This window comes from Meriones unguiculatus, chromosome 5, assembly GCF_030254825.1.
Source record: "Meriones unguiculatus strain TT.TT164.6M chromosome 5, Bangor_MerUng_6.1, whole genome shotgun sequence".
Lineage (NCBI taxonomy): Eukaryota > Metazoa > Chordata > Mammalia > Rodentia > Muridae > Meriones > Meriones unguiculatus.
In genome coordinates, this window is record NC_083353.1 from 116,445,114 (window position 1) to 116,516,910 (window position 71,797).

Consider the following 71,797-nt stretch of genomic DNA (forward strand, 5'->3'; position numbering starts at 1 on the left):
TCCTCAAAGGCAGGAATAGGGCCTTCTGCACACCTGTGGGAGCCTTGCATCTGAGTTTCACATCTGATTGTATCTTATTACAGTAACAAACTTCAAGAGATGCCAGCAACCTTGATGACCACCAAGACCAAACCATTCATTTTAGACACAGCTCATTCATTTTCGACAGAGATGGAGGCTACAAAGTGGAATTGGATTGGTTCAGTATCATGCGGTTGGGCAAGCCAGAAGTGCTGGAGACTCCCGACCCTTTTTATTCCTTAACAATGCATACTGATCTCTTTTCTCCCTTTTCCCTGAAGCAGCAAGTCACAAGCAAGAAAGGGCTTCAAAGTAGGTGAATGTGGCCTTCTGGGTCATAATGGACAGGTTTATTTAAACATGAAAGATTAGATTCTTTTTCTAACAAAGAAAATGGAAACTGAAAGTATAATGAAAAAACTCCCCGGCCCCACCCTCAGCATAATGCTCTGAAGCTTGGAGTCAATACAGAGCTGTCACTGTGGGCAGAGCACCACAGTGCTCTAGGATCTGGGAATAGTGGGCAGCTTTTAGAGTGGGGCTCTGTATTTATGGACACTCTGGGAAGGAAGAAGGGGATCAGAGGGAGGACAATAGGAGGAGAAAAAAAGCATGAGTCTAACTTTTAAAAAGTAATCTTACAGATTTATTGATGTATAATTCACTCAGCATTCAGCATGGCTATTCCCAGTGTTGAATTCACTAGCTCTTAGTAGGAAGGTACCTAGCATTGAGATAAACAGTTGAAGTGCATTGAAAGCCAGGGGCTGAGGGGAGGAGGGGCACTACAAATATCCCCCCCCACCATGTGGTATCTTTTATAGTAAAGGGAACGGAAAAATACAGTTTTAAACTCGGGTCATGCGTTTTTGCCTCTGACCCGTTGGCACCCCCACCACTCCCACAGACTGGGCCAAAGCTCCTCCCACAGACGTGTGCTTGACTTGGCAAGCAAAGGCCTTGGCCACCAAGGACTAGCAGAAAAGAGTGTCTCTGGAACGGAGAGTTAGGAAGCAGAACAAAGAGCTAGGGTAAGGGTCATGGGTGATACAACAGCAAGCAACACGGTTTTCCTTAAGAAAGCGAAGCGTGTGTTTCCTTGGGAGGACACCTGAATTCATTTGGTGTTGAACAGGTAGAAGCGGGCAGCTTAAACTCACACTGAGAAATTGTGTAAGATAGCAATTAGGGGTTTGGGCTCTGGAGTACCAAGGTTAAGCCCTTGAGCACGCTATCTTTTCTGTGCCTCAGTTTCCTTGCAAGAAAAAGTTGCAATAAAGTAGCTATTTCATGAGATTGTTGGCCAAGTATATTTGCTTTCATGTATATACACCTATAAATTCATGGATACATGTATACACATAGATATGTACACATAAGTAAAGGGCTTATAACAGCATCAGGCACATGCTTAGTCCCGTGTGAATGTTGGCTAATTATCACAACAAGCTCTGTTCAAATTGCAGCACACACACACTATTCCCAAAGCGCGCTCGCCCTCTCTCACACATACACTCACTCACTCTTTCTCTAACCTCCATGCAACCATGCATTGTTGCTGCATCATAGTTTTGCATTGACTGTCTCCTCCTCTACTTGGAACACTTTGTTAGGATCTCTATTCATCTGTACCTCCTGTCTCCTCTGAGTTGCTTCCAAATGTTACCTTTTCCCAGGCCTATCCTGGGTCCTTAGAATGCTCTTTACCCTGAACTCTATAATGTACTTATTTACCACATTACATTTTTGCTAGCCTCCTCTCTGCTCCATCTCAAGGCCATTTGAACCCTGCTAGTCAGTAGCACAAAGGTAAGGATTTTTGTTTTCATTTTTCTTAACTGGGGGCGGCTGGAACATGGAAGATACTCCATTTGGAGAATGAAGGATTGAGGAATAATTCAACAATTCAACTTAGATAGTTGGCTGCAACTTCTTGATGTCCCTGGGTGTGTTCTTAGGGAACAAGCTAGAGCCACAGATCTGGAGTGACCTGAGTGTGGGCGGTCCACCCTCCACCTGCTCTTTTCTGCTACTGCAAAGCTATCTTTCCCTCACCTCCTCACATGCTTTTCTAGATCACTTCTCAGGTCTTTGGGTTTGCAAGCTTTCTGTTTTCCATATCAAAGCTTCTAGCACCCCTTCCTAAGCCCTATGTGCTGTCTGTCTCTGCTCCAGTCATTCCTTTTACACCCTTAAAAAAAACAAAAACAAAAACAAAAAACCCACCAAAATGTGGTGATGACCAAAACCTGAACGTGGCATTCCTGGAAGGAAAGCCCCAGCCAGGCATGTGGTGGCTCCAGAGTCCTTTCAGAAGGCTGCATCCTCTAATTAGGATGGCCACACATCTCAGCTGCTGCTTTTGCCTGCTGCTGTGAGCAGAATGCTGATGCCCATCTTTGTGCTTGGATAATTTCCCCCAGCAGCTCACGCTAATCATCACTGGTGTTTTCAATGGAGTCCTCCCAGTGAGTGTGGGCGAGTTACTTCGCACTTCATTTTTTTTTTTAAAGGTTGAATTTAATTCCTTGTCATGTTTGCTAATTAAAATTTGTGGGGATTGCATTTTGATGTTTTAAAAGGAGAATTCCTTCCCAGGAATGCTTATCTCAGCTTCTGCAAATGTTTCACCTGCTTCTTTCACCTCTGAAGTCCTGTTGGGGTTGTTAACTGTCAGACTTCAACAGCAGGGCAGGCTCTGGGGCCCAGAGAGTGTTGGCTCCCTCTCAGACAGAGCTGAGTCTTTACATTCAGAGGGTGCAAATGTGCTTTCTCCAGCACTCTCTCGCTCTCTTTTGGCCCCTCCTCTCTCCGTTTGAGCCTTCTTCCAGGCCCCTCTTCTCTTTTCTGATACAGAAGCCTGTTCCTCATATCCTTTCCTAGTGCCCCTCAAGTTCTGGCTGTGAATGTGTCTGTTCAAAAAGCAAACAGGGGGAGGGGGTGAGACAAGTGAATAGGCAGGAATATAATCAAAGTATGTTACATGCATGTGGGAAATGATTACAACAAAATCCAGCTACTATGTGGTTTAAATGAAACCAGAGTATTAAGACTGAAGAAACTAAACAGTTATATGGAGCTCTGTATAGCATGGTCAATAAATGTTCTCTTTAATTCTATCAACTTAAAAAGTATTCTGAAATTCGAAGGCAAGAAAGGCTCACGTGGGCGTGGGGCAAAAGTCTGGAGACTGTGATGTCTAATACCTAGATTTGGACTAATGGAAAGGAAGGAAGGAAAGGAAGAATACGAAAGGAATTAAAATTATGGTAATAATATTAAAATAATAGGTGATGTTGCATCCTGTATCTTACCACTTGCTGGGTTCTCTTTTCTCCTTATGGGCCTAGGAGAAATTCATCTCCTAACCCTACAATTTCAGTCTGGCCCTGTCTTCATCCATCAGTGCATCTGATAATTTTCAGATTCCCTATAAGGCTCTTTGCTATTCTTTGCCTCTGATCTATCCTTTCCCATTCTGTACTCCTTCTTATCCTCCCTGGCATCCAAAGACCTAAAAGTCTTCCAGTCACCCAGAAACCCCTGGGCCGGGTTTAGCTTGGCTTCTGACACTTCCACAAGTATGGCAACACAAGAGATAAAATAATACAACTAGTCACACTCGTGCCTGCAATCCACACATGTGGCTGCCAGGGCTGTGGCTCTGGACTCCCCTCCCCCTAGTACAATGAAAGAGAGAGGCTCCCCTGCTGGGTGCTGTACTACATCTGAGGGAAACTGCAGACTTTACACATGGAAGGTGGTCCCTGGCAAACCTGGAGAGGTTGAGCCCCAGTCATTAGCAACCCCCTCCCAGAGTCTGGGAGTTGGCAGTGAAGCTGCTCTCCACTGGAATATTTTAGAAAGTATAAGATTCATTTCACTCATCAGCAAGGTAAGAGGTAAATTATCCACACCCTAAAGAGCCCAGGTTGGACATTTCAGTGAGGAAGAGAGCCCCACTCCAAGCCTAAAAGGGACAGCATGGTTGAAGCCAGTGGTTGACAAGTGACAATTTATCGTACAGGGAATCTAGAAGTACACAGTTTCGTGTAAAGGTTTCCATTTCTAAAACCATAGTTTTGTGTTTTTTTTTAATCATGTTTAATATTACTTATTCTATTAAAACCCTAGGAGCTACTAACTTGTGGCTTAAGAACTGTCCACAATTCTCCCTCATACTCAATCTTCAATTTCTTAAATCAATAATAAGAAAAAGTATCTCTGAAACTTGTGTAGCTATTTTTGGTTTTCTTCCTGTTACTTTAGGATGTGACAGTGTGTTTTAGGGTCTATTTAGCCAACATACCCTAACCTTAGTCACGTTCCTTCCCATCCCATCCCCTTTGTCAGCAGCCTGTGTCACCCTAAGGCTTCAAGGAAATGAAGCATAACCCCCAGCCCACAAAATTAAACTAAGAACGTCTTCTAAAACGAATATACTATGACAAGTAGAGTTTAGCTCAGGAATGTGAGGGTGGATTGGAGCTTAGTAAATCTACTCATGTCATTCATTATATTAATGGCCCAGATTGAAAAAGATATAACAATGAAATGGAAGAAACAAGTGATAGCAGTTAATAGCCTTTTATGTAGTAGAGATAGAAAGGAAACTTGATTTATCAATAATAGTGTATATTTAGTATTGAGCATCAGCTAGAGACCCATTCTTATTTTATTACATTAAAACCGAATGGCTATTGCCTTGTTCTATAATCTCTGAAAATTTTCTGAGGTTTTAGAGTATTATCTTATTTGTAGGCAACATTATTGTATGTATAAAATTCACAGATTGGCTGATAAATTGTAGAACTAATAGGATATTTTCAGGTTAGTAATGACAGATGGTAAACCCACAAAAACCAACAGTTTTCCTAAATTACAGCAAAACTATCCCACTCAAAAAAAAGTTACAAAATATCCAAAACAAAACACACAAGAATTGTGCAAATCTCTGTAAAACTATCTTAAATGCACTTAAAGATATCAAAGACTTTAGGGAGTAAAGTTATAACCCAGTGGTGGAACCCTAGATGTTTGGCACGCATGAGGTTCTGAGTTCAATGCCCAGAACCCAGCATCCCGACACACGACCTAAATAAAGGAAGAAGTGTGTTCTAAACGAGAACTCATTATTTTGAAAACAAACAAACAAAAAACAACAAAAAAAAATCACCTCATTATTTTGAAAAGGAAAGTTAGGCGATGTTCCTTATGAAAGAGCAAGCACATTAGGTATCTATGTATTATAATAGCATGGTATAGCACAGGAATAAGCAGATGCAAATTTAACTTCTCACTAATGATTGTATTTCAAAGTAGTGAATAAAGAACAGATTATGCTATTCAATAATTATTTGGGCAACTGGTTAACCATTTGGCAACATTTTTCTTTAATTTCTTATTGAACAGTTTCACTTCTAAGAATCAGTTCCAAAGAGGGTAACGAGTGAATGCCTGAAAAAATAGTGATTACAGGAACTTCGGTGAATATGAAAACCTTGTATCTATCACAGTAGATTATTCCATATGTGCGTGTTAACGTGTAAACTATAGAACACCATCAGTCTAATGAAATAGATTCATACATATGGGAATGGGCAGATGTCATATTAAAATGTAAAAAAAAAAAAATCAGGTTCTAAAATCTGGGTATTCATTGATCTCTTTTAGAAAACGTCTGAAGAGAATATACATATATTCCCACACTACTTCTTTGCCTTTAAGGACATTCGACCTTAGCGCACTAGAACCTGATTGTGGCCTTAGCTTTCAAGACACTCTAGGTAAACGTGCTCAGAGATCTCTGTACTTGCCATGCTGTCTATAATTTCACGTTCCAAATGTTTGCTTTCTTCTTTCAATTCTAAAATCCGTAAGGACAGGGACAGCACACAGGTTCAGTGTTCACTGAACACTAAGCCCAATGACGCCTAGACAATAACTCACTTTTTTTTCTGTATTGCAAACACCAAAGTATTTGATTTCAGTAAGGTAGCCGCTACGTTCGTACGTAGAACGATCAACATGTCCACTTCGAGGGAGAAGGAAACAAAGAGGTTTGAAGCTACACCGAAATGCCATGGGTCGCGCTGGGTTTCTCGGGCCTAGCACTTGGCCGTTAGACTCGGTATACTGTGATCTTAATAGACACGGGTTCTGCAAGGAGAAAATACAACCTGCCAAGCTCGAGGATCACGTGGTGGGGAAGGATGGCTGGCTTTAAACGCTTTACAACCCAGGCAAGGGCCCACCCGCGACGACATGCGCGGACGTTCCGAAGGGCTCCACGGGGGCGGGGCGCTCTTTTGTGGTGGGCGGGACCACCACGGATTGGCTGGATCCAGGCGGAAGTCGGGAGGTTCGATGGTCCGAAGACGCCAGCTTGTGACGGGGAGGGGGAGAAGGAAGGCTTCCATAAAGGGTGCCTTTCGGTCCCTTCGCTCCCAGGGACCCTCGAAAAAAGCCCATCATACCGACCCCGCGGCTAGCTCCTCCCCCAGGCTCTCTCCGCTCGATTTCGCACCGTTATGTAGGAAGCGAATCCGGTGAGTAGCCGGCGGGACGGGGCGGGCCCAGTGGGCGGGGTTGCTTGAGAAGGACGGGAGGCGTTCCCGGGAACTCGCCCCCGCCGGGCCTCGGGCTTCGGGTTTGCGTTCCGGGGTCGTGGGTGTCCCCGGTCTCAGGGCCTCCAGTGGGCCGCGGTCCTGCGGCTTTGAGCTGTGGGAACGTTCGGTGGCCGCTTCCACGCTATTGCTTTCCTTTCCCGATGGTTGATTTTACTTCCGGGGGCTTCTCCGTCTTCGCTTTTTCCTCTTACTATTTTATATTTTGTTTCCAGTTGGAGTGACTGGCTTACGAACCCTGCTAGTTCCTTTCGTACCCCGCACCCTCATTGCTCCTTCCCCTTTTTGGAGCCACAGAGCTTTGAGAATTCTCTTTATGAGTTTCAGGGGATGACGTTCTTACATGTTTTCTTTCCGTGGTTAGAACAATGATCTGGAATCCTTCTTTGTTTGCCTTCAGTGGGTCTTATCTCAGGCATTTTGGTTTTGTTTTTGATACTTTGCATTCATTCATCCATTCATTCATTCGTTCGCTCAAACTTCAACCCGCCACGAATGAGGATTGAGATCTGTTTGCCAAGACTATGCAGATCTTGTTATGGAACTGTAGTAGTGAGGAAAATGTACACCGAAGTTAGAACTTAGGAGTTGACGGACAGAATCGCATTTCAAGAAGTCTGTGGACCTAGTATGTGAAATTACCCCAGAGGCTAAGCTAACCATTGAGTAGACTTTAATAACTCTCCCAGTCTATACTTGAAATTTGTTATCCCTCACAATCTATTCTTGAAATAACCCTTTGCTATTCCTCATAGTCTATTCTGTAAATAACCCTTTTGCTATTCCTCATAGTCTATTCTTGAAATAATCCTTTTGCTATGACCAGTAACACCACTTTCACCGTCTTGAATGTATTTCTGGTGAAGTCTATCAGTAAACGCCCCCTTGTTTAAAAGTTCATACCCACTTAGAAATGAGCCCATTAATTGGGATTCGAGTACACATGGTTCCATTCCAATCCATCATGAGAGTCGTGAGATATTTTTGATTCATACATATAATACTGTAATCAGTTCAGGTCAGAGGAAAGTACTTGGGTGGATGTGATTTAGCAAAACATGTAGCATTGGGATAAAAATTGCTTATAGATGTTAATGCGCTGTTTCAATGTTAATTGTTAGGTATCCTCATTTTATATCAGTAACCATGTCTATATATGGATAGGTGTGGGTTTTTATTAACAGCACTTTCTTTTGATTTCCCCCACAACAAACACCCACCACCAGTATATATGTTCTGTTGAAGGTCACGTACTTCAAATCTTGGAAACATGTTATGTTTCCTGTAGCATATTCAACTGGGGAACAGATCCTGTTGAATTCTTGACAGTGACTGACTCAATCATGAACTAAGAGTTCGCTGCTCACCTTTTTCATTTTCCCTTCAGGATCACACACATATCTGTACTACTGGGCCATTTATACATTGGTGAGAATCACAAAGGATCCCGTGACTGTCTTGTGTACTTGGTTTGTTACATCACTATTTCCCTGTTTTTAAAAAAGGCCCAGTTTTCCGTGAAATCATGTGACTTTTCTTAAGTTTTGCTAGGCAAGCTGACTTTTGTTAATCCTAGTGAACATACAGCCTGTGTTTTTTGTTCCCTGTGCCATTCTGTTTTATTATCTGCTGGTACTGTTTTTCTTCTTCTGTGAGCACTTTAATGTTGTCAATAAACACAGCTTAGTTTTTGAAAAAATATTTTGCTATATGTATATGGGTGTTTTGACTCCATGCATGTTTATGCAATACATTCATGAAGTGCCCTCAGATGTGAGAAGAGGGCATTAGATCTTCTGGAACTGGAATGGGTGCTGGGAACCAAACCCTGATCCTCTAGAAGAGCATCATGGAGCCATTTCTCCAGCCACCACCACAGCTTAGTTTTTATTTTATTTCATTTATTTTTTAAATAAACTTTGCTTTTATGGGTTTCACTAATGATCTGTGAGTTTCTTTTGGAAGAAGAGGCATCTGTGAAGCTTGTCTGGCTTTGTCCAGGGAATAAAATTGTTACCCTAAGCCGTGCACATCTGGGAAGATTTAAAATCCAAATAGAAAAGTAAAGCAAACCCAACCACTGTGTACTTTAAATATCAGTGCAGATAACATTTGGCATTCCTGACCAAATTCTTTTTGTTATGAGGGAAGGTTTTGTTAAATGATTTTGTCTGGTTTTCCCTTGTAGTTTTGATAGTCTCCATGGCCATAAGGTGTAATTCGTGGTCTGAAAATAATACCTCCTCTTACTCCTATGTTAAAAGACCTACTGTGTGAAACTGTTTTACAAATATTTTGAAGGCATTTTTCACTGATCCTGGTGTGGCCCTACTCAGAAGCAATCTCCCTGCCCCTATTTAAAGCCTCCAGGAAGTGGTTAGAACATGGAAAATTTCTGCAGACTTTGCAGCATTTCCTGGGTCCTGGTATTGACCCCCCAAAATGAGATAACTAAGGAGAAATAAATAAACCTTATCCCATTTCACTATTTTACTTTTGAAGACAAACAATGTCTGTGATGGTTTTATTTAGTCTTTTATGCTCAAGGGAGGCAGGTTGGCAGAGGAAGCAGACAGTTCTGTGAGTTCTTGGCATCTCTCTTATCTACTGGGGAGGGAGGGACCCTGGGACACTTCCTCCCTTATGAAATGGCAGTCTGCAGGAAAATTTACAGAGTTACTGTCCCTGCTTTGACTTTATCAGCTGTTTGTACACTTCTCTCTTTGCTGGGAATGGAGTAAGTAGTTCCCCGCAATTGCTAGGTTAGAGCAGGCTTTAGGTATCCTCTGACATAAAGAGGGCTTAAAAGTAACAGACATTTGTTTAAGAGTTGTCCTAGGATTTTATTGCTGTGAAGAGACACTATACCCATGGCAACTCTTTTAAAGAAAAGCATTTAATTGGGGCTGACTTATAGAGGTTTAGTCTGTTGTCATCATGGTGGGAAGCTTGATAGTACACAGGCAAACACAGTGCTGGAAAAGGAGCCAAGAACTCTGTGTCTAGATCAGGAGGCAGCAGGAAAAGATAGGCACACTGGGTCTGGCTTGAGCATCTGAAACATCAAGGCCCACCCCAGTGATGTACTTCCTCCAACAAAGCCACACCTACTTCAACAAGGCCACACCTCCTAATAGTGTTACTCCCTGTGAGCCTGTGGGGCCATTTTCATTTAAACCACCATAAGAGTACACACTGTTTATTACACTGACAAAGTCTTTATAGGAGTTGTTAAATTCTTCCAAAAGTCGTTGCTGTATATTGACTCATAACTGCTAGAATATGAGTTAGCTGAGGGAATGGAAAATGGTTTTCCCAGGATCACACATCTCAGTTGTCTTCATAGCCCTCTTTTCTGCTCCATGTTGATCCTCGGTGCAGTGATGGCTTTCAGATATTAGTCCCTGCTTTGTCTTCAGAGCCACCTTTTCACTGTTATTTTATATTCGCAGTTGCTTCTCTCACTTCCTCGGAGCTGCGATTTGGTTTTCCTCATTCTGTCAGGCTGCTTGAAAGAATGATTACATGCTTGTCATTTTTAGCCATAGTCTTGTCCTGCAGGCCAGCTTTTGCCAACTCTGCTTTCCAGAAAATGGCCATAAGTCTTTGAATCACCACATACAGTGGCATCTTAGGTACCTTTGGCTAATTCAGTTTGTCAGCAACTTGGTTGCCAATTACAGATTTCTCTGTAAACCGTCTATTTCATTGTTCTTGGAACTGTAACGCTTACTTGGTTGGGTTTCTTCTATTTTATCTTTTTATTTTCATTGTATTTTATTTATTTGTTTGTTTGCTTATTTATTTATTGCATGTGTTTGCACACACACATAATGGCACAATAAAGTGTCAGAGGAAAGTTTGTGGGAGCTAGTTCTCTCCCTCTACCATTTATGTGGGTTCTAGAGATTGAACTCAGATGGTCAGGCTGGTGGCAAGCACCTTACTGGCTGAGCCATCCTGCCTTCTGAGTTTCTTCCTGAGATTTGTCTTTCAGTTACAGTTCTGGGCTAAGCTACATGGCCTCCTGAAACATCTCATCTTTTTTTTTCCTTACCTCCGCACATCCTTTTCTTGGTAAGCTCCAAGGCTATCCTGTGAACATGCTTACTAAGGTCATCTTTAAGTCTTGACTTCTCTCACTGCTTGTCCTTCTGATGAAACTAAACTAATGACCCTTGGTCATTAGTTCATCTCAACCAGCAAGTCCTCAGGAAATGTTTCTTGATTCTGACACTTGAAGAGGGGAGTACAAACATGATCTGAATCAGAACCTGCCCCATGACGTCACTCAGGGTATGCAGTGTGACTTGTGGGAAGACAGTAGTATCAAGGGTGTCTGGGCTGCTGGGAAGACCTGCTGAAGTAAGTTACATTTGAGTAAATTGCTCTAGATGGAATCACATGAGAAGGCTAGAGCGAGTAAAATGACCCAAACCCGTGAAATAGGAAGTGGATGTCAAGTACAGAGAAAGTGCTTCTAAGACTAAAGAGGGAGGAATTGTCTGAGTTTCTGTTCTGTTGCTATGAAGAGACACCATGACTAAGACAACTTTTTCAAAGAAAGCAATTAATTGAGAACTCACTGTTCCAAAAGGAAGGACATGGAGCATAGTGAAGAAATACTGGACCAAAGCAAGACTGAAAGCCAGCAGGGCAAGCTCCAAATTCTACATCACTGTGTCTGATGTCAAAGTGCTTTTGAGATCTCCAGTTCCTTTCATCTTTTTTACTGTATCATACTTCTCTGTCTTGGGCTGGTCCCACTCTCAGTCTGCAGCTCTCCTTGGCAGGTATCTCATGACTCTAACATATCCAACATTTTGATGTCTCCAATGAAACCCAAGCTTCACCTTTACAGTTTCACTCATTGGCTTCTTTGGGCCTCCATGCAGAGAAACCCTTGACACATACCAGGTCTCAGTAGCTGTCCTTAGCTGAGGAGGGAGATTCCACAACCCCTTTCTGTATTCTTGACTCTGAAGCCAGAACCACATGGCTGAAGCTGCCAAGTTCTGCTGTCTTCCTTCAGTTACATTTGCATCAGCTTTCTGTTGGTGATGGTTTCCTTCACTGCTTCATCTTCTCCTTAATTCATCTTTACCAGTCGGAATCTTAACTGGGTGAGATCTTGCCCTAAGGTCACCACTCCCTTTATTGTATTTAGTATCAAGCTTTTCTTCAAAGTTTTTGTCTCCATGAACACTGGACTTGGCTCCAACAAAACATTTCCTGGTGCTCCTTTTCAAACTGTACATTTTGTATTTTTCCTTGTCCAGCTTGGTCCTCTTCATTATAGACCTGCATAACAGTGATTAGTAATAGCCATACAATATAGTCATTACTAGGCCATCTTGAAATCTCTTCTGCCAACACCATTAATCTAAAATTCTTCAGTTTAGCCTCAGGCAGATTTTTATGATGAGGGCAGAAAGCAGCCACATTCTTTGCCAGAATATCACAAGAATGGTCTCTAGGCCACTTGCCATTTTCTTCCCCTTGAAACCTCTTGAGCTGGGCCCACATTTCTTTCAGCAGTGTTGCTAGTATGATGCCTCACTAAGCTGGCAGGTGCTGGAGCAGTAGCTGAGAGTTTTTTGTCCTGATCTATAGGCAGAGTGGGAGGGAGCAGTGACATACTTTCTCCAGCAAGGTTTTACTTCCTCCTCTAAGGCCACACCTCCTATTAAGTCTTATCCTTTCAAAAAGCTCCACTTCCTGGTGACTAAATGATCAAATATATGAGCCTCTGGGGGCCGTTCTTATTCAACCCTCCACAAGGGATATGTAGGCATGGGCACATAGCAACTGACATGTGGGCTCTCTTCTCTAAGTTAGAAAGTGCATTTTACACATATGCTCACTGCTTGGGGTGAAGATGGATGTCCTGATGATGGAACTTGGCCTCTCAGGCTTCTAGGAGTAACACAGGTGTCCCTATAGTCTTGATGTTCTTTATAATTGTTCTTATAGTATTTGGTTAAGCTTAGAGGATAACTGAATTCATCTGAGATGCAGAACCAAGTAGTTAAGAACCAGAAACCCTGCCTGGATCAGGAATAGCAGAAGAACACATTCACAGGACATTGTGTGGCTGGTACCTTGCTAAATAGGGTTGCACTTGGATTATCTAGTACTTTGGTTTTGTAAGAACTGTTAGGTAATTATCTTGACCTATGTGCATCATTGGACTAAGGCTTGAAGCCCAGTAAATTTTCTAAGTACAAACTCTTGTTTGAAATCTAGAACTTTCTAGTTCTAGAACACTGACGGTTCCAGAATGTAGGATATTCATTGACTGGAAAAGGACCTGCGAGGAAAAGACCCTGGAAGTTGTAGGTCAAGGAAGAATTCCTCATTTGCTAACAATCCCAGATACTACAACACGTGTGTTTCTAGAACATTTTTCTAATGATCTGTCCAGTGATCATGAATAGGGGAGTGGTGTCTATCCCCAGGATTGGTATGGTAGATTCTGCACAGTGCAGAGTCTAATAGTTCTCAGTGTAGGAAGGGTGGCAGATTTGGGCTGCAAGCAGACAGAAGACTCGGGTGTGTCATAGAGATTTGGAGCAATGAGTGGCCAGCTGGCTGGGTGTGACCCACTGGGCCTAAAATGCTAATGCTGAAATCTTTAATTTGTGCAACTCATACTCCACACCCTAAATCTGCTGTTAAAATAACCTTTGTTGGCACTTGTTTATCTTCTAAGCCAGCAACCAGTTAATGATCGTGAGTGTTTTTTGGATTTGTCTCTTATGGGTTTGCGGTGTGATGTAGAAAGACAGACCCAACATATTTATGTGATTATTATGATTATTTCATCACACAGATAAACCCTAACTTCAGTTATCGAGGAAATTATGAAGGAGAAAGAATGGCAGTGTAGAAAGAGCTTAGGGGTAGGCTAGGAAATCAGGGAGAGTACCCACCCTGTGAATGTGGTGACTTTAGAGATACTGGGAGACTTGATCAAGAGCCAGCCAGATAAAGGCTCCTCAGGTAGGGCAGTGGGGATAGCATGTGAAGCTCGTGAGGCTGAATGGAACAGGACAGGTGAGAACTGGACAAGGCTGAGAGGCTGGAACACAGGGAGGCAGGAAGCAGGCCCAGTAAGAAGAGGAAGCCAGGCTGTGCGTGCCCTGTGGAACGTGGTCGGAACTTTCAACTCCATGGTGAACAAAAGTAGAGCAGTTAATCAGTTTTCTCTAAGATAGTATGATAGTGAACCTTAGTTGTCAGTTTGCATACCTGGGAAGAAGGAACCTCTGTTGAAGAATCTCCTCCACCAGATTGGTCCGTGAGACATTTTCTTGATTGCTAATTGATGGAGGAGGACCCAGTCCACTGTGGGCAGTCCTGGCCCTAGGCAGGTTGACCTGGGCTGTGTAAAGGTAATTGAACATGAGCTGGGCAGCAAGCCAGTAATTTCTGCTTCAGGCTTAGCTTTGTCTTCCCTCAGTGATAGACTGTACGCTGTGAGATGAAATAAACCCTTTCTTCCCCAAGTTGCTTTTGATCATGGTGTTTATTGAAGCAACAGAAACCAAATAGGACAAATAGGGAGATTAGCTTTATGGCCTAGGTGTGGCCTGATGTAATCACAAGAGGTCTTTTAGCAAAGTAGTACCATAACATGGAGCAAAGGAAGGTCAAGGAGGTACAGCGTGCCTCCTTGGAGATGAAGGGAGGGGCAGCAAGCCAGGGTTGCTGTCTCAGCTTCTAAAGTTGGAGAAATCTTGTTTTAAGGCATGACGCTTTCCCAAGGACAGCAGAACATGAGCAGGGAGTTGTCAAGAGGCTGTTAGAGACCAGTTTAGAGCTTTACCACGGTAGAGTAGAAGAGAAAGTATTTTGTTCTAGGTGGGTCGTGTTGGGGAGAAATGGAAGGATTCAAGCTACACCTCAAATGATGGATGCCAGATGCTAGGAATTGAACCCAAATCATCACAATGCTAGGCTAGTGCTCTACCACTTAACCGTGTCTTCGGCCCAGGAGTTTTCTTTTGGATCCACAAAGTATAGTGTGTTAATATGGCTTGGATGAGGTCATACTGTGTTCCCCAAAAGTTCAGCTGTTAAAAGTGTGGTCCCCTAGATGGTGCTGTTACCATGTAGGGCAGTGGTTCTCAACCTCTGGGTTGTGACCACTTCGAGGGTCACGTATCAGATATCCTGCGTATTAGATATTTACAGTAGCAAAATTATAGTTATGAAGTAGCAATGAAATAATTTTATGGTTGGGTTCACCATAACCTGAGGAACTGTATTAAAGGGTCACAGCATTAGGAAGGTTGAGAACCACTGTTCTAGGGATTGATCAGATTCATTTTTTCTGCCAGTTAAAGAATTAAAAGGCAAGAAAAATCTGGAGCTCAACTTGTAACAGAGGAGAAAATTTGACTGAGGAGAAAATAGCAGACACAATCAGTGGTAAAGAAAGGCTTTTGTTGATGGTAAGGAAAGAGACATGCAGCAAGCACACAGACAGAAAGACACACACACCCCCAAACACACACACACACACACACACACACACACACACACACACACACCCAAAGTAGAGGAGGTCCTTGGGAAGCCAAAACCTGGCCTTCAGGGCTGGGTTGTTTTAAAGTCCTTGAAGAGTCTTCTCTAATTTTGGGTTCATTCGTTTGGAGAAAAGTGTGATGGCTGATTGGCCCCCAGCTGTGTACAACTTGTCCTGCTGGCCTTGAACTTGCCTTGAATGTGTTGAACCAGTCAGCCCATCATGTGGAGGTGGAGGGAGGGAGCCTATGGGTGGGAGAGAGAGACCTTTGTTTTAAACTGCCATACTCTTAGGTCAGGGAGAAACACTATCTTGGAAGTTCCCATTTAGGGAATCTGTCTCCTAGCCCTTCAGTGCTGTTTCGACATACTGGGTCCTTTAAGTGGCAGAGCTTCGTAGGAGCTTCCTAGGTCACTGTGGGCATGGAGAAGTTCCCATAAACCCCATGAGGATCAAGCCTGTTCCACTTGTCCTTTCTGCTTCTCATTTGGAATGCTTGCTTGCTCTTGAAGGTGCTCTTATCATTGTCATCTGCCACCACCATGATCCACAAGGCGATATAGGTGCTGTGTCCTTAAGCCTTCTAAATGCTGAGCTGGTAGCCAGAGTCAGGTTACATGTGCCTAAGGGGCACCAAGTACTAAAGTCAGGAAAGGACTTCAGGGAGCTGGCAATTGAAATATGAGAGTGGGCAAGATCCTGAGAAAAGTGTTCTGCAGACTTTTTGCACTTCTACAAATAACAGCATTATGTATGTATATGTTATTATTATTGCCATTTGTTCTTGTTTTGAGAAAGGATCTCTGTAGCTGAGGCTACTCTTAGACTTGTGGCAATCCTCCTGTTTCAGGCTGTCAAGTAGTTTGTTTACACATAGGTGCTATTCTCTTTGGTTTAGATTACCACCTCTACATTTTAGATAATAGAATTTACTTAAATTAATAAATTAATATTCTTATTATTGACAAAGGCATCTTTACAAACCTCTTGTAATGTGCCTGTATCTAATTTGATTCTGGATACCCCAAGGGGTAGGTTAGACCCACATGCTTTGATTCCCCCTCCCCCCCCAGTGAGTGCTTTACTAAGTTAAGTTAAGAAGTCCCACGTCCTGTCTAGACCTACATTTGCTTTGCCCCGGGAGGTGTTTTGGACTGAAGATCAAACAGAGCTCGAGATGCCGTGGGAAGATTTCTCCCTGAAGACTCTTTCTAGTGTGCTGAGAAATTAAACAACCTTACATTATTAAACAGCTCTGGGTGTGTTTCAGGCAGGGGAGCAAACGGGCTAGGAGTAGGGTCTGAGAAACTGATCTCTTCTCAGCATTAGAAACTGAAGGATTTGGAGATCTGGGGGTGAAGCCCCCCAGGAGAATGCTTGCCTGGCATGCACAAGGCCCTGGCTTTCTAACACTACACACAGTGGGCATGGTGGTACATGCCTGTAATCTTTGGGCTGGCAAGGTAGAGGCAGGAGGAGCAGAAGTCCAAGGTGGTCATTTGACAATACAGTGAGTTTCAAGCTAGTCTGAACCACATGAGACCCTGTCTCAAAAAGGGAGTATTTGGGCTATGAAGTTATAGGTTGTGGTTATTTAAAACTCTATATGCAACACGGGGTAGACAGGAACTCGCTCTATGCAAGTGAGGGGATTACAGTTTGTCTACCTCGTAGTCTGGAACTTCAGGAGATGAGCGTTTGAAATGTCCGCTTGGAGAGAAGCACAGGTGCACGCCTGAGGCCCCGAGCCCCGCCTCACCAGTTTGTCCAGATATTTATGCCCAGAGTAGTTCAGGGGAATGTCTGCTTTCCCTGGGGATATGGAGCTGCGCACAGGTCAGCCACGTGGGTACTGTGTCTTGATTTGAGTGATTCTCACCAGAAGTCCTGCCCCCTCCACTCAGGTGACCTCAGGGCTACAGTGTTTTCTGAAAAGCAACTGTGTGATGTGTTTGGGGAAGGGACACTGCGAAACTTACACACGCTTTCCCCTGGATTTTACCTTCTGCGCTTTTTTTTTTTTCCTTCCTTTGCTGATTGTATTTTCTATCCTTGTTTCATAATAAACATCTACAACTTTAACTACTTCTGAGTCCTAGAAAATCATTGACCCTGAAGCAGGAATGCCTCAGAAACACAGGAGTCATCTGAAAACAAGATCCGGCCATGTAGCCCAGGCTGGCTCCCAGCTAATCCTCCTATGTCCAGTATCCCTAATGCTGAAATTACAGGTAGGTGCTACCCTGTGAGGCTTCTGATACTCACCTTTATGAAAGACTCAACCCTTCTTTCTCCTTAAGATTGAGAACAAGGCACCAATGCCCATTCCTTATTGGGAATTGCTTTAGAAATTCTAAGATAAGAAAACAGGATAAGAAAAGAAGAGATGCATAGGTGCTATTAGAAAGAAGTAAAGGCCGCGAGAGTGCTCTCAGACTGCCCCTGTTGTGAGGCGGTAACAGCTGATAGCCGTTGCAGAATGCCTCCCCTCTGTCTGCAGCAGTGCTGATTGCTGCTTCCTGTGCCTTCCCTCTCATTCTGAGTCTCTCCAGCAAGTTTTCCATTTTTGGCTATTAATACTTTTCAAATCCAGAACTTCTGGTTGTTTTCATAATACCATTGTTGTTGGATCTGCACGCCACTCCAAAGCTAGTACTTGGGAGATGAGTTTTTGGGCAAAGAATCAGCTTATTCAAAGCCAGAACTCTAAGAAAAGGGGAAGAAACTTCAGGTACATGAGCAGACATTTATAGGGAGAGAAAGGGGCAGTGGGCGGAAGGCTGCGGGTCCACCAGGCTCTTCCTCATCCCGGTCACATCCTGCTTACTGTTCATTGCTCTGAGCAAATAGATCGTCACAGTCAGCCCTGACCCTCTAGACTAGTTCCTGTAACTCCTTAGACAAACACTGTTTTTCTGCAATTTAAAACTCACAGCAGTTTACATGCTTTGGGTCAGTGCATGCCCAGCCCAGATGTTATCTGAAGGCCACCAGATGTTTTGGGTTCCATAAATCCAGAGAAAAAGTTAATGTTTTAGTTAGTTAGGTGTGACTTGTCTTAAGAATTTAGAAGCTGGAAAACAGAGAGGACATGACTCTGCAAAGGACAATTCCCAAAGGAATGGCCACCATTACACTATCTCTTTTCTTTAATTTTAGATAATTAATTAATAGACAGCTCTCTTTTTATAGTCCATGCTAACCTGGAACTTGCTTTGTTGCCCATGCTGGCCTTGAACTTTTCAACTTTGTGCCTCAGGCTCAGGGATGAAAGACTTGCCACCACGTGTAGTCACTATCTCTTTAGGGATGTCTCGGTTTGGTGACATAGTTTCATAATTGCCCTGGTTTTTGGTTGCATATTTCATATATTTGGGTGTGTGTGTTTGACCGTAAACCTAAGTATTCACTTTAAGTAATTAATTTAATTAAGACAGAGGAGCCTCCCTGACACCCTGGGCTAGCCTTGAGCTCATGATCCTCCTGCCTCGGCCTCCTGAGTGCTACAATCACAGGCAAATAAAACCATGTCTGAAAACTGGTTGTTTTGTTTTATTAGTTCTGACATCTCCTCGGGGCTGCTGGAGTTTAGGCCTCATCACTGTGCATGGTTGGCTACTTGGCTGAACTTAATGCATGAATGCAGCCTTCTCCAAACTGTTTGTATCTCCTGGCCCAACTGCTTAGGCAATTCTTCCAGATTGACAAGTCATAGTTGGAAGGTTGTGCTGAAGTCCCCTAGGTAGTCAGGTTTTCACTCTTCACTTCAGTTATGTGTGGCTGGGAGACTTCAGGTATGTGTGAAGCTTTTTTTTTGGGGGGGTGCTATTTTAATATTTACCCAGGAAATAGTTTCATGAGGTTTCCTTTTGGATCACTCCAGAGGGGACCTACTCATGGGCTTATCCTTGTCTTCCACATTGCTGTGAGTGACTGAGCTATGTATTTAATGAAAGTATGTCATAATGAAATCTATGGTTTCCTAAGCTAACTTATTAAAATCAGTCTTTGGGGTCATGGAGATGGCCCAGTGGGTGAAGATCCTTGCTGCCAAGCTTGATGACCTGAGTTTGATTGCTGGGATCCACATGGTGGAAGGAGAGAAATGACTCTTGACAGTTGTTTTCTGTCCTTCACACATGAGCTGTGACACATGTATGCATGGCAAATGTGTGTTCATATGGACATATTAAATAAGTAAACAACAACAACAAATCAATCTCTGCTTCACAGCTTCTGTTTTCGCTGTAGTTTATCTAAAGTGTTTATCTAAGGTAATACTGAAGCCCTTTGCCTGCCTCGTGTAGACAGTCATATCTGCCACATCGGAGCATTTTCAGGTCTGCCCAGTGTCTTGCTCCATTCTTTCCTGCATGGGTACAAGCCTAGAGCTGTTAACAGTCCTTTGATGTCCATCTGTTACTGGTCCACGAGGGCCCTTCCCTGCTGTCTCTTCTTGTCTGCATGAAAGGTCGGCTCTGCCCTTCTGCTTGGGTGCACACCTCACTTTCCTTGGTTTTCACGAAGCTGTTCATGGTCTCTCAGAATTCCATTCGTTTCAGCATCTTCTACTCTCCCTTCCAAGTAGAGCTGCTTCAGGTTGGGAGGTAAACTTCATTCCTGTGTTCACTTGCCCTTGGCAGAGTCCCTTTGTCACGGCACCAGCAGTTTAGGGTGGAAGCCCCCTTTTCCAAAAGGGACATTGTACTCCTTGAGAGGGCACTAGGTGAGGGAGTTAGCAGCGTCTCACGGTCTCAGCTTCCTCCTCTCGGCATGAAACTTCTCCTGGGGAGCCAGTGTGACTGGTGGCAGTCAGGGTGCACCCTTGGTGTGAACTCTGGGTAGGGGAGGGAGTTTGTCTTCTCTTGCCTCTCTGAAATAGAGCTTCTTTCTCATGGGCTGAGGGGATGAAGAGCGCCAGCAGCCTGCCGTTCCTTAGTCTGGGCGTACGCATGGAAGAGCTGACAGGAAAGATGATGGTCAGTTTCACGTGTATATTCCATCACTTATGGAACCTTCTGAGTACACTCTCCAGAGTTAAATGATTTTGAAAACAGTTTTACTATTTGAAAAGCTGATCTTTTGGGAAGAGGGTCCACTTCCAGAGTTCCTTATTCTGTTATTCTGTAAGATCCATTTCTTACCAGCTTTTAGTATCAGGTTTTGGAAATGCCCTTGCATGTACACACACACACACACACAGAGACACACACTTCTGATAAGCTGAGTTTCATCCCTGGGACCTACATGGTGAAAGCAGAGAACTGACTTCCACAAGTTGTCTAATGACCTACACGCATGTGCCCTGGCATATGTGTGCTGTGGTACATGCATGCCAACATACATGCAATAAATGAAGTGCTGCTGTGTGTCTATGCACCCAAGTGTGTATGTTTTGAGACAGTGTCTCCCAACATGCCTATGCTTGCCTTGAACTTGCCTTTTCCTGCCTTAGTCCCACAGTGCTGGGAATTCAGGTATTCCATGATATCCAGGGCTGATTCTTCTTTGTAGAGAAGCAAAGATGTTATCTCCGAGTGTGACTTCCTCGAGTATGCTTATGCTAGTAAAATAACTTTCACTTTGTAGTAACACTTTCATTAGAAACCCTAAGTCTGGAATGCAGCATTGCATTCTAGGATATGGACCAGGATTTGACTTTGAACTCATCTTCCCTGTTGCTTTTCAATTCCGTGATTCAGGTGGAGTGTATCCAGGTGCTGTAAATATGGATGGATGGCCTTGGAGACAGGCTCTACCAGTATGCACATTTGAAACCATGAAGGATGCTTTGCCACTTGATGCTTGCTGTTTCTTCCTTGCAGTCTTTTGCACAGGAAGCTTCATTTTCTCCCAGTTAACAACAGGAAAAGCAGCCGGATGTGGCATTGTAACTGAACTGGCCCATTCATCTGCCATGCCTCAAGTGCCTTCTCCATGTTGGAAAACTCGCACATGCTCTTTTGATTACCTAAAGATGTGTTCTAACTGCAGCCATCATTACTATGGTGATAGCATTTTAAATTATTTTATTTAAGCCAATTTTCTCTTTGAGCCAAATTATATAAAATAGTCATTCCTTTGGAGAGGAAACTCACTATAGAAGATGCTATGGCTTTAATGGTACGAAATGAATTGTTTGAAAGAAAGCCAGCACATCTGTGAAGCTTGGCAGCAAAGGAGATGAAGGCTGCCTGTCAGTGGAAATAAGGCTGTGGGGTGGGCACCCGGAGGGAGACAGGACCCCAGCAGGCCTCAAGGGTTTCTTTAATCTTTTCTGTAATGCAGCACACTGTGACTCTAGACAAAATAATCATATTATTTTCTGCTTTGTATTTTCCCTGATTTTAATTGGAAAGTAATGACCTCTCTCTCCTATACATGAGGCTGTGGAGGAAAGAATAGTGTGAATTGTAATCTAGAATTGGCCTAGCCAATCAAAGCTATTTATGGCAGGGAGTTCCCATCCCTCCCGCCCTCTCTTCTCCTTCCTTTCCTCCCTTATTTTTTAATCTTCCCTCCCTCCCTCTCATCTTCCCTTCCTCCCTTCCTTGCTCCCTGTCTTACTTCTTCGATTTCTCCTTTACTCCCTCATGTCTCACTGTGTTTCTCAGGTTGACCTTGAACTCCAGAACTCAAGTCTTACCTCAGCCTCAGTAGATGAGACATGGGCTACAGTGCCTGGCTTATAGACGGGCCTGCCGTGACAGCTCAGGCAGAGTCATAGGGCAGAGCATACAGTGCTGTAATCATAGAAGGGAACCTTTCTGTTAACCCTGTCCCTTTTCTAATAGAGAAAGTACTGAGCCTGTAGCCCAGTATTATCTTAGATATTTGCTTCTAGCTTGTGTTTCTAAATTTTCAGTATATTTTCCAAACAAAAACTAAACCTGGGCCCGCTGGCTTTCTTTCTTGCTCTCCCACAGTGAAATGGCCAAACAGTGTGAACAGTGCTGGAAGAAGAAAACAGAAGTGTGGAATAGTTAACGGACAGTTGATTTTACATTTTAAGTCATCATCTTTATTATCTGGTTAAGACACATAAGGTAAATAGTGCTTTAACCTGAAGCCCCAGCTGTTCTTTTGGGTTTTGTTTTGTTTTGTTTTTCTACGCAGCTGATCAACTTTCAAGATATGAAAGAGTAAAAACAAGGACATAATCAGAAAAGCAATCTTTGGAGAGTTTCTAGGCATGAATAAAAAAATCAAAATTAATGAGCTTCCTTCACAGAGCTCAGGTACTCATTGTGACCACCTAGTGAGCAAGAGACTTTAATTTCTGCTCTGTGTGGGGGAACATGGCCTGGGCAAAAGAAAAGAGAAACCTATCCTGAGTTACAAAGCTTCTACATTTTATATAAAAACATAGAAATATTTTTCAGCTTATCAGGCAATACAAATTCTTTCTTAAAAACAACTAAGGGTATATGGGATTGTATTTTTGGCATATCACCAGCGTAGATGTATTGTATACAAGATTTACATACATCACACACACACACACCTGAGAGATGTGTTATGAAGTGATAGCATTAGTTCTCTGGAAAAGGGAAGTAAGAGAATGCCAAGGATGAAAATATCATGAGCAGACAAGCCTTTAGCATTGAGTACTCTGATTCCTTTGCAAGGAAAAAGACTTTTTTGCTAGTTTTGCAAACTTGTTTGCCTGTCAAACATAATATTTATTTACTTATTTATTTATTTGAGGCAGGCCCTTCTATTTAGCTCTGGCTGTCCTGGAACTCTCTATGTAGACCAGGCTGGCCTTGATCCACCTGCTTCTGCCTCCTGAGTGCTGAGATTAAAAGCATGTGCCATTCATCCCAGAAAATGCTGTTTTATTTTTATCTATATTCCCTTTCTGTTAGAGTCTAGACTGAGATGTTGCCCATCCAAGTACTAACAAGGCTTGACCTTGCTCAGCTTCGGAGAGCAGGCACGTTAAAGTGGTATGGCCATAGACTAGACTAGTTATACAAAATTAAATCAGTAATCTAAAAACTGTTAAAGAGTGATGATAGGAAGTCAAATTCCAAACAAAGTTAAATCGTTTTGATCAGCCACTGGGTTCCTTTTCTGATGACTTCATCACAATTTCCACCCAAGAATGTAAATTTTTTTCAAAGATTAAGTACACATCAGTTAATGCTTGCATCAACATTCTAAAGCCCCTTGACCATGAAGCATAAAGCACTATAACATGCGTACATGTACAGACCCTGTAGCCAGTTTGCCCGAGCTTAGCTTTCTAGCGTGTGACCTCTGCCTCAGTTTCCTAGTTGATACTGGGAGTACCTGTCTCATCAAGGTTGTTGTTATCTCTACAATTGTAAGTTGTAAGTTATCTCTACAGTAATTAGTTGAGCCCCTGACACACAGTAAGGGTCATATAAGGGTTAGAGAGTGTTGTCACTGCTGTCGTTACACTCGCAACATCGTGGTGCTTAGAAGACACTGTGACAGGTTATAATAGCTGTTCAGACTTTTTTCCTGAGTGCATGTGTGCGTGTACACACTCATGCCTATATCCATGTGCTATGAAAGCAAGTACAAATATATTTTCACTAAAACTTTATTATATTATTCTTTTATAGCCCTTGTTAAGCCATATGTTAAATTTTAGAAATGTCTCTTCATGCCATTAAATGAGATGACTAAGTAGAAAAACAGATGCATCTGGCCTTTTTTGTTTGTTTGTTTTGTTTTTTGAGACAGGTTTCTCTGTGTAGCCTTGGCTATCCTGATTCACTTTGTAAATCAAGCTAGCCTTGAACTCACAGAGATCCACTTGTCCTGCCTCATGGTACTGGGATTACAGGCGTGCCTGCCTGATGTATCCGGTCTTACACAGTTGAGACACAGGGGCTTCTGACAAGTTCACAGGCAAATAGCAAGCTCCTCCCTGGGGCACTGACATATCCTACCTGAGGAAGATCATCAGCCTGGTGTGTTTGCTAAGCTGCTTCTCTTCAGGGGCAGGATGTAGATTGCTGTCACATGTCACTGTGGGGAAGACATTGGAATCTGGTTCTCAGTAATGAAGTAGAGTTTTCCATAGGAAGCACACTGGTCATTAATGGGTATTTCCTCCTCCACCTCTCGCTGGCTTTCCAGAAGATGTTCCACAAGACAGAGGAATTCTTTCCCAAGAAGATGGAGAGTGATGTGGATGACATGGACACGTCAGACACACAGTGGGGCTGGTTCTACCTGGCAGAGTGTGGCAAGTGGCACATGTTCCAGGTACCTGCCCTGAGCTCCACAGGCAAGGGCTCACCGCTGTATAGAGTCATGCTCATGGAGAACTGGAAAACCAGCCCAACTGGGGACCAGAGTAGCCAGAAGTCTCTTTCCTCCCCTGACCCTAACCTCTCAGAAACAGCGGTGAGCTTAGACAGGAAGCATGCCTGGGTGATGGCCTCTGCCACGTACAAGCAATCCAAACTTGATCTGGTGGAACAGGGAGGGAAGGGCAGGTCCATGTTAAGCGCCTGTCTGGTTATCGTGTTAGGTGCTGTATGTGCCCTGTGTCCTCAAAACAGCCCTGAGGTAGACCGCACTGCTCCATTCTCTGTCTCTTGCTTGTCCTCCTCATAGAGGGGTTTAGCAGACGTTTGAACCCCCACACAAGAGCTAATAGTTTGGGGCTTTTTTTCCCTCCCATTTTACGGTTACCAGGCTGGTAGCCGTACTTTGGGCCACTTAGTGTAAACGTTAGATAATTTGTGAAAAGGCTGTGACAGAGACCATCATAACAGGAGCCATTTCCCCCTGAATGTCGTGAGTAAGTTTCCACGTGCAGGCTTGGTTGTGCTCCTCCCTGTGTGTGGGGGAGGTAGAACAGGAGGCAGTCGGCATCCCTCATTCTCTGTCACTGTGACCTCAGCTCCACTTCTGCGGCCAACCCATTCCTGTGAACAGCTGCTAAATGCAACTTTCTGGTTTGTCTTAAAGCCGGATACCAACATTCAATGTTCAGTTAGCAGTGAAGATATCGAAAAAAGCTTCAAAACAAACCCTTGTGGCTCCATTTCCTTTACTACTTCCAAATTCAGCTACAAGATAGACTTTGCAGGTATGTTTTCCCTCCTAGTCGTGTGTTTCTAGAATAATCCTAGACTATCGGCGCAGTGCAGTCGGCAGCTATGAAGCCCAGGATTAGGCCAGATGTCTTGACGCATGAAGTAAATCCTCCTGTTCTATGGAGAAGTAGCACTGTCAGAGCCTTGAGCAGCACTGCCGTTTATAAAAGCATGTTTCTGTGTTCCTGTGTGTTAACCCGTGTGGTGTTGGCCATGTGTTTTGAGTCATGTAAAGCTCTTGTTTTTGTGTTTTGTTTTCTGAGATGAGGTCTCCCTGTACTACCGGCTGGTCTTGAACTCACAATCATCCTGCTTCAGCCTCCAGAGTAGCTGGGTTGCAGACGTGAAATGTTGTGTCTTGCTTATAGCTCTTATTTTACTCAGCACCCCAGCAGCCTGAACGTTGCTTTGAATTGGGAACCTTTCTATCTTAAGGTCAAACTGATATTAAATGAGAAGGACACATAGCTGGTGATTCTTTCATGACAAAGTAAAGCCACGTGACCTTCCTATTGCTACCTGGGTCAAATGGCTGATTCTTTAATGGCCACTGCTTCAGGTGTTTCCTCATTTCACTGGTTCATTCATAGGTGAACCCAGCTGATATGCAAAGCAACTTCAGTTTGGACACAGGCCGCTTTGGATTCCACCCACCATGTGTGGTCATGTTATCAAGTGTCTCATGAAAACATTATTGGATTCGATTCTTAAGTTTGAGGCTGCCTTCGCCCACTGTCGATGGCTTGGGCGTGAAGGAGGTTTAAATGGGGCAGCTTCTCACTGACCGTGCATGTAGTCTCTGTGCACGGTGATCTTCCAGCTCCTCTTTTCCAGTCGCTGAGTTGTGTCGTTCTAACCATGCTGGTGCTGGTGTGCTGAGGAGGGAGCGAAGGGCCTGAAATGCTTTCCCAGAAGTGCGAAAGGGTTTGGCAAAGGACAGTGTAGACGCACACCATCCTACCAAACGTGCTTTCCTTGCAGTTGCTGATGATCAAGAATAAATCAAAGAATAGAGGAGTACATTAAGTTTAAAAGATTGAAAACCATTCTATTTTTACTTTAACTAATCCCGACTTTCACAAAATATCATTAGGCAAACAGGCTGCCCATAAGGAAAGCTGACGCTGATGTTTCTGGTTGAGTCTAGGCAGAAGGTGTTCACCAGATGTTACTGGTGTTCTGTACTAGTGCTGTGTGCAAGCACAGTTTTGGAGCCAGAACAGACACAGTGTGATGTGTACAGACTTCAGGCTTCAGAAAGGGGGTGCTGTTGGTTAAAGTGTGTGGTAGGTAATTCAGCAGGCCACCTGTATCTAAGAATATTCACTAATTATACTTACAGGAAATACAGCTTATCCAGAATGTTTTTGTAGAAAATCACGATGTAATTCGGTTGGTCCAGTGCTTGCCTAGTCTGTCTAAAACCCCAGCAATCAGGCTTGCTGTTGCATGCCTTTAATCCCAGCACTCAGGATGTGGAGGCAGGAAGATTACAAATTCAAGGCCAGTCTCAGCTACATAATGAGTTCTAGGCCATCCTTGCCTACATGAGACCCTGTACTTAAAAAAAAAAAAAAAATCCAAGATCCTTACTAAAGTATGGCAGTGGTGTGTGGCAATAAATGAAGAAATGGTGGAGTTTTAAGATGTAGCTACTAGCATTTTCTATATGCTGTTTTGAGGATTTTTAGCCCCAGCTGTCCCGCTAAGGTCCAGGTCCTCTGTGTGAAAGTCATGGAAAAGTAAACTGAAATGGAGATAGCTGTAAAGATGACTCCACAGCATTTTTGCTGAGATGCTCTCACTTCTCCCTAGATGCCGACAGAACCCCGGTGACCTGAATCTAGGAGAACACATGAGTGGCAGAGCATGCTAGCTACCAGCGTTTGACAAACGCAGTGTTAAATGTGTAACCTGGCTGATCTTAGGTTAAGAGTTACTGCTTGGCTGGAAGGTGATAGACTGGATCTGGTAACAATGCCACAGCCAAGGTGTAGCCAGAGCACTGGATGGTGGGCTTCTGTTACTAGGATCTGTGTCCAGGTTTTCTTTTAGTTTTTCTTTGGTTTAGGTGGACAGTTTAAAGAGGAGGGAAAAAAACACATTGCAAAGGTCACATTGCATAATTCTGTGAGTTATGCAATTCTTATATGGAAATGTTCCTCTTCTTAATTTCCAAATTCTTAGGGTAACCAAAGCACAGTTTTCTGTGTAACAAAGCCAGTGGACGATGCCGTATGATTTTTTTATATATATTCTTAACTTTAGTGCCTCTAGATTTCTTGTATTTTAGCGTCAGTTTAACCAAGGTGTGATGCACACAAGTATGCTCTGCATGTGGAGCCAGGTGTGAGGCGAGCATCTTGGTGTGGGCCTTAGATCAAGCCCTCCAGCAGGGCCCTCTGCAGGGGCACCTTTGCAACATGATAAATAAATAGGTGGGTGGCAAAAGATCCCATACCCAGTTGTCAGCTTCTCCCAAAGCCACAAAACCGCAGAATGTATTCTGGCTGCTAAGCTGCACGACACTTCAGAGCCCTCTATGTTTCCGTGGCTAATCTGATATGTCTGTCTTTTTGTTCAGAAATGAAACAGATGAATCTCGTCACTGGAAAACAGCGCCTAATAAAAAGGGCCCCTTTCTCCATCAGTGCCTTCAGGTATTGTAAAGGGGTGGCATGAGGGGTGGGTTTTTCCTCTCCCTGCTCTTTCTTACTCTCTGGCCGAAAGCCACATAGACTAACATTCATATCATGGACTAAATAGCGATCTTTGCAATATTAAACCTCCCATTTGCTGACCATATAGTCATCTTCTGTCATTGTTGCCTTTCATCTCTTCTTTTGTCATTTGCATTTATATATTTTTTTCAGTTCTTAGACCAGTGTGCATGATAATTACAAGATGCCATGTGGTTTTTGCTTAAAATAGCCTTTTGAGCTTAAGTTTGAACTTGAACTGGACATACTCTCACAGAACTTATCAGGTATTTGACCATAGATCTAGAGACCTGCCTACTCTGTCTGCCCTGCACTGATGGAGATCTTCATTGGGCAGTTCAAATCCAGCACTAGTCCACGATGACCAAAGGCCTGGGGCAGCTTGTCCACTGTGGACAGCAGTGCAGCATCTCCTTCTCTGGATCTGGGTTGCATATTTTCTGTTTGGTTCCAATTGCCGTATCTAGACTGAAAAAAAAAAAAAAAAAAAAAGAATTGTTAAGAGCCAGAGGCAATAAATATTTGTTGTGCACGGGAATGAAAAACAACTGAAAAATTTTAAGACTGTATCTCCTATTTTCTGGAGTGATTTCTCAAGCAAATATTGAGTTGTTTTCTGCTCAGAGAACTTAAGATGCAGCTCAGAAAGACTGCGCTAGTGTAAGGAGTGTGTGCTTTGCTCCTTCCTGGGGCTCTTGAAAAAGCACAGCAAAGAAAGGAATTGAAGAGACTAGCAAGTAAAGACAGACTTTGCTTCCTTCCTCAGGAAATTTGACTTACATCCTAACATCACAGTTTCAAAGATACGGAGCTTTTCCTGCTGCTGTGGGACACAGCGAGTCTGTTCCTACCTGCTACAGCATGTGTGGTTCCTCAGTGCCAGGAAAAGAGTGCACAGATCCCTTGTCCTCTAAGAGCGTGTAATCTGGGGGATGAGACACAGTAACGGGAAGTGTTCCATACTGTGTCTTGTAGTAGCGGGTATCCCTTTGATGGGGGCGAGAAGTACATGCTGGCTCACACATCTCTTCTGTCCCAGACTACACAAACTATACAGCATTGACAAGGGGCAGGGGGAGTGAACGGAGCTGAGGTCAGCATTTGAGGTGGTAACGAAAAGGGAGGGAGTGACGGTCAGGAGGTGCTGATGCAGAAAGGCCAGATGAAGCATGGCAATGGGCACTCATCACAGGCCTGGCCAGCGTGCGCCCTATTAAGTCTGTGGGCACATGCGAGCCATTTAAGCCTTCCTCCATAACTGAAAGATGCATTGGGCAAAGTGAGGGGGGAAATGGAGAGCTTTCACAAAACAACTCAGTGCTGAAATTAACTGATAATTCCTATAGTATTTGAACTTCTTCTCAAACTCCCTTAAGAAAATTTGAATGTTTTTATTGTAAAGAAAAATATGAATTTATGCCAGACACCTTTGTTAGCAAACTGACTGAAATTCAAAAGTGGGCTACCATGGCTTTCTGGAGAGGTTGCTGGAAGATAGGTGCCCTCCACATTTCTGGTGAGAAGGTTAATAAGTACAGGGTTCCAAGACTCCATTTGGGCATCTGTCCACCATAGTTGTCAATACATGCATCTTTTGATTCTGGAATCCCACTTCAGAGACATCATTACTGGGCACATGAAATAACAAGTGGGTAGATTTGTTCTTTGCAGCATTCTAGATGGGAGTAACAGAAGTTGAAGCAAGATAAGTATCACCAGAAGCATGCAGCTAAATAAATGGTGGTTCTGTCTCCAAGCTCTCCTGTTGTTGGGCCCCAAATCCTCGGGAACTTTGTCTGTTCCTGCACCAATGCAGAGCCCCACTGGGCAATCTCTAGATGATACATTAAGCCCTAAAGGAGGTCTAAGGAAGATGCTCCATTATGGGAGCATGTCAGCTCCCCATTCCCTGGGCATGGGATACACAATTTCTGTTTTGCTCCTTCTGGCCAGGCACAGATGGGTGGAAGTGTGTGTGTGTGTCCAACAGAGAAGGCATTTAATCAGTAAGTGCTATTCTAGTGTCTGCCCTGTGCTGGATTTCCCCTTGGCCCTGGAAATGAGGAAACTGTGTACATACTGATAAGGATCTTGATAAGAATTTGATTAAATGAACAAAATTGTATGTTTTGTGTTGCTATTTGTGTTGGATAAAACTTGGCTTTCTGAACCTGAGTAAACTCTGAAAGAACATCTGGATGGGCGATGATGGCACATGCTTTTAATCCCAGCACCTGGTAGGAATAGGCAGGCAGATTTCTGTGAGTTCAAGGCCAGCTGGTCCACAGATTGAGTTCTAGGATAGCCAGGGCTACAAAGGAAAACTCTGTCTCAAAAAACAAACAAACAAACAAAAATCAGTGACTTTGGTGATGGAGAGAAGGCTAAAACCTGAGCAGAGCACTGGCTGGAGCAGGGAGAAGGCTCCCACTCTGTTCCTCTTGGTAGATTTAAAGTACTCCTGAGTGGTTTCCAGCACCCACACATGTGGCTCCAGGGGATTGGGTACCCTCTTCTGGCTCCTGCAGCCACCCACACATGTATAACACACTTGTACACAGATATACACACATACAAATAAAAATCTCAAAAATTCCACATAGTATTGTGTTTTTTCCCCAAAAATTTTATTAAATTTGACAAAAGTGAGCTAAAGATAGGTTTGAAGTTTGTTAATTTTTTCCACTAACATTTAGTTTCCAAGGAAGGTTAATATGCGTGTTTTAGCATTATGTTGTTGAATCTCTGTCGCTATCATCTCTGTGTCTGTGTCCTGTGGTTTGACTGTATACAGTGGCTTTTAAAGATTTGTTGAGCTGGGCATGGCGGTACCCGGCTGTAATCCCATCACTCAGGGAGGCAGAGCCAGGCGGATCTCGTGAGTTTGAGGCCAGCCTGGTTTATAAAGTGAGTCCAGGACAGCCAGGGCTACACAGAGAAACCCTGTCTCCAAAACCAAACTGAACTGCACTGAGCTGGTAGGGTACACTGTCTAAGGAAAGAGTAGGCGGAGAAGGGAGGGTCAGGCATGATCTCAGAGGACAGAGAAGGGAAGTCAGGGTCATCTTAGAGGAGAGCAGTGGCTAGTGGAGTTCTCAGTTTTATTCAGTAGGAACATAAATAAACACTTTGGGTTTTTAAAAAATCAACCTAATTTTTCTTAGAAATTCCTTTTCTTTGGGTAATATATTCACATTTTCTAGAAATGTTAACAAAAGTTAATTAGCTATTTTTGAAGTGTTGAAGCTATGTAGACTTGTATATTTCCATCAAAGTTTATAATTGAGAATGTGAAAATTAGGGTAAGTAGACATTCAGTAAATAACTCTTAAGTGGTGCCAAGGGTTAAACTTAATTGCCTTTGTCATAATACCTTACAAACAGAAAACTCAGCTGTGGAGAAAAGGCTAAGTCACCGACACTAATTCTAACTCACTTCTGACGCTCTGCTCTGTCTTTTACTGTTTGAAGTTACATCTGTGAAAACGAGGCCATCCCCATGCCAACACACTGGGAGAACGTGAATACTGACGTTCCCTACCAGGTAAGAGCGGGCAGACGTCGGGCAGACCACCCGGGGCCAGTCGGTGGGAAAGCTCCTGCTAACCTGTGTGAACTTCTTCTCCCAGCTGGTTTCCCTGCAGAACCAAACGCACGAATATAATGAAGTCGCCAGTCTTTTTGGGAAAACAATGGATCGCAACCGAATTAAAAGGATTCAAAGGATTCAAAACTTAGACTTATGGGAGTTCTTTTGCAGGTAGGCTGGTTTCTCATCCCTCCCTTCTCCATGTCTCATTCTTCCAAGCTGTGGGGATGGCCATGCGCAGAGGTTAGCCACAGACAAGATATTCTTCTCCTGCCACGCCTTAATTTTATTTTACCTTTCTTTTGTTTTATGTGTATGCCTGTTCTGCCTCCATGTATGTCTGTGCACCATACATGCATTGTGCCTGGGAGGTCAGAGGGCCATCTGTCTCCTGGTCCTGGAGTGACAGGCAGTCATGAGCCGCCATCTATCCAGCCTCTGCTGGCCTCCCAACCCTCCTCTCCTCCATTCCCAGAGAGTAGTAGGGATATTCTCTGAAATAGATTCCAGCCACTACAGTGGGAGAAGCTTACTCTTTGCTAGGTCCACAATTGCATCTTGGTTGAAATGGAGCTCTTTAGCTTTACTATGGCTTTGCTTGCCTCAGCCCTTTCAAATGAATTAGAAATCTTTGACTTAAATTAGAAATACTGACTTTAAAAAAAAAAAAAAGAGCAAAGTTACACTATTCTTCTGTAGCTTTTTGCTTGTTTTGTTCGAAAGAACACTTGACAATTTACCTTTCAATTTCTTGCTTCACTCAGAGTTTATGCTGTGGATTTAAAAACCTTTATCCATTACAAAATCTAAATTAGAAATGACTGTTAGATTCCCCAGTGTGCCTTTAACCTAAAAATAAAGCTCATTACATAAAAGTTAATTTGTTAACCAAACTAACCTGTTATGTTGTACTTTTGCAATAAATATTACTTAAAATAAGTGGTTCTCTGAAGTATTTTAAATAAACATTTGTAGATGAGATTTGATTTCTGGTATTTTTATTATAAGCTTTTAACGATTTGTTCAGAAAAATTCAAATCAACACAGAAGTAGAATTCTGCCATAATGAGTACCTTCTTCTTGTGATCTTGTTCAACATCTGTTAAGGTTTGCTACACAAGCCAGGTGAGGAGCACCACACACTGAGATGGGAGGATTGTGAATTCAAGGGCTGCAGAGCAAGTTTGGGGCCAGCTTGCAGTTCTACGTAGTGAGACCCTGTTTCAAATAAACAATCAATCAAAGAAACAGTTGCCAAAACCAGATTAAGATTAAACCACAAATAGTCAGTTGCTTTGTTATTGTAAAGCATTCAGAGCAGTTCCCAGCCTGTCATTCATTTCATATGCATGTGCTTGAGAATCAGACTGAGTTTCCTTGCTGTGGTAAAAATATCCAAAACAGTTAAAGGGAGAAAGAGTCTACTTGGCTCACAGTTCCAGGTCAATTTCAGGGCAGTGAAGGTAGTAAGGAAGGTCGGGCTGTTGACGCAGCTGTCACATTTCCCGCAGTCTAAATATGAACGAATGCATGCCAGCGCTCATCTTGCTTTCTCCGCTCTTACCCACTTCAAGTTCTCCAGCCTACAGAGTGGTGCCGTCCACAGTGGGCCATCTCAATAAACTTCATCAAGAAAATCCCTCAGAGATATGCCCGCAGACCACCTGATCTAACTATTCCCCAATGAGACTCTGTCCCCAGGTGATTCTCCATTGTGGAACGTCAACAATCAAAACTAACCTACCTTCGTGGTAATGATGTATGGGATTCTGCCGTGGTTCCAACTCGCTGCGCCTCAGTTTGTTCCAGATATCCTTGCAAGAATTTATAACAACAGCAGGGCTTTCAACTTGTGCTTTTTATAGTCTTGAGTATTTGACCAAACACCTTTTATTTATTTATTTATTTATTTATTTGGTCTTCTGTGTCACTGAGTTTACTGAGTTCAGAAGGTTTTATTCAGTTTGTTTGGGCAAAGATCGAAGCTTCTGCCCTGTGATTTTATTCTCTCAATGAAGAAAGTAGTTTTTCTATTATGAGTTGGTGAAACTCTTACGTGTTCTTTAAAAAATAGATTTATTTATTTTATGTATGTGAGTTTTACCTTCATGTATATACATGTCATGCATGCCTAGTGCCCATAGCTGTCAGAAGAGGGGGTCAGGTCCCCTGGAACTAGAGCTATAGGTGCTTGTGACCTGCAATGTGGGTTCTGGGGCCTGAGCCAGCTCCTCTGCAAGAGCAACAAGCGACCTTAACTGCAGAGCCATTTCTACACAGCCATTTTAAATAATAATAATTTATTAATTTTATTTTTTAATTTGCATTGGTGTTTTGTCTGCATGAATACCTATGTGAGGGTATTGGACTCTGGAGTTAGTTATAAGCTGCCATGCGGGTATAGAGAATTAAATACAGCTCCTCTGGAAAAGCAGTGATGCTCTTATCTACTGAGCCATCTCTCCAGACCCCTATTTATTATTCTTAATTAAGCCTCTGAACTGGGGTTCATATTAGTCTCCTTCATACAGCAGAGCTCTCAGTAAAAGCATAGAAATGTAGTGCTGAGTCCTGCAGCATATTATACTAAGAACTTACTACAAATTTTCCCTTTCACCCCTTTGTGATCCTCTGTAATGTCAACCCACAGACACCTGCCATGACAGTGCGAAATACAGAGGCTTGAGTTAAAGTCAGTCTGTCACTCTGACATCTTTCTGCAGAACTAAAATAGCCTCATGTCAGCCGAGACTCACCATCTGGATAGCCAGGTCCCGAGTGAGTCCACTCTGCTATATAGTAAACACAACTTTATGACAGACAGTATTTTATATAGTAAACACAGCTTTATGACAGACAGTATTTTGGATGCTTGGGATTTGATGGTGTATATAGTTCTTGGAGGTCAAAGAACCAGGCTACTGTCAACCTGAGATGTATAGGTGAGCACAGGTTATCATGGGAGCACAAGTGAGGACATTGATGCACCCTTGCTTGTAAAAGGGGTGCATGTGAAGTGGCATGGGGTGCTAGGGAGAACTCCCTAAAGCTGGTGCTATTTATACTAGACATGAGGTGGGGACAGGAGCAGGAGCACACTGAGACTTGGAAACATCATGACCCCAAATTTATATAAAAACAGGAACAGATGAATACGATAGGAGATTATTAGGGTGAGTGCCATGAGAAACCTAGCCAAGAAGTAGAATATGCAGGAGCTAATAGTGCCACTGGCTGGCTCTGTGACCTCCCTTTATATCTTTAGTCCAATTGATCCAGGTTACAAAATAAAATTAACGGGTGCCTTCCATGCAGCACTTTATAAGCCAAACTGGTCATGTTTTATTGTTTGTTTGTTTTTCTGAAACAATGGGAAGTCTGCTTGGAGAGAGAGAGAATGTATTATGTATGTGTGTGTATGTTTTGAATGATAACTCACCAGGCAATACTGTAGGAAAGACTTTAAAGTAATGGCTTTCAGCTGGTAGGAATAATGTTTCCTACCAGGAACATTTGGTAATGAGGAGACATTTTTTATTTTCCTGGGGTAGAGTGTAGGGGCTATTGGCACCTGGTGAATAGAGGTCAGGAATGTCAGCCTCTGTAACAAAGATCTCTCCATCCCCCAAAACCAGTTCTGCTAAGGTTGAGAGGCCCTGATTTAAAGGAATCACAGCTTGAGGCAGGGAGACCAGCTCAGGAAATGGTTTCCATAATTAAACCGAGATGCTTTGGGTGCCTCTTAACCCAAGTGGTGAATGCTGTGTTGGAGCAATGGCAACCATTCGGAGGTGTTCAGAATGTAAAATTTTGATGGATGATTTTGTGTGTACACTGCGTGAGGGAGGGAGGCAGCCAGGGCCACTCCCAGATGTTGGTTTCTTTGTCTAAAGGAATATGAGTAGAAATAAGACTTGGTCTTTGTAGAGGCTGTGGGAGGGAGTATCAGCTAGTACTCAATGCTGGCATCAGGAAACCGATTGAGACTAGTGAGGAAGGCTAGAAGATACAGGGTCCTAGCAACAAGAGATGATAAAATGTCCAGAGTGTGTATGTGTACATTAAGAAGAGAGACCCCACTGGAGAGGATGAGCAACAGAAAACCCAAGGAAAACAGTAGAATGGGGAGCTACAGAAGCTGATAGAGCCAGAAGGATTGTCTGCAGGGTTGCATCCTGAAGACATGCCAGGGAAGGTAAATACTGGGAATGTCCTCGTGGCTCGCAGCAAACCTTGCTGGGAGGGAAAGCAACGCTGGATGCCGTACTGTGCAGATGAGTTTGACAACTCCTTTAGGAAGCACTGAAAGGCAGAGAGGAAATGAGTAAAGTGGGCAGGAAGAGAGTTTTGTTAGGTTTATTATTATTATTATTTCTGTAGTGGTTAACAACCTAATTGGAACAAGGCTGTAGAAAAGGGTAGGTGAGAAGACAAAGGGAGAGCACAGTTGGCTGATTAAACTCTCAAAGAAGCATGATGGGATGAGATTCAGTGGCCATGTGCAAGAAAGAAGATAGAAATGTGACTGGTTAGACTTAGAGTTGAGGAGAGTTGAGACCCTGGCTAGCCTACAGTGCTCTTCAGTCTTTTCAGTTTCCATGGTAAATAAGTGAAATCACCTACACAGAGTGAAGCACTGTGATGTATATAAAAGGGAAAGAAAAAGGAGAGATGTAAGTGAACACCTTGGGAAGTGGGGAAGAGGAGCCTCGAACCACAGGATTTCCTGTACTGAGGGTGAAGGTGGAGCACCGGAGTGTCTGAAGGAGTCCAGGGGAAGTTGTGTGAGGCTTACTTAGAGATACAGTGGAAGGGCAGCATGGGGAGATGGCTGGAGCAGTCAGGGTTGTCGGGAAGTTAAAGCACAAGAGCCCTGTCTGGATAAAGAACTGGGTTTTGATCAAGCAGAAATGCCAGACCTGGCTGTGTATCAGAGCCCTCTTTGGGGCTCCCTTAACAGATAGAGATCCATCATCCAATCCAGATCTACTGGCTCAGAGCCCCTATTTCTGCTATTTTTATCTGTGAAGAGTTCTATGGTATTTCTGATGTTCATCTGGAAAAAAGACTGTGATTCTATACCCGGGTGAATGTCCTCAGGCCAGAGCATGGAGACACTGCTGCCCTGAGACAGTGTGGGACAGACACTGGGCTTTCTGGAACCTTGGTCCCCAGAGGATGGGGATATTGAGACATCTTTGAGAGCTGGGCGCCTAGTACTCTTGTGTAGATTCAGAAGGGAATGTGATCTGATCCAGTGGGCAGGGTTGGGAAGCATTTACTGTAATCTTATGTCTTTCCGTGCAAGTTTAGCTCATGATTCAAGCGTCCGGAAGACCAAAAGCATGGTCTGTGAGCCCACATTTCCTGAATGTAGTAGGGTAAAAACCTTTAACCACCCTATCTAGTCTGCTGCTGGCTGGTATATGTGGTCCTTCCATTCCAGCAGCCGCACAGTGTTTGATGCTCATTGCCAGGCTCTTTAATCCACAATATACCACCTTTGAGAGGCACATTCCAAACCAAGATTCATGTTAACCTTCATCTGGGATGTAATGACAAGTGAGCATCTTTTAAAAACTGTGTGTGTGTGTGTGTGTGTGTGTATTCATGATTTGTGCAACAGGTGTGAGAAGCCCTCAGAGGCCAAAGGGTGTTCAAGCTCCTGGACTTGGAGTTACAAGTGGTTATGAGCCATCTGATGTAGTGCTGGGATTTGGACTCAAGTCCTCCGTAAGAACAGTAAGTGCCCTAAGCCTCTGAGCTGACTCTCAATCCCCAAATCTCTTGGTTTTTAGAGTAGAATCTAGTGATTACAGCTCATAAAACTTGACCTTAGAAGTGAATGTATTAATCAAGTGTTTGCATTAACAAAGCAACAACCATGATATGGATGAATGAATACCAAACTTAGTAAGTTTACCATTGTGGTGTGTGGCAAAGCCCTTTGGATAATGTAACTGGGCCTCTCTAAAGTGGCTGAGAAAGTTTCTTATGATGGAAACAATATGTTCCAGGCAATGGAACAAAAAGAAAGAGTAATTGGCGGTTACAAGTCTTTTACAAAGATTTGAATCTCAAGCTTGCACTGGGGAAGTACCCAAAACCAGAACTGTAGCTTGTCTTCTGAGTGAACTACAAGTCGAGAAGACCCTGGGGAGTTGAAAATGGAACAAAACAAATAGTTTATTTTTTAAAAGCGTTCTTTCCCATTAGCTGTTAAGGTAAATATATGTGCATTGTTCAAAAACAATGAGAGAGTCCATACACACAGTCCTAGAAAAGGAAACTCGGTAGAATAACTTAGTGGGAAATGTGCTTTCATTGTGTGAATGAAAGAGCTGCTTGCTACATGCCCTTCTGATATGAGCAGCGGCCTGAAAAGACAGTTTCCCTGGATCAATACCCACACACTACATTTTGATACACATTACGCTGGATCCTGAGGAATATGCACTTTCATTTCTGACATCATTTCAATGCATGTCTTTTAGTTGCCTGTTGTTATTAAACTTACCAACTTGCAAAAGGGTGATTTTACTTTGTTAATTTTTACTCTTTAAACTGAAATGAGTCTAAAGCATTAGGTTTATCTGTCAGTTGTTCAAATATATTTAGCTTGGAGAGGTGAGATTTGAGAATTTTATTTGACCACACATGATATGGACCATTAGCTCAGTCCGGTGGTTTGGTTCTGCCAGTGTTTAGTGATGGTGAGGCTGGGAAGCTGGTCCCTAGCAGTGTTTATAAACGAAGAGGTACTCAGCAAATCCTGGTTAACTAAAGGCGTTTTGCTGTGTAGAAGGGCCTGGAAGCTTGTAGGTTGTAGGAAGTACAGCTGGTCACAGGGCGATATGGCCACAAGTCCTCAGCACTGGGATGGATTGAAGCAACTCCTGGCGTTTCCAAAAAGTTGCTGTCCTGCTCATTCATGGTTAAATTACAGAAGTGTCTGTGCTCCCGCCTTCCTGTTGAACTCTGCTCCTTAAAATTATAAATACCACTTACTGGTATATTCTGAGCGTGCTTTTCTCTTACATGTATCACGTTTTTAAGGAAAGGCTCAGGCACAGCTCAGGTGAGCCAGCAGAGAAGTATGAGAGTGCACTGTTGTTGTTCTAGTTTAAAATTCTTTATGGTGAAGCATTTCATAACCCCAAATGCAAACAGCTTGCCATCCCTCACATGCCCATCATCAGATTTGACATTCCAGCGTTTGACTCATTGTCCTCATCTCACATCTCTCTGATAGAAGCAAAGAGTTTAATCCATCCCATCCCATTCTTGTTTCCTCTCAAAAGGAGATGCTTTCTTGTCTATAGTTCTATGTTTTTATTTCTGGGGCATGAGGATGTATTTAATACACAGTTTTACTTTGAGAAATACAATGATTTTTTGTACATTCTGTTTAGGCTTATTATCTTTCATATTTACAATGCGCACAGATATACTTTAACTATGTAGACCAGGCTGGCCTCAAAACTCACAAAGATCTTCATGCTTCTGTTCCAAGTGCTGGAATTAAAAACAACTTGCACCATACCAGGGTCCTACTTTTAATTCTATTTGTAAATAGCTAAGTATCCGTTTTTCAATGAAAGATTGTTAGGCTTTTGGTTTTTGCCCTTTCTGTTATTAATATGGCAGCCCTCCATCTCCATGCACTGGAGTTCTGGTTGCCAGGAGAAGTGCTAAACTGTTGTTCAATGTTCTGTAAAGCTCAAAATGGAGTCAGCCTAGCCAGAATTTGGGGATAAAAAGAATAAAATGTGACCGCAGATCAAAGAAAGAATTCTTTGTCTAAAGACCTAGGAACTTTGTTTTACTTGTTTATAGCCTCATTTGTAGACCTCCGTAATGCTTAGCTGCTTTACATCATCAATTCCCTCCTTCCCTCTCTCCTTCCCCACTTTTCTCTTTTCCTCTTTGCTCCACAGTGCTAAGGATGAAACCCAGGCCTCCCCACGTGCCAGATAAGCACTGTACCACTGAGCTTCAAGCCCAGCCCCTTTGCATATAATTTTTAGCCTTCAGTCGCAATGCTCACTATAGTTTTTGGTTTGTTCATTTTTGAAACTCATGCAACCTAGGCTAACTTCATAATATATATATTTTAAGCCCAGGATAGCCTTGAACTCCCGATCCTCCTGTCTCTGCCTCTTGTACCTTGGGATTACAGACATTAAGTACCATGCCTAGCTGATAGCTGTCATACTTAATGGGATGATTTTTAAGTACCCAAGAGCATTTGAAATGATTTCTTAGCTAGAATTGCTCTGTCTACTCACTTATATTGTATGGTTTACATTTTTGTCTCCCCCTTTCTATTGAACTTTGCCTTTAACATTTTAAATTAATAACTAACACTCACCGGTATATTATTCTGTGCTCTTGTATATGGATGTTTTGTGATTTTAGGAAAAAGGCTCAGCTCAAGAAAAAGAGAGGTGTCCCTCAGATCAATGAACAAATGCTATTTCATGGTACCAGCAGTGAATTTGTGGAAGCAATTTGCATTCACAACTTTGACTGGAGAATCAATGGTGTGCACGGTGCTGTCTTTGGAAAAGGTAATATCCGAGTTTCAGGTCCAGGTTCAGTCATAGGAGAGAGTTCCCTCTCTTTAGAGAAAATTGTTGCTTTATGATTCAGAGTTGGCAGTAATGAAGCTAAAACTTACCAGACTATGGGTTCCAAACAAACCGCCGAGCTTCTGAGCCATAGAAACACACTTGCTCCACACCCACGGTGGAAGCAAGGCTTGCGTGTCTGCTGTCTCCAATGGCTCCCTGTTTCTAGTCATCCTGATGGCTGCTGTGTGTTAGAGAAGCCTTGGAGTGTTGAGGCAGCCCTTCCCATGGATGAGCCGACACACTGAGCTGCTCTACAGCAAATGCGTCAAGTGACAGAAGCACATTAATTACACTCTACTGTAGCAACTAGTAGTTTTGGTGTTTCATATGGTTTTGCTTGTTAGAAAATGGGAGGTAACGAGAAGCAAGAATGTCAATGTGCACTGAAGGGAAAAATGGGCAAGACTCTTATGTCTAGTGTCGTGCAAGTCCTAGTCCTCCACTTTGTGGCGTGACTCAAGCAGATAGGGAGAAAGGTGAGGAGTGTGAGGGGCGAGCATTTGCTCTCCCAGTCTGTCCTTTGTGCCTGCCTTCCAGCATGAGAGCCAACTCCCACTTATGATTAGGATTTTGAAGCCATGAATTAATTTAAAAATAAGTACTGAGAAAGCTGCTCACTTTAGCTAGAAGAGGTCAGAAAGGTCTGACAGTGGTTCCTTCAATATTGGGTGGTTAGGAGACCCTGCAATTCATGTCCCAGTTTTGTAGAATTAGTACTTGCTTGACAGTGTCAATCATCTCCAGAGAGTTGGCTGCTTTCTTGAGTGTTCATGACACTAAACGACAATGTTTTGGGATGCTCAGGCAGAAAGAGATGTGCTTGTCAGCATCCTCATACTATAACAAAACACCCAAGGCGGCACAGAAAGAGGAAAGTTTTACTTTGACCCACAGTTTCAGACATTTCAGTCTGTGCTCCATTGGCACCTTGGAGCCTGTTTTGAGGCAGACCATCACGGCAAGGAGTCTGTGGTATGAGGTGAACTAGCCACCCCTCCTGGCAGCTGGACCATGAGAAAAGTATGAGGAAGAAAACAGTCTGTGGTCCACAGCTCCCATCTCTCTGGGCTCCAGCTCTTAAAGTCCTCACTCGTCCCTTAGCACCAAGCTCCAAGAAGACTAAGCCATTAACACAGGTTCCAGGGAGACCGAAGACCCAAGCCACAGTAGTAACTCTGTATTGTTTCAGAATCTCACTCCTGAGTGTAACTGCCGGTTCTAGACTGACTTCTGGATTGCCCCAGTGTTGGAGCCAGCAGCTTCTTGGGCTTGAGCTCCTTGGATAGAGCAGTACTCTACAGAGCTAGACTGGATGCTGGGTGAGGGCGGCAGAGGATGGGTGAGAGCTACAGCTGGGGTGGAGGCCTCCAGGTGAAATTCTGACCTACCACACTTCTCCCCATGAAATAGTTTTGTGTTTTATTTACTGGATTTTCTTGTGAGCTCTGTTTTGGAAATGCAGGTGTGGCACCTGCTTAGTCAAGGGCACAGGAGGCCACTGGTGAGGCCTGGTACACCCACAGCTGCCTCCACAGGATTGAGGTGGGGGTGGGGATTACGTCCTCTTCCTCAGGTCAGCCGAGGAGGAAACCCCACATCCGTCCCTGTGGTGTGACTTGTGTCTGTCAGAACCTTGTTGCCTGAGTTTTGTGTTTTCTCCAAAGTAACCTTGGCCCTTTCTGTTGAAGGAACCTATTTTGCTAGAGATGCCGCATACTCCAGTCGTTTCTGCAAAGATGACATCAAGCACGGGAACACGTTCCAGATTCACGGCGTCAGCTTGCAACAGCGACATCTGTTCAGAACCTATAAATCCATGTTTCTTGCCCGAGTGCTAATTGGGGATTACATAAACGGAGACTCCAAATACATGCGGCCTCCTTCCAAAGATGGGAGCTATGTGAATTTGTATGACAGCTGTGTGGACGACACCTGGAACCCAAAGATCTTTGTGGTTTTTGATGCCAACCAGATCTACCCTGAGTACTTGATAGACTTTCACTGACCCCACTTTCCAGGCTCAGTGGTCAAAGCTTTGCTCTCTCATTGCAGGAGGATTTGGCCCCGTCCTCTAGCCGCTAATATAAATATTGTATACTTTTGAAACAGATACAGACTAGAATGTGACCTCAGAGTATAAAGAAGTACTGGCTGTCAGGTTGGTTATATGTTGTTCTGTTTCTGTATGTTAACGGTTTTGTTGAAGACCGATGCTGTTGCCATTTTAGCACAAGAGAGCAAGAGACACTGCTCAAAACCGAATAGGTTGAGTCTTATTTCTGAGGTCAGGTGGTCTTCAAAGTTCTAGTGTGTGATTGGGTCAAATGATTTTAGTTTTTGTTTCCTATTAGGAGACCTGGCGCTTTATAAGTTGAATTTTGACATCACTGCCTAGCAACGAGCTTGTCCCTGTTGGTCATCTGAAGGGGGCGTTTAAAATCCTGATAAACAGTCCCTGGTGCTCAGAGAAGTAAGAAACAAGGACACTGTCTGCCAAACTAGCCAACAAGCTAGCAGAAGAGAGACCAGGACAGAGCCTGCTTCCCCCTGCTATAGGAAGGCAGGCTGCAGCCCCCGAGCACTCACCATTCTCACCCGCTCCGCACAGCTGAGCTGACCATTGCTGCTGACGTCACTAGCTCACAGTTCAGCCTCCAGCACTCTGTGGTCCCTGCCCCAAGATGTTTATTTTCTCTTTGTTTTGCAGGCCCTGCAGTGATCACTTCTAAGACGCTTTATCTGCCCCCTACCCCCCAAAACACACACACAGCTGTTTCAGGTGATTGCTAAAATCCATATCTCTTAGTCATTGGTGTCTTTCTGTTTTGAATGACTGTGAGAACATGGGATCCTGGGATGGAGTCTGACTCCTCTTTTAGAGTAGTTATTGACAACCCCCGACTCCTGAGCAGCTGTGTACAACTTAGATTGTGCTTGTGGCCTGCACACTGGTCTGCTTGCCTGCTGCTCTGTCCTGAAGATGACGTGATCTGTACCAGCTTCCTGCCTGTAGGTGTTCTGGCAGAGGCAAGATAGCACTCAGACATGGCACTGTCTTGGTGTTCCGGTGTCAGACAAGGAGCCACCTGTATGACTGTCTCCCCAGCGCTGCTCTTTTCACAGTTCCTTATGGGAAAGATCACTCCTCAGGCCATTCCTCCAGAACTTTCCTAACTCTTTATACTGAACTTTGCTTCTGTTTTCCCCACCCAGCTCTGGCTATGAGTAAGTGAGCACAATTTAGCTTCTAGTGCCCATGTCTGTATTGTCCTCTTCAGTCATTTGAATCAGGAAGTCAAGAATTAATACATGTACGGAACAGGATTAAGGATAGTAATTCTTTCAGCTTCTTAGAGCACCAGATTTTCCTCATAGCCAGAATATGTGTAGTTGTGCAGCGGGGAAGTACGTGAACAGCACACAGGAAACCATATGCGCAGTACTTTGGGGCACTGTGGTAATAATAATTTCCTGGCTCCATGGGTAGGCCCACCATTGGCTTAAGAAAGGATAGAAAGGACACATGTCGAAACCAACAGAGGGACTGCAGCCTGACTGCAAAGTGTCCAGACGGCCTAGCAGCTCACAAGAATCAGTGTTAGAGGCATGAGGAGTCAGGGCCACTCTCTTCTAGTTCCATTCTTCTCTTCTGTCTTTTTGTTTTGTTTCGTTTCGTTTTTGTTTTTATGAGAGAGGGTTTCTCTGCGTAGCCCCAGCAGCCCTGGAACTCGCTCTGTAGACCAAACTGGCATGCCAAGTGTTGAAGTCCCTCTTTGTATGTGGCTGTCTCCCCCAGTTCCATGCACACTTCTCTTAATACTTGAATGGAATGACTGTTGTAGTTGGGATTGTTTCTTTTTAGACTTGTGTATCCGTGTCAGGGCGACTTGGGAGCGCAGGCAGCCTGTGTGATCAGTCCCCCTCATTGGTTTGCATGAGGCCGGCAGGGGTGCATCGCAGCGGCCACCGTGCAAAAGCATCGCGCTGCTGTTGATGGAGTGCACTGCCAGCCCCACTTTATAGGAAAGAAGTGATTTTGAAACGTGTTTTAAAATATAATAATGTAGAATGAACTCATGTTAAAGTTTTACTTGTTTTGTCTGTTACGTGGATAGAAGAGCATCCCTTCCTCTGCTCGTCAAATCCAGGGGGAGGGAGAGTAAGGGAAGCCATTATGAAGTGATGATCTGTGCTGCAGACTGGCTGAGTAAATTCCATTGAGTGCAAACTTGTCTTTTCTCTGTGGGGAGTCTAGCCTCGGGGTAAAAAGAAATGTGTTTGTGGAAAACATTTTTAAAAACCTTTTATCTTCCACCAGGAACATTTGAGATTAGTGGATCATTTCATTTCTAGACTGGTGGTGGTGGTGGAGAATTCTGCTATTTAATGTCTGAGTGTATTGTTTTCACAGTTGTTGATTAAAGTTTTCTGTATCAGGTCTTGGCTGCCTCTGTGTTTTTATATATGCTTCTGATTTCTGGTTCTCGGTTTTAACTGGAATTTCCCTGTCAAACGTCACAGACTGTCAGGGAGTTTACTACCCGTACCTCCCGTGACCTCCTCCAAGGGTGCCCCTTGGTCTCAGTTTTGGTCATTTTGAGCAGTGGCTGATGAAATAACCTGGAGGTGAAGTCCTGTCCTCTGCTCTACTGGGAATTCTGAAAAGGTCACGGCCTGGCACCTGCGCTGTCCTTCCCTTAGAGGATCCAATCTATGCCAGTCACTCCCTCTCACTCCTCCCCTGTCTACAGTCAGTCTTGCCAGACAGAACAAGGGCGGCATGATAGACCTCATCTGTGGCTATGGCCCGACTTCCCACCCCCCTGAGGCTGTATCTCTTCCTATCTCAGTGCTCAACTGATCGTAGGCATCACTGTGATAAAAACTCAGTTGTCCTTTGGTTGATATTAAGTGTGCCATCTTCATTGGTGCTTCTCCAGGCTCAGGTAGGGTATGGAGTCACCTTGAATGTTTGGCGGGATCATCTAAGATTCATCTAAGATTCATCTAAGACATGATCTTATGCTGTCCCTGGCAGTGTGCTTCTCCCCAGGTTTCCTCCTCTCCTTGGTGGAAGGGGATCTTGCTTACTCATCTTTAGTTCGTTTATTTATTTATTTATTTTTGACATAACATCTTGCTACATAGTCTCTGCTGGTCCCAGATATTGCATACAGCCCAGGCTAGTTAGCTGACTCACAGGTCATCTGATTACAGGCTATGCCACCATACCCAGTCTGTTTTCTATTTTTAATTTAATTTTAATATTAAAAATACTTTTGGGAGCCTTGAAAGATGGCTCAGTGGTTAAGAATGCCTTCTACTCTTCCAGAGGATCTGAGTCTGGGTCTCAGCACCTACTTTGGTGGGCTCTGTAAGCTTTGTTCTGTTTAGCAAGGCTGACTGTAGACAGCTGGGAGGGCTGGTGAGTGGGAGTGACTGGCACATCCCCAGAACTCATCCTCAGGGCCGGGAACGTGTAAGGGAAGGATAGCACAGCCACCAGGTCTTGATATGTTCATAATTCCTAACAGAGCAGAGGACATGACCTCATCCAGCTCCAGGGGCAACTGTTGTCCGTGGGCATCTGTACATCTATGTACATAACCCCCCCCATACACACATGTGGATACATGTATACACACAATCAAAATAAAAACTATCGGGGGACCTGGAGAGATGATTCCGTTGGTAAAGTGCTTGCCACACAAACAGGAAGAGCTGAGTTCAGACTCCGTGTGAAAAGCCAGGCATGGGGGTGCATGCCTGTGTCCCCAGTGCTGAGCAAGTGGAGACGGAGGATGCTGGGGGTTGCTGGTTCTATAAACTGGAGACATGACCATTCCATGGTATGGTTAATGGGAAGGTTTTTATTGTAGGTCTGAGAGAGAGAGAGAGAGAGAGAGAGAGAGAGAGAGAGAGAGAGAATAGCCAGAGGCTTCTGGAAGAGTCCAAAGAAAAGAAAGAAAGTAGTAGACTGAACTTGGCCTGCAGGCTGGACCTAGCCATGAGAGCAGAGCAGAGAGATCGAGAGGGAGCCTGGAGAACAGAGACCTGAAGACTGAGTGTAGGCAAAAGAGAGAGCATAAGCCAGGCCAGGAGGTGCACGCCTTTAATCCTAATCCCAGCACTCAGGGAGGCAGAGGCAGGTGGATCTGTTAGTTTGAGGCTATCCTGGTCTACGAAGCAAGCTCAGAACAGTCAAGGCTACACAGAGAAACTCTGTCTCAAAAACCCAAACAACAACAACAAAAGCATAGCCAGAATCGCAGGGTTATAGGGAGAATGAGTAGCTATGGGGAGAGAAGCTCCGGAGCTGGGGAATTTTAGGTAGGGGAGGAGGTGAGAAGATCCAGGATGTCAGCATGGACTCTGAAATGAGTAGCAGGGTACAAGGCATTTGTGGTACTTGAGGCTGGCAGGTGATTTTGTATGCTAATAGGCACCACAGGTAGCATTTGTCCCTTTTGGGAGTGATAGGGACTTGGCTCTTTTTGATAGAGGGGAACCAACTCTGCAATTTTCCTGAGGAATGCTGGCTTTTGTCTTAACTGCCAGAATTTGGGGAAATGGAGTTTCCTCTGGACTTGATACTGGTCAGCTACTTTTGCTGAGTCAGGGAGCTCAGGTCCAACAAGAGACCCTGCCTCAAAAACTAAGGTGGAGAGTAATGGAGGAAGGCGCCTTGAAGTGTGCCTCTGGCAGGCCTTCATATTCATGCATGGGCACACACATACATGCTTTCCCATGCACATATGTACACACACACACACACTTTTGCTTAAGACAGAAATCATTTCTCAGTGAAATCACACTTTCAGATAAAGAAGAAGCATAAATGGTCATGAAAGATAGCAAAGATAGTAAAACAAACACTCCCAAAGTCTCACTGTGTTGCTCAAGAAATCCTCCTGCTTCAGCCATTATGTCTGACAAAAGTTATTTTGGTGGGCACTTCAGCAAAGCGGTGTTGCATATGCGTGTGTGTGTGTGTATTTATTTTGTATTTATGTGTCTGTGTTGAATATATGCCGCATGTATTCAGGTGCCCTCAGAGGCCAGAAGAGGATATGAGAATTCCCTGGAGCTGCAGTTACACGTGTGATAGGTGATAAGCCACCTGGTGTGGATTCTGGGAACTGAACTCGGGTCCTCTGGAAAAACAGCAAGAGCTCTTAGCACAGACCAAAATCTCCAGCCCCCTGTGCTACTTCTTTGTAACCCTCCTTTAAAAAAAAAAATCTCTCACACTATACATCCTCAGAATCTTGGTGATACATAGTCCACTTTCACTCCCCTGCAGACAATTTTATGATGTCGCCTGAGGCAACAGTTGAGGACCTGGACATACCAAAGAAGTAAGAAGTACAGGATGAACGGAGAGCTTCAGGTTTAGTGTGAATAATAGAGGTATCAAGGTTCTCGTGGGTCATCTTTCATCTTTACTTTTTCCACGGGGTAGTTTCCCTCCTCACCCCACCCCATGGAAGGACAGAGTGCTCCAGAGCATGTAGGCAGTCTCCCTCTCAACCCTTCCCTTTCCTTACTGACCTGTGCTTGCTCCATCCCAGGTAGGAAGTGCCTAGGGGTTCCTAACACCAGACAGTGGCTTCTCCAGGCGACTGATCTAAGTCTCCTGCTGTAAGGTTGCACAATCTTTTTTTCCCCCTCCACTTTAATTGCCTGGCTCTTGCTCTTCAGCACTGCAGGCTATAAAGACTTGGCTTTCAGTAAAAACTCTCACTATGCGGCCGTGTAACTTGGAATTTAGCATCAGTCTTGCTCATTTTCAAGTGGCTTCTCATGAGAGCAGAACATGGATTTTACGCCAAAGACATTAGTGTTTCCCGCAGCTTCTGAGCTTTGCTGTGCCCTCTATGAGCCACCAGACAGCAGGCTGCTTGTCGTCTGGCTTGTGTTGACTCCATCCGTGGTGGTGCAGCTCAAGAGGGTCCCAATCCAGAATGGAACTCAAATCGCTTTTCAGTGTTAATGATAAATCCAAAAGCATGCCTTGTAGTTTTAAAAATACCTTTTCCTGTGGGTCTTATTATGCTGTATTGTCTCCTAAATACCAGGGAAGCTGCAAACACAATTACCCTATATTTGATTATGATTCTCAGAGTCAGCAGTAAAGCTGTTTCCTCCACTTAGATCAGGTACCAATTTGGGGGCCAACTGATCTGAATTGTAGTTCTGGTTTTGTTGTTTGATTCAGTGTGACCTTGGATAGCTCACCAGAGGGCAAAGGTGACTTTGATGAAAAAAAAAAAAAAAAAAGCAGAAACCCATAGCTGGCTTTTTGCTAGGTGCTGTCTGTTTGACGGGAGGATTTTCCAGTGTGGGTGAAGAAAATACAGCTGGAAGCTGGGTGTTGGTGGTACATGCCTATAATCCCAGCACCCAGGGAGGCAGAGGCAGGTGGATCTCTGTGAGTTCAAGGTCAGCCTGGTCTACAAATTGAGTCCAGGACAGTAAAGTCTATACAAAGAAGCCCTGTCTTGAAAAACTACCAAAAAAAAAAAAAAAATACAGCTGGAGGCATAGTGAAATGAGCAGAAAAGGAAAACTTGATTTTAAATATTGTTTAAGTTACTAACTTAAGTTCAGTAAGAACTTACTAGAGCATTTTGATTTGGATTGAGACAGAATTTCTGGCAAGCATTGGAGCAGGAAGAAGGAGGGATTGATCTGGCTCTCACCTAGGTCCTGCCACTTAGCGGTGCCCTTCAGGTTCACGATTCTGGGCTCCTGCCTGTGGGGTGCCAAGCAGGGAAGCAATTGAACCTGGTCTCCATGCTCCTGTTAGCAAGAACGGCGTGCAATGAAAGCGACACCCTTGCCAAAGAGGATAGTCACATGCCATGGCTGCCTACAGAACCCGGAACATACCATCCCAGAGAGATCTTTAAAAAACAAGTGTGTGTGTGTGTGTACACGACCACATAGCTGTGCAGGTTGTGCAGTGAGATGGCTGCAGTGTTAGATCCCTTGGAGCTGGAGATGTTGGGAACTGAATGCCAGTCCTCTGCACATGCTCCTAATGCCAAGCCAGCTCCCCGGCCACAGGGAGGTCTGTTGAAACTTTATCTTCTCACCACTCTTCCTTACCCAAGAAAACTTAAGGCAACTCCAGGTATCTAAATTTGTAAAATAGATATATAAATAGTGATAATACTGCTAACCACAAAGAAATTTATTTTAAGATAAGCCTGTGGTATATGTATAATTTTACCATTTCTTAAAGATAAGACAAATTTGCATAGTGACACAATGGATATGTTTAATTTTTTCACAGAGAGCCAAATCCGGGCTGAATCCTCAACAGTGTAGGATGTGGAGCCTCTTCAGCCCTGTTCAATTTATCATTTTGATTTTGTAAGCATCCGGGCTGAGAATTCTGCTTTGCATAGATGGGCATAGCTGGGCAGCACAGAACGGCAAAAGTCCATTAAGGGCCGTTTCAGAAATCGCTGGAAACTGTGTCTGAATCCAAAGCCAAAATGCATTTAATGACTTCGTGTTTATTAACTCAAGTCAGTAACTCAAACAACAATATTTAAAATTAAGTATTCTAACCCAATCCCAACCAAAGACATATCACTCTGAGGCCCACATGCTGCGCAAGAGTAGTGAAATATTAAGAGTTTTTGTTCTCTGCAAATTAAGCAATCGTGTTTCTGTAAATACAGGAAGATGTGGGCAACACAATGGGAGAGGAGAAGGGATTCCGTAATGAGGGCTGGAGAGATGGCACAGTGGTTAAGAAGACTGAGTGTTCTTCCAGAGGACCCGGGTTTGGTTCCCAGTACTCACTGTTGGCTCACAACCTTCTCCAACTCCAGCCTCTGGCCTCTGAGGGCGCCAGCACACACATGGTCCACACACACAGGCAAAATACCCAAACACATAAAGTCACTGAGAGAGAGACAGAGACGGGGAGGACACTAAGATGTTGCCAGTGTGTGTGTGTGTGGGGGGGTGAGTGTTCGCTAGCGTTTCGTGGTGCATCAACTTTGCAGTGTGACACTGCATGCAGAACAGGACTGCAGTGATGCTGTGTGTTGCAACACTGGTGAGCACTGTCCAAAGCATCTCAGGTTCGTCACGCATCTAATTCTGAACAGATTTGTGGTCAAGGCACGTTTGGAAACCTTTTACTAAATTTTCCACGACCATCGCAGTCATGCACGTGTCTCTGACCCTCGCATTCTGTTCTGGAGCCCCGTAAATCACAGTCCCAGGGGAATGAGAGAAGGTTTCCCTGAGGAGTGACATTTGAATGTGGAGATGGGAAGGGGAAGGATGACTCCCCCTCACCCCCCCGGCCATGCCCACTTCGTCTGCTGAAGCTAAAGGTAGCCAGAACGCGTTCAAATAAAAATCATCAAAATGTCCTGCCCCCAAAGCCCTGCACCTGTCCTGGGGACTCATTTTCCAGGGAACTTGGACGAGCACTGAGAAGCATTTGGGGAGAGCCAAAGGGAACCTGTAGATTTCCGGGTAGCTCACCATCAAGATGTTGATGAGTCTAAGGTCAGTCTCATGCTGTCAGTCATGCCTTTCTGCTTCGGAAACACATTCCTTTCTTCTGCCTTACAAACTGTTTATCAAAACCTTGGCTTTGGAGTCCTGCGTAGGTGACTCTGGCCATAGCACTTAGCAGATGCCTGGCCTTGGGGAGGGGACTGAGCCTCTCTGAGCGGCATGGCAGTGATGTCAGCAGTGCTAACTAGTGACTAGGAAGGCGAGATGGGCGAAGGAAGTGTGAGCGGGAAATGATCATCAAAGAACTCCTCTTCAGGAAGGGTGCTGTACCTCATACAGCCCTCTTCTAGCCAGGGCTTCAATGGGTGTCATACTGCACTTGGAGTCAGGGGCAGGCTTTCTCCCCTAACCCTTCACATTTGTTTGTCCAGCGTCTTCCAGCCAAAGCCCACCAGGAGCAACTCTGTAAGCTACCCGAGTCAGCCTTGATGTTTCCACAGCAAAGGGGACACACACCAGGAGCACCATGGGTATGCCAGGGAAGAGAGTGAGGAAGCTTTGGGGATGGGTCTTGTGCTTGGCTCCTGTGGTTTGTGGGTGGTCCGGGGAGCTGAGATTCGTGTCAGCTTGGAGACTATGGGAGAGCGGGATTTAGTGTGTCTAAACGTCATTGCAGAAGACCGGCTCCAGATGAGCTGCCGTGGTTAAGGGCGGATATTTAATATTTGCATTCAGTGGGTGGTACTGTGACCTTATTTTTGTCTGCTTAGACAAAATTAAGTGGTGGCCTTGCCTTGTCTGGGCTCAGTAACCTTGTCTGACTGAGCTGCTTTCCGGTTTGGGTGTGTTGAAGAGCTTAGCTGTGAGTACCAGGCCATGTCCAAATGTCAGCTCAGACTCAAGTCTGCTTTCATGAAAGGTCCCAGCCTTTGCTAAGTTGGTCCTCTGCATGGGTGGTCCATGGGTAATGTCCCAGTTTGCTTCTTTTTACTGTGATAAAACACTGCTCAAAAGAAACTTGGGGAGGAAAGGGTTTATTTCACCTTCCGACTCTCGGGTCAGGCTCCGTCACTGAGGGAAGTCGGGCCAGGAGCTCCAGGCAGCAGACAGAAACCTGGAGGTAGGAATCGAAGCAGTAGTCTTGGAGGCCTGCTGCTTACTGGCTTGTTCCAAGGTTACCTTATATCTGCCAGGACCACCTGTCCATGAGTGACAGCACCCACAACAGGCTGGCTCCCCCCACACCATTAAATCAAGGAAATGTCCCACTGACTTGCCTACAGACCAAACTGATGGAAGCCATTCTCTCTGCAATTGACATTTCCTCTTCCCAGATGACTTTTGCTTGTGTCAAGTTGATAAAAAAAAAAAAAAAAAAAAGCAAACAAACCTAACCAGCACGAGCGGTATAAGCCAACTATGACCTCTTGCCTACTCCTCTCAAAAGAACCCTTTATTTTTTTCAAGAAAGAAACTTTTGTCAATTAATTTTGTGTGTGTGTGTTTGTGGCATGTATGCATGCGTGCATGAGGTGTGGAATATACCATGTGTATCCAAGGGTTCCAGGAGGCTAGAATTGATCATCTGACCACCCGGAGGTGAAATTACAGGTGGTTGTGAAGACCCAATGTGACAGGTCCTCCGGAATAGTAAGCACTCTTAACCGGTGAGCAAATTAAAAGGACATTTTAATTAGGTACACAATTTGACATTGCTTACATTTTCTGATTGGTTTAACTGTTCGGATGTGTTTTGCCCAGGTAAAATGTTAAAGAAGGCATCCTGGGAGGTTTTCTGACAGGTCAGTGTCTAGACCAGCGGTTCTCAACCTGTGGCTCTGGATCCCTTTGGGGATCGGCTATCAATTGTCTTGTATATAAGATATTTACATCACAGTTCATAACAGTATCAAAATTGTGGTTTTATGGTTGAGGTCACCGCAGCATGAGAAACTGTGAGAACTATGGAGCAGCAGCCACTAGGTGGCAGCATCTAACTTGAGGACTGGGTCAGCAAAACTCCACTTTGATCTCCAAATTTTAGGAAAGATGAACGGCCCCTCCAGAAGCCATCTAGTCATTTTCCTGCCATCAAGCCACAAAGCCTTGTTTGTTTTGGCTCAGTTGTGTATGTATTCCATTTCTAGCAACCGCTGGGGGACGTGAGCCCTGCCCGAATAATAACCCAGCCTCACAGTTGTCAGTTTGGCCAGCTGAGTTTTCTTAAACCACCTCACATAGTGAATAACAAGTCCACTTGTGTGTTTTTTTCCTCAGGTGAGATGTGTTTGAATCCAGAAAAAAAAATTTTTTTTTTTTAGCACTTTCTGAGCCAGTGACCTTGGGCTGTTATCTGTGAGTCACCCGCCCTGCAAGAGACCGTATTCCCTCCCCTCAACCTCCCACATTTCTGATGAAGCTTCTCCTAAGGCCTGAGGTGTTAACCCTAGGCAAGCTAATGTGTTTATTGTTCTTGTAACGTGTATGTTGTTCTTACAAAATGGAGGCAAGATCAGGTGATTTGCCACGATGAAGGACAATGCAGAACTGAGTGATGTTTCAACATCAGAGCCAGGCATAGACCCTCTCTCCCCTCCCCGTATCTTTATTCGTCTTGCTGTAATCTTACCTGCATTGCACCTTTGCTGCTCTGTAGCCATGGTGTCTACACTTCATAACAGTTTGTGCTAGAAAAACCAGCCAGTGGCCTATGTCAGACCACCCTAGTTAGAGACCCTGATTTACAACCTACCAGCCGCTCAGAGGTTGACCTAATTCTCGGAACTGCTGCTTCCTAATCCTTTAGTGCTGTTGGGGGAGATCCCGGAGGCTGTTTGAGGAGTGTGAAGCCCTTGGCATGAGGTCTGACATTTGCTAGCTGCACAGTACTTAGCTTGGCTATTCCAAGAACAGTGCCTCAGTGGAACCATAGATAATGGCCCGGATGGTCTGGAGAAGCTGTGGTGTCAGACCTACCACACATCTTATGTCCCAGCATCTGACAAAAGAGAGAAACGCTAAGCTAGGAAAACAGCAGGCAGGCATGGTCACAGATATAAAAAGCATGGACGGCGTTCGCATCTTCACACTGCCTACAATGACAGGAAGCCACCTTTTTCACAGCATCTAGACGACTGAATGGGTCTAGTTCAGTGTCTTGACATCATTGCTCTGGAAGGTGCTCTGTGGAAGCTTACCCAGTGCCTCAGACATCCACATTTACAGAGCTGGTTTCACAAATACTTAGATCAACTGGGAACCCAGCACTAGCTCTCCAATCAAGCTCACGCCCATGTCCCGAGACCTGGTCCCACATCTGGGAGATGAGGGGTGAGCTTCACAGTCCCTTTCAGATCTAAATCGCTGCAACACACAGCTTCTGCCCCCTTTACTCCGCTGGCGATTCATGGTGGGAATAAGATATTAACCCTGCAAAGAGGCTAGGGTTCGTCGTCATTCTGGTTTAGGATCAGACGGGCTGTGCAGCAGACAAAACGCTAGTGTGCAAAATGCACAAACATAAAAGATTCAATGATAACAGTTGAGCATGTTTACAGAGCAGCCTCCGGGGTGGCTTTGGAGAACACTGGTTCTCTTGCCAGATGAGTCGGAGAAATCTTCTCTGTTCTAATCTGAGGATGATGCCGCAGGGGACGCACTTAGGATTGCTCCCACTGTGTCCACATGGATCTTAGCCTTTGACAGCTGAACTGTCTCTTCAGCAGGCGAGGTGGCTACAGGCAGAAAGCGGCCACACGGGTATTTGGATTTTGAGACAACGTCCCTAAATGTGTGGTCAACACAGCAGAAGTTGTCATCGGTGAAAAAAGAAACTGTCGTGGGGATACAGTACTTGGTCCATGAGCATCATGCCTTCATGTGAAAAACAAATGAGAGCGGCAGAGACAAGGACAATCTTTATTAAATGGAGGCTGAAACCAGCAGAGAGACTGGTCTGGGAGGTGGAAAGGACCCATTGTGGTCTTCTGGTTCTTACTGGTTCTGGGTATCCTGAGGCTGGGTTAACCTTGCCATGGTCTGGTTATTATGAAGCAACACACACTCTTTCTAGAATGAGGGCTGTGCTACAAGCCTATGATCCCAGCTCTCTAGAGGCAGGAGGATCATCAGTTCAAGGCTGACCTAGGCTACATAGTTCTAGGGCAGCCTCAGAATCATACTGAGACTCTCTTCCCCAAGCTAGCTAGTGTGGGTTTCTGCACATTCAACCAAGAATCCTGAATAACAAGGACATGAAGACAGCTGTGATTTTGACATACTACATCTTGAAAAGACTCCCCCACCCCAACCCGATAACTGAACACAACCAAAAAGCCAGAAAGGCCAATAGCATGTATTTTCTCTCATTTCTGGTTTCTAGGTTTTACATAGACATGTGTATGATGTGAAAGTAGAAACAAAACTTTCTAGAGGGACAAAAGAGGCTAAAAGGAAAAGGGAGGGATGAAAAAAAGATAGTATGTTCAACTTTCAATATATATATAAAAACTTAAAGAGTAAATAAAAATTTAAAATTAAAAGGATAACTATATGTGTTATTATTGGTGTGTGTGTGTGTGTGTGTGTATGAGGTGAGGGGAGAATAGGAGAGGGAGGGAGAGAGAGGTCATCTTTAGAGAAATGAGGGTTTTTTTATTTTTTATTTTTTAAGGCATGGGAGTATCTGTGTTCACCCATGATTAACACTTGAAAGTGGTGAGAGGCCAAGGTCCAGATGAGGAACTCCAGCTTCCAAGAGTGCAGTGTGGGGCGGCGGGGTAGGGGGGCGTGGTTGGGCACTCCAGCACCCCCTAGCTTCGAGCTTCACAGGCAGAAGCAGATAACCTGTGCCCACTGTGCCATCGCTAGCTGTGGGGTTTCTTACCTGCTGAAGGTCATATCCTCTGTGATCTGCCTCACAAAACTTTCGGGAACGAGCCAGGTCCTGTCTTTACTTGCTCAGCCGTCAGCCATCCTCAGAATTTCGAGTCACCCAGAAACCCTTCTTGTGGTTAGAACCTAAAATCTCAAGACCTGGGGTCTAAATCTCTTCTTTGGGGCTAAATCTCACATTTCCCAGCCATCTACTATCTGATAAAACCCATTTTAGCTTTTGAAACTCTCCTAAAATTTCCCACATACCCTGTGGAAGGTGGCAGCAGAGCAGACATCAGTGTGGGGAGATTAGCATCCCTTCAGCTGAGTACCACACTGGCTGTCCAGCTGGGCACTATTGCACTTGAAAGCAATAGCAACACAATCCCAGTTTTTTTTTTCCCAAAACTTGCAAAACAAAGAAACCAAAAAACCAAAACCCTAAAAACAATACAAAAAACAAAACAATCCCAAACACCACAAACATACAATATGTAATTATACAGTTATACTTTTTATTTAAAAAATTTGAATTTGTGTGTGTGTGTGTGTGTGTGTGTGTGTGTGTGTGTGTGCACATGTGCCAATTGGAGGCAAGGAAGAGGTAGCAAATATCCCCCTGGAGCTCCCCAGGTGGTTGTGAGCCCAGGTGTACTAGGAACCAAACTCAGGTCATCTGGAAGAACTAATGAACAATCTCTCTAGCTCTTATGGTCACATTTTTGTTGTTGTTGTTGCTTTTATTTATTTATTTATTTATTTATTGTTGCTTTTATTTTGATACAGGGTTTGTTTCTGTAGCCTTGGCTGTCCTGAACTTACTTTGTAGAGCAGGCTGGTCTTGAACTCACAGAGATCTGCCTGCCTCTGCCTCCCAAGTGCTAGGATTACAAACATGTACCACCGCACCTGGCCTATGGTCACATTTTAAAAGCCTATTGCTTTTATATTGGCTCAAATTTTATTTTTGTTTACACAAAAGAATGATTATTGCAGCACAGGACATGGGTAAGGAACTGAAAACATATCAGCCCCCAGAAAGGAAAGTGTTAAGTATCTTATAATCCATATATGACACAGTACCTTGTGTTTATGAAAATGATCTTTCTGAAGAATATTTGATGTCATGACAGTATGCTCATGGTCTACTGTTAAGTAAAACACAGGGTTCAAACTACAGATAACAAAAGATCCAAATTCCTTTCACAGGGGAAGGGAGGGAGTGTTCCTATTAAATTTTATCTGACTTGGATTAGCTCAGATTCCATCTTTAAGAAATACTTTTTCACCTTAATTGTATTACTCTACCATCAGCCATCTTTCATGCCTTGTGACATCCAAAAATTGGTCCACCAAATAGGAAATAAAAGTGCTTGCATCATTGGGCAAATAGAGAGGAGACACTGGGGAATGCCCTGCGTTTGGGGTCAGAGTAACCCAGAAAGAACTACCTGAAAGTATTATTGAATGATTATTTTACTCTATCACAGTATATTACTTGGAAAGACACCCAGGCTGAAAGCCTCTTAAAGGACTTCAGGGACTTCAGGTCACTGGTGGTGTTGGCTTAGCATGTGCAATGGGGTTACACACACACACACACACACACACACACACACGCCAAAAAGATTCATCCATCTCTCCTCCACTTGCTAGACTTCGTGCTTTAGTTTGGTTTGTCACAGAGTGCTCTATATTGAGTGGCTTAAACAATAGAAATCCACTCTTCTTGGTTCTCGAGACTGAGAAATGCAAGATCAACGTGCTGGAAGGGGGAGGAGGAGGGGGAAGAGGAGATAAGATGGGAGGATAAGGAATGGGAGGAGAGGATTTGGGAGGGGAGGAAAGGAGTGGATGAACGAGGAGGGGAGGAAACAGAAGTGTGTGGGAGAGGATGGGAGGGAAGGAGGTGGGAGGGGAGGGAAGGGTCTGCACCCAGGTTCTTTCTCTACAGCTGCTAGAAAGGACAGACAAGCCTCTATCTCCTATAAGGACACTAATGTCGTTCATGAATACCCTTCACGACCTCCTGACCTCCCGAAGTATCTACCTTGTGGGGAGGCAGGTTTTCAACATTGAAAATTGAGGAGGACACTGATATTCAGGCCATAATGAGCATTTTAACCCTTATTTTAGCTGCTTATCCAGCAGTTCAGAGTCTGAATTCCCTTGTGCTGCAGTGTATGATTTCAGCCAAGGCTTGTAACCTAGGCTACTGTCTCTCCATCTACAAAATGGGATCTTCTTTGTCTGTTTAGTCTCTTGAGACAAGCGTGGTACAAACAAGACACTCTTGAGTTCTGCTGCCAGAGAAGACAAGTGGATTAGAGTAAAGCTCTTTCATCGTACAAGCTAAGTACCTGGAAAGAACCTCAGATGGGAATTAAGCCCCGACAGCACAATGTGAAAAAAAAAGAAAGAAAGACAAGTGAAAGAAGATGGGAGTTCTGACAAATTGAGATGCAGAGCATCTGCAGACATTCTCTGTTTTGATGACAGCGAAAGAATGATCATTTTACACACCATGTAAACATTCTTTGTCCTCAACAAGTCGTTTATTTTCACGGAGTTCTTTAAGACAGAAGAAATCCATATGTCTGCATAGTCTCGGTCAGGGAGCAGCTAAGTCAGTGACCTTCTGAATACTGCTTGAAGGATCACGTCTATAAGATAGTGGGCTGTGGGATTCTAGGAAGGGAGTGTGTTAAAATGCAAGGATGCTTAATAGTCAATATTTTAAAAGCATAACATTTCTTTCTTTTTTCCTTCCTTCCTTTTTCCTTTCTTAAATTCCTTCCTTCCTTCCTTCCTTCCTTCCTTCCTTCCTTCCTTCCTTCCTTCCTTCCTTCCTTCTTTTTGTAGCCCTGGTTGTCCTGGAACTCACTGTGTATACTAAGCTGCCCCTGAACTCAGAGATCCTCCTGCCTCTGTTTACTGAATGCTGGGATTAAAGGCATGCACTACTCTGACAGCAAAGCATTCCTTGCTTTGAAATTGCTACCCTAGCAACTGGTATTCTTGTCCAACAACATATTATAGATTAAAATGATGACTCTCCACGACATTTTATTCAAGTTATTTAAGAGGGGGTAAATCACAGCAAGGTTTTGCTCAGTGCTATAGCTTGATTGTTTACTCTAAAGTCTAAAGTATGTCAAAAGCTTTAATCTGCAAGGCAACAGTAATGGCGGGGTGGTATCTAAGGAGAGGTATCCAGGTCACCTGGTTAAAGCTGTGTCACTATAAAAGGGCTTTTGAGAATGGATTCACTCCTCCTGCATTCTTTCACGTAAGGGAGGACACAGTGAAAAAGAGCCTCATCAGAATTTGCTAACATCATGCCTTTGGATCTATGAAAACCAAAGATCTATACTTAGAAATTACTCAGTCTCGGGAGTCTTGCCATAGCAACATACAGCAAAGCATAGTGCTCATGGTCTGATTTAATCAGTGTGTCAAGGTATCAGACCCATAGAGGCCAAGGCCATTGAAAGAAGTCTTACTAATCAACACAAGCCAAGAGAAGAAAAGGATGCCATGCGTGTGAATTTTTGGCCTTTATTTCGGTTTCCTGGGGACAGAAGGCATGGTACGAGTGAGAGCGACGAGTTAGAACTTTGAGTAAGTGTGGGATCGGGTAATTTGAATTTCATTCAGACTCTGGGGTGGGAAAGTGGCCTCTGGTGTTTGGTATCTGGACCTGTGGTGATTTTGGACAGAGGAAATACTGTGTTGAGCATATGGCAGTTAAAGGAGGTAACTGCTATGTTGCCTTGGCACTGGTCGATTTGTACATGGAAGGAGAAGCCTTTCCTTCTCCAGGAATCAGCATTGGGAAGGGAAGTCTCCCTAGATAGCAGGGTTCCCAGGATGTCAGGGCACCATTGAATATAGAAATCAAAAAGCATGTCTTTGAGTGTGAGGTCAAAACTAGCACTAAACTAAAGTACAGTCTTTGTTTGTTTATTTCTGTTTTTGTTTTTTGAGACAGAGTTTCTCTGTGTAGCCCTGGCTGTCCTGAACTTGCTGGGCCTCAAACTCACAGATTTGCCTGCCCCTGTATCCCTGGGTGCTGGGATTACAGACGTGCGCCACCATGCCTGGCTCTAAAATGGAGTCTTGATTTCTCTCTATTCGTCATTTTGTCACCAGTCCTCCCTAAGAAGGTGGTTGGCCACATGTGAGGGGGTGACGGATTTCTACCTGTTGAGCACCAATTCTGTGCGTTCTAATAGAAATGGACTATTTGATGGGCTGTATTGTAGCATGGCCTATTTACTATCCTTGGGGGAAAACCACTGGCCACCTGGTTCTGCTATCCTGATGTCACATCTGTGGCCAAAAGGCAATGCTTTTTGTCCTTGCTGATACCACATTTCCACAGGAGCTCATTGGCCATGAAAATGAGGGCCGCATCCAATTTTCTTGGCAGTCAAGGTGGATCAGGCTTCTGGAGTTTAAAAGGAACAGAATGGCCTCCAGGAGTAGAGAGAGGGATGTGAAATAACTCCTCCAGAGAACACGTGAACTCATAAAGCCAATAGGAAGTCTTTGTTCACCAGCCAGTGGGCTGTACAGGAAACTTGCCCAAATTGTGTTCTTGGCTTACCATTCTTGGCTTTTTATGCACAAAACCCATATTCTGGTAGACACACTTTAATTACAAAGAACACTTAGCAATAAGCAGAGCTACAGAAGCCAAAAGGCAAGGTTAGTTCATGATTCTGGGAAAGTCCCTAAATGTACTAACCTTTCCTTTTATGATCTTTCCCTCTCTTCCCTATAAAACATCTGGAGCCTTCTACCTTTCCCTTGAAGCATTTTACAGCTTTTCTTTGGCTACACTTTGGGGTCACCATTATTGTAATATAAAAGTCATTTGAACAAAGATAAGTATGGTAGTATACACCTATAATTCCAGCACTTGGATGATAGAGATGGAAGGATCAAGAGTTCAAGGTCAACTATATAGTAAGTTTCAAGCCAGTCTTTGCTACATGAGACCTTCACACATACAGACACAGACACATACACACACACAGACCTTCACACACACACACACACACACACACACGGAAAAGAAAAGAAAAATTGCTTGAATAAAAATACTATGATACTGTGAGTCAGTCTTGTAATTAGTGCAGCTACCAAGTGACTTACGTGTAGGTAGCATATATGATGGTGATACATCCACACATGCCAGGCAAGGCAGAGCAGGGCATTGTAAAGTGTCATTGGCCACTTCAGGAATGTTGACACTTTTGAAACTTATGAATTGTTTTGGAAATACTTGATTTATTTCAAAATATTTCAATATTCTTCATACTGTAATTGACTGCAAGCTATGAAAAAACACAGGAATAACAGATAACAGGTGATGGAGGACCACTTTGCAATACAAGATGTTTTGGTTAGACTCCGGAAGAAAATGCCACTTACAGCTTTAGACACAGAATTGATGGCCAGAGGAAAATTTGCAATTGCTGGGAGATTTTCAAGAACAAAAAGACCCTTGTTGATCTCCTCTCATATGCAGCCAGGCTGTCCTTAGATAAACTTTTTCAAGACACTTGTCCCAAGGTGGCTTCTTCATACAAGCTCCATAACCTTGCACATAGTAGACCCCACAAGGAAGGTTATTTAGAGTGAAAGGATTCAATCTGGATGAAAGTTGCCTTCCCTTTGCCTCTAAGCACCTTCATACCTAGGGCAATCCATGACATCACTCCCAGCTCAGACACTGAAGTACACTGGGCTTATTTGTGTTATCCATCCACATTCCCTTTCTGTGGAAATGCATAGTTTAAAAAAAAATCATACCCAAAGATGAATTCTGTAATAACGGGATAGTAATTTCGAGGCTCAGACACAGAATTTCACCTCACCCTTGCCATGCTCTAGACTCTATTCACATCATCACACATTCACAGTGAGCAAATGAAAGCTTAGAATGTGGTGAGTCCAAGGTCAAAAAGCTAATAAGGATGTAAATCTACATCTCAACTCCAGAGCCCAGCACCTGTGATTGCTTTCACACACACACACACACACACACACACACACACACACACACACACACACGAAGGGTAGAAAGAGAAGAGCCCAGGCACATAAATCTCTACGGGACCAGTAAGCCCTGTGTCCTGGAATAAAAGAAACATAAATTGATGTGATAGAATACAAGGGACATAAATGGATGTGTGAGGAGCTGGACATTCCACGTACAATCAAGCCAATCCCAGGGCAGGAGAGATGCTTCAGTGACTAAGAGAGCTTGCTCCTTGTGCAAGAGGACCAGAGTTCCATTCCCAGCACCCACATCAGGCACCTCATAGTAGTGCTGGTCCCAAGAGGTTCCAACACCTTCTTCTGGCCTCCTTGGACACCTACCTACCTGCACATGTGTGTCCTGCTGCCCATGCCTGTCTCATCCCTGGCGAGCGCTGACAGCCAGCAGGGTGCCAGGTGGTCCCCCCTTTCTACGAGGGTGTGACATTGCTCCGTGCCAGAAGCTTCAGTGGCTCTCAGAGCCCTGTAACTGCTTTTCATCTGTTCAAAGAGTTAATTTTCATCCCCTTTCTGGCGTATGACCAGCTGGGAACGGGACCTCTCTGTCAACAGCGCAGCCTGACAAGCCATTTCCCCTTCTTCCACTGCAGTTTGCTCTCACCTTGAATCATTAACCCCCTGGCTCTCTGCGGGGAGATTTGGAGCAGACCCAGGTCACAGATGACAAAGGCTCCAGTGTATTTACCCGCTATACCAGAACTGGCAATACTTCAACAGGAAGTGCCCAGTGCCCAGGGGCCATCTCTGATTAGTTCTCCCTGTGCATCTCCTGCCTCCCACCAAATACAAGGTTTCTTTTTATAGAAAGTAGTTCTCGCCCTAAAGGTGTGGCGTCATCCATTGGGAAAGGAGGCTATAGTTTGGGCATCATTTTCTTGGTTCGAATAACACTGAGGCAATCTTCAGTTGAAGTTTTGGTTATAACAAAGCCCAAGAAAATTATCCCATTATTCCTTACAGTGGGCAGCAGCAGCGGGCTGTTTTGCAGTGGGGGCAGGGCAGAAGAATGCAGGCCGATTTTAGGCAGCCCTAATTTTTCTTTCCAGCTAAGGCAGAATAGAGAGACTAAGGGAACATGAGAAGGGAAAGAAGCCCCTCGCCCTGAGATCTAGTTGGCCTTTCATTGTTGAAAGTTCAACATGACTGACAAAGCCAAAATTGCCAACAGAGATAATGTGTGTGTGTGTGTGTGTGTGTGTGTGTGTGTGTTTTTACGTGTCTTCATAATGACATTTCATACACGGATGTTGATGACAACAAATGAACTGTGCTTACGAAGGCACAATGTTTGTAATCTTGAGTCTTACCATGTTAGTCTCTCTCTCCTCCTCCTCGTCCTCTCCCATAAATCCAGTATGCCTCATAAAACCACCACAACAATTTCATTCACAAAGGAAATTCTCTAAGATAAGAAGAGTAAGTAAGGGGCTGGAGAGATGGCTCAGGGGTGAAGAGCACTGAATGATCTTCCAAAAGACCCAGATTTGATTCCCAGCATCCACATGGCTCATGGCCGTCTTTAATCCCCTCCTCTGGCCTCCTTGGGCGCTGCATGCATGTGGTGTACAGACATATATGCCGCCAAAACACCCATACATGTAAAATAAAGTAAAATAAAGTGTAAAACAAGAAAAGCAAGCAAGCCGGCTCATGTATCTTACATAGTTTAAAAATTGCCTTGCTTTTTGTTTTTTGCTCAGTTTTTAAACCTTATAAACTGCATCCACTGAGGAATGTAATTCAGGAAGCCACAGGATCACACACAGCCGTCCTGAAGGGCCTTTCTGGTAATTCTGTCTAAATGCTTAATAAACTTGCTGGCTCTGCTTCACTCTGGGTCATCTTGGAATTCTTTTTTCTGGGTAGTCAAAGAGATGTGAGGGGAAGGGGCCTGCTTAGGCCCTGCTGCCTGTTGGTCTGAGTCTCCCTTACCTTTGCCGGCTCAGCCGGCTCTCATGGTTGAGAACTGAGGTGCAGGAGAGGCTTGAATTTGGAGTGCCTGCTTTGCAAAGATAACCAACTCTGGACATACATTCATCAGACATTGATAATCTTTGAGGATAAGGCCTGTGCTCTGGGCATCATGGTTAGGAATCTGGACCGGAAGCCAGGCAGCCTGCAGCAATAGCTGCCTGGGTAGTTTCTCTCTACCTTAATTCGCCCATCAGTCAAGTGATGTCTTCTCCCAAGCAGCTGCCGTGATGGCTACATGAACTCATATGCAACAAGTGCTCAGGACAGAACCTAGCCCCCCTGTGTCGAATATCTAGCACCACTCCGGAGGCCTGGTGGGATCCGTATCCAAATGGATAGCAACATTCTGTCACTCATTTGTAATAACCCCATCGTGGCCTCGTTACCATCAGAGCTGAAAGAAGGGACCAATTTCTGAAAAGAAAATGGGAGCTAGTTGAAAGGACTGGCAAGGAAGGAAGGAAAAGGTGGGTTTTTTTTTTTTTTTTGTGTGTGTGTGTGTGTGTGTGTGTGTGTGATTCTGGTAATAGTGTCCTGTTTAGGCTTTCCCGTGTGCAGTCCTATGTTCTAAGAAGGAGCTGAAGGTCTGGGAATGGGGCCTGGTCGCTGGCTCACAAGCTCTGTTTGTAAGCACACCATTTTGCACCCACTAGGGGGCGCAGCCTGCTCTCACTTAGTTCTCAGATCGCCGCCTGTCTTCCACTCAGGACCCTCCAGGCTTGCGGGCTCCTCCCAAATGTGACTCTCCGATTTCATCTACTTGTGTCTGCCTCAGATGTTGAAAGTTCCCTGTATCTTCCTCCGGGTGATTCCAAGCGTTAACAGTTGGACTGTTCGTGGATACACAGAAACCAGAGAAAACCTGAGTCTGTGATCATCGGAGAGGATTCCCCTGGTTGGCCACAGAGTCTCACGTTACACACTTCACTTCTGCATGGATTCATGTTCACACCTGTGGGATCAAACTTTTTTTTTTTAAATAGGTTTATACTCATTTTGCCCTGTACTATGCAATGCTTTCTTTCTCCCATTCCACAGGGGTTTCAGCTTCCTGGATTCTTTCTGCCTCCCTATAATTGTCATATCTAGAATATTTAATCTCACCCGCTGTCAGGCATGCTTCCAATACCTGGAAGTTCCAAAAATAAAAATAAATAAATAAATAAATAAATAAATAAATAAATAAATAAAATAAAAGGGAGAAAATTGGCCCATCTCACAGCTTACTATCATGCGACTGTATCATCCCTCATCCATTCACAAGTCTTCTTACACACCTTTCTAGGAACAACTTCTCAACTTTTGTCTGTGTGTGAGGTGTGTATGTGTGTGTGTGTTTCGGGGGGGTTGTCTGCTTGTGCATATGTGGAAGCCAGAGGTCAACACTGAGTTCTTCTTCTATTGCTACCCACTTCTTCTTTTCTTCTTCCTTCTTCTTTGAGACCCGTTCTCTTGAACCCAGGGCTGCCACTTCCATAGGCTGGCTGGCCAGTGAGCTCTCAGCATCCACCAGTCTCCACTCTCCAACAGCAGAGTTGCAGGTGGGTGCTGCCACGCTCCGCTTTTACACAGAATCCGGCCGTTCAAACTAAGGTTCTTACCCTTGCACGACTGGCACGTTACTCGCCGAGGCACCTCCCCAGCTCCCTTCTCAACTCTTAATCCTCGCTTTTCCTAATCCTACCCAGCAGTCGAGTCCATAAGTGTGGTAAGAATTCCCATGTATCGAGTGGATGGAACGAAAATGAACCATCTTGAGGTAACCCAGACCCAGAAAGACAAACATGGTGTGTACTCACTTTGACGTGGATCCTAATTATAAAGCAAACCTACAGTCCGCAGACCCAGAGAGGCCCAGTAGCAAGGAGGGCTTCAGAGAGGTAGAGGGGACATGCATGAATCTCCCTGGGAAGGGGAAATTATATATATATATATATATATATATATATAATTATTATTATTAACTGAGTGTACCAACTGTGTTTCTCTGATTTCATCTAGGCGAGACTTCCAGCGGAGGGATTGGGACACCACCCCAGACACAAAACCTTCTGCCTACAGTTTGTCCTGTCTGCAAGACGTGCTGGGGTAAAGGTGGCACAGAAATTGTGTGAGTGGCTAACCAATGACTCATGAGAGGGGACCCACCCCTGACATTGCCTGGAGGACCAAAAACCAGAAGCTAGATAGCCCAGAGACCTAGGATAGGACCAAATATGCCCTGCCAAAAAAAAAAAAAAAAAAAAAAGTAACGAAATGAAATTATTTCTCATGACATTGTGCTGTACTCATAGTCAGTAGTCTAGCATAATTATCACCAGAAAGTCTTCATCCAGCAGCCGATGGAAACAGATGTGGAGACCCACAGCCAAGCATTAGGCAAAGCTCAGTGAATCCTGCAGAAGAGGCGTAGAAAGGATAGTAGGAGCTAGAGGGGTCAAGGGCACAAGAAATCCCACAAAATCAACTAATTTGGGCTCAGAGGCTCACAGAGCCTAAACAATTTTGGAGCCTTCCTGGGTCCGACTTAGGTCCTTTGCATGTATGTTATGGTTGTGTAGCTTGGTCCTCTTGTAAGACTTGTAACTGTGGGAGCAAGGACTGTCTCTTACTCTTTTGCCTACTTTTGGGACTCTTTCCCTCCTATCATGTCGCCTCATCCAGCCTTAATATGAGGGAAGTGCGTACGTAGTCTAACTGCAGCTCCCAATGCCATGTTTGGTTGATATCCCCTGGAGGTCTGCCCTTTTCTGAAGGGAAACAGAGGAGGGGTGGATTTGGAGGGAAGGTAGAGGGAAAGGATTTGGAGGAGAGGAGAGAGGGGAAAACTGCACTCGGGTGTAATATATGAGAGAGTAAAAAAAAGAATGCCCATTTATTTGATGGTGTGTTACATGAATGTTGTTTGCAAAGGGCAGAAGCTTGTTCCTGTTTAAAAAGGGGGGGGGATTTACTGCAAATAGTGTGAAAACTGGAGCTAAGGCAATTTCAGAATGTCACCAGGTTAAAGTTGCCTACTTTACCACTGTCCCCTACCCAACTCTCTCTCTCTCCCCTTTCTATCTGTATGTAATCTTTATACATACATAGATATATAGATACATACATACTTGCACACGTATGTATGTAGAAAGAGAGAGGGATTTCACTGTGCAGCCCAGCTGATCTCAGGCTCCTGCCTGTCCCCCTGCCTCAGTGTCCTGAATGCTGAGGTTACAGGTATCCAACACTGTTGTGGTAAATAAATGGCAAGGTCTAATAATGGTTATTACTTTGGTGGTATTATCTAACCTGCTATCATAATCAATAAAACACAGATACCTGCTAGATTTTATAATCGCCTCTTTTCACCTTGGGCTGGGAAGATAATTTACCTGAGCTAGCTCAACCTCCCAGCCCACATCCCTTGCTATCAGACTTAACCATTGCCCATTGGGCTACCTCCCATCTGTAATCCCAAATACTTGCTAATGTTCATCTGGGTTACTTCCTCCATCATGCCATTTTTGGAGCCCCTTCTCCCCTCCCGTGTGGTTGTCTTTACCTAACTTATGGTGGCTTCCTCCTTCCTCCTCTGTTCCCATCTGTATCTAGTGATTCTCCTCTCCTAAAGCCCTCGAACTTTGGTCACACCTACTCCATTCTGCCCTGCCCAGGTTTAGGCCTTTTAATCAGCCAATCAGGAATAATAAATTACTTAGGCAAGGTTAACAGCAATACTTGGGGTACCTGGCAGTTTGCTTGTAAACAGAATCTCGGGGGGGGAGGGAGGGGTAAGAAATTAACAAATACAAAGCAACAGACCATATTCCAACACAGCACTAAGCCCACCCCCACTCCTCATCCCCCAGCCCAGAAAAAATGCTCTCATTTTTCTAAAGCTTCTTTCCATGTTCTTCTTTCCATGGACCCTCATGGGCTCATTTGTTCCCTGTTCCCCAGTCTGAGTTCTGATTGGCCTAGATAATTTCCATTTCCTTTACTGGACAGTCCCCTTCTTGTCAGGGTTTCTTCCGATTGACACCCAGGCTCTGGTTAGCTCACTTAAGTCAGATGAACACTTGGATCTAAAGTGTAACACACCTGCCCAAAAGGATACCTGGCCTGCAGCTTTGAAGGATGGAGGTGGAGAAGCTGAAAGGATGGAGGTGGAAAGCTGAGAATTATAAAGGAAACAGGAGCACTACAGATCATAGCAGAGAATCGTCATAAAATGGGCGATAGTACACGGCACCATCAAACAGAGGGATGACCGGAACCGTCAAACAGAAAGATGACCTGCATCATCAAACAGAGGGATGAGCTGGAGCCCAGGGTATGACTCAGCGGTGTAGTGGAGCATGCCACGAAGCCCAGAGTTCTATCACAGGCACATGCTTACCAAATACTAAAGCATGACTAAATATTGGGTAATTTACGGTGTTTGTTCCAAGCCCTGCACACACGTTAACTTACTTAACCTATTACAATGTCTCATTTGAGTTGCCAAGCTTGGCAAGTACAGGTCAGGATAGGTGCCCACCTGTGGCCTGGGCCACCAGGAGCCCTTAAAAGGATTTGCTGTTTCTATGAAATTCAGACTTAGCAGAGGTTGTGGCAGTTCACTTGGCAACCCTGTATCTCCCTGTTTTACAGGTGAGGACAGAAAGACACAGGGACAGCTGGAGCAAGGCACACAGCTAGATACGATAAAGCCAACCAGCTTCAGAGTCTGTGTTCTCATCCACTGTGCCACACTGCTACCTTTAAGCCTGTGTCAGTAGCAGGGACACAAACACATTCACACACACACACACACACACACACACACACTGATGAAAAAATATCCCACCATTTTCCTCTATTCTTATCAATACCTTTCAAAATAAAACTCCAAGAGCAAATTGTCCTAAAGTGTTGGATCAATCATCGTCTAGAGAAGAGACAAATGAGAAAAGAATGTTGAACAGGAGGAAGTTAGTGTAAAGACATGGTGACAACATCCCACCAAGCATCCTTGCCTAACGAAAGGAAAAAAGAGAACTAAGGGCAGACATGTCATTCATGGCTGAAAGTGGCCACCCTGAGTACACTAACAGGAAGGCACTTGGAAACCTTGCCCCTCCCAACTGCAGGGAGACTTCCCAGTCCTCCCAGGGGCACACAGCCTGCCCTGCAAGCACCAGAGACATTGGCTGGAGGCTGCCACAATTAAGCAGTTCAGGGAAGCCTGCCACGGTTGCACAACATAGCTGGGATAACTGCCTTACCACAGCACAGGAAACTGAAAACCAGAGAAAACCCTCTTCTTTCTCCAGCCTTACTCTGTTGCTTCGACACCCCTTATCATTAGGACCCAGCATTGAGCCAGCAGGCAAAGGAGAAATGCGGCCTTTAGAGTCAGCTCTGATATTACAAAGCAAGCAAAGATGGTGGGTTTGGAGTGGAAAGATGGTGGATGGCTAGCTGGCACGTTCAGAAAGTTCATTTTTCAATCAGAGAATGGATAGAAGCCCAAACATAATCACAAAACAATAACAAAAACAAAACCACAAACAAACAATAACAACAACAGAAAAACGAACACAGATTGACTATGAGAGACAATCACACATTAAAAAAAAGAAGAAGAAAGAAGAAAGCTTGGGTGAACACAGCTCTCTGAGTGGAGTTATAAATTATAGCCTGCCCCTGGGGCATTGATTAAACAAGACAAGGCCACAGAAAGCCCACTGTGGGGAAGTACCCAGGAGGCCAAGAGATTTCCAGGTGAACAAGCAGTCTCAGGGCTCATCAAGATGAGAAGCTCAGTGAGAAGAAATTGAGTCAAAAAATAAATCAACCACAGACTGTCAAGACATGGAGGAGCCTCCTTCATTAAGACTTGAAAGAGAAGTGATAAACATTTACTACACAAAATGGCACTTACGCCCCCGAGCCCTTGACATTTGAGAGTGTAAGAGTGATGTTCAAAGAGGCAAGGGCAGGCATGTGATGAACTGTGAGGACCCTTTTTACTGCCAGAGGGATGCAATCTGAGAGGGTGATGGATAGGTAGTCCTGGAGGAGGAGAGAAAGTCAAGTCTTGGGTCTCTTGCCTTCAGTCATGAGAGTGTCATTGTTCTATATAGGCGAGCTTGATTCTTCTTCTTTTGGTTTTTAAATCTCAGAGCCATGACTTTCTTGCCTCCACAGCAGCCTCTCTAATTGCCCAGTGTCCTCTTGGATTTGCTCTCTCGACAATCACGTCTGTCCTGCAAACTGCTGACTCTCAGCCTTGCTGGGAAAATTGAACACATCATTCTTTGGTAGAGCTGATGTTGCCAAGGTCAATGCAAGGGGCTGCTCTTCTATATTGGAAGGATGCCTCAGCCTCTTGTCTGCCGTGTAATGGTGTCTCCTAGTATTTAGAAAACATTCACCTACCAGCTCACACCTAGTCTCTGCTGATTGCCTCAAAATCTAAGCCCATCCAGTAGTTATGAAAATAACTTGTACCTATATTCCATAGTTTTGCTTTCATCCTTTTCCTTAGAGAATGTGCCTACATGACTTTTTCAGATGTCTTAGTATGGTTTAGAGTTGCATTTTGTAATACATTCATAAAAAAAATAGAGTTAAAAATTGGGATGCTATAAACTGTGAGGACCCTTTTCATTGTTGGAAGGGACTTGATTTAAGAAGATAAGAGATAGATAATCCTGGAGGAGAAGAGGAAATCAAGTCCAGGTAGGGGTTCTCTTGCCATATTTAATATATGAATATATGTGTATCATATACCACATATAACATGTGTATATTATATGTGTATCATGTATATTATCATGCAGCAGTGCGCAACAGATTCCCTGGGTTCTATTCCTGAATCTGTCATTTACTAGGTTGTTGTGTTGCCTCTCATAGGGACATAAACAATTTCTGTCCACCCCAGACAGGGCACTGATGACTGACCAATGTACCATTGCATCCAAGTTCAGCTTGGTGAACCTATGAGCTTTTGGTGTTTGCAGACAGGTGCTGGACTAAAGGGTTAAATGGAGTTTAAGTAAGTAAGAAACAGTTGTGTCGCTGTGAAGCCCTCGAACAGCATAGGTGATAGCCTCACAGAAGATGCAGCACAGTCTCATCTTCATCTAACCCTCCACCTGCTCTAGAGGATCCAAAGACCATCTCGGTCTGTGTGATCTGGCTGGCATACAGACATGCTTTTAATCCCAGGGAACAGAGGCAAGCAGATCTGAGTTCAAGGCCTGCCTGGTATAGAGCAAGTTTCAGGTAAAGACAAGCTTAAATACAGGCTTGGTGGTACACGCCTTCAATCCCAAACAATGAAGGTATAGTTAGTTTGTAGAAGGAAGCAACCATGTTTGAAAGTAAGGTTTACCTTAGTGGCAGAAACAGTGACAAATCAGAGAAAGACTGGACAGAATAGGATACGCCCAACTCTCATGAGAAAAGAGAGGAAAGGGAAGCTACTGAAGGGCAGTGCAGAGAGAGAGGGAAAGGGCAGTTTTACCGGGACAGTAATAGAGAGAGAGGTTGAAGAGAGAACAAGCTAGTCAAAGGTGAAGGCAGAATAAGCCGGAGAATGAGAAGTTGCCAGAAGATTAGAACAAATTGCTTTGTCTAGTTTGAGGCCAAGCAGAGCAATTTAGAGGCTGAGAGAAAAGTCAGATTGAGAGTAAGTTAGCTGGGAGAGGAGTTTGAGCCAGAACAGCTGAATTGAACCAGCCACCCCAGCACTGAGTAAGAACAGGAAAGGCTGATCTTATTAAGCAGTAAATCTCAGAGGCTGAAAACATCTAGGCCTAGATTAGATTAGATGGAGGCTAGAAGCTTCCAGGACTAGGCCTAGGTTAGCAGAAGCAGGCAGTAAGCCTTCGAGACAACAATGGAAACAGGCGAATGAAAGTTTGTTTTACACCATGAAGCTGAAGGGCAGGAAAAGGTAATGGCTCCTTGGAGTCCTAGATGAGTGTCCTGTGGCCCTCCCCATTTTCTGCTCGGGAGTATTGATAGCTTTATTGCCATTCTTACAGACCTGGCTGCCATGCATTGCTCCACTTATTTCCTTGCCATAGCTGAGGGACCATGATCATGCCAAGCCCAGATTAGACTGCTTCGCCCCACACAGGTATGCAAATTCATGTGGAAATTTTAACTTCTGTAGGCTCGTTCCCCTCAAAGAGAATAGTGTCTGTTTCATCAAAG

The 71,797-nt window shown here is 44.1% G+C and overlaps 1 protein-coding gene across 7 annotated transcripts; it reads left to right on the forward strand.

Moving 5' to 3' along the window:
- Positions 1-6,352: 6,352 nt before the first annotated feature.
- Positions 6,353-44,639, forward strand: Parp11 (poly(ADP-ribose) polymerase family member 11). Of its 7 annotated transcripts, none has more exons than XM_060384246.1 (10): positions 6,353-6,569; positions 17,271-17,408; positions 22,104-22,223; positions 24,292-24,420; positions 25,132-25,252; positions 27,844-27,919; positions 31,451-31,523; positions 31,609-31,739; positions 39,987-40,138; positions 41,890-44,639. In XM_060384246.1, exons 4-10 carry the CDS (start codon positions 24,295-24,297, stop codon positions 42,204-42,206), a joined length of 996 nt encoding a protein of 331 aa, XP_060240229.1. In that variant the 5' UTR covers positions 6,353-6,569; positions 17,271-17,408; positions 22,104-22,223; positions 24,292-24,294; the 3' UTR covers positions 42,207-44,639. The 7 variants fall into 7 exon arrangements, with proteins under 7 accessions (XP_060240229.1, XP_021492745.1, XP_060240231.1 ...); XM_021637070.2 differs by having other exon boundaries at positions 17,277-17,408; XM_060384248.1 differs by having other exon boundaries at positions 17,277-17,408; positions 24,295-24,420.
- Positions 44,640-71,797: the final 27,158 nt, after the last annotated feature.

Excerpts from the sequence above, each read along its gene's own strand:
- Parp11 (XM_060384246.1), top strand. The coding sequence starts at position 24,295 with ATGTTCCACAAGACAGAGGAATTCTTTCCCAAGAAGATGGAGAGTGAT. Across the intron at positions 27,920-31,450 it reads TTCTCCATCAGTGCCTTCAG|TTACATCTGTGAAAACGAGG; the intron begins GTATTGTAAAGG and ends TACTGTTTGAAG. Across the intron at positions 31,740-39,986 it reads TTATGGGAGTTCTTTTGCAG|GAAAAAGGCTCAGCTCAAGA; the intron begins GTAGGCTGGTTT and ends TTGTGATTTTAG.